At 36.6% G+C, this 72,089-nt stretch overlaps 1 protein-coding gene across 1 annotated transcript; it reads left to right on the forward strand.

Moving 5' to 3' along the window:
• The first annotated feature begins 2,291 nt into the window (after window positions 1–2,291).
• Window positions 2,292–60,239, forward strand: LOC140160489 (QRFP-like peptide receptor). The gene is made up of 5 exons (XM_072183725.1): window positions 2,292–2,477; window positions 19,596–19,761; window positions 58,400–58,526; window positions 58,769–59,330; window positions 60,082–60,239. Exons 1-5 carry the CDS (start codon window positions 2,297–2,299, stop codon window positions 60,237–60,239), a joined length of 1,194 nt encoding a protein of 397 aa, XP_072039826.1. The 5' UTR covers window positions 2,292–2,296.
• Window positions 60,240–72,089: the final 11,850 nt, after the last annotated feature.

Consider the following 72,089-nt stretch of genomic DNA (forward strand, 5'->3'; position numbering starts at 1 on the left):
ACATTATCTAATATAATATTATTAGTAACATTGTACAATACGCGTGATGTTTTGTGATTTGTACCAAGCACCATATAATTAGTCTTGCTTGCATTCACTGATAGCTTATTAGCCTTAAACCAATTATTAACTTCTTTTAATTCATTGTTGATAAGATCGTATTTGGACACAATGTCCTTATGTGAATAAGTTATAGTAGTATCATCGGCAAACAAGACAAATTTTAGAATGGTGGAAGTATTTATGATATCATTAACATACAAAATGAACAATAATGGGCCTAGGATGGAGCCTTGAGGTACTCCACATATTATATCTTTATATTCAGATTTACAAGAATTGTAATACACATACTGTTTTCTATTATGTAAGTAATCTTTAAACCATTTTAAAACGTTTCCTCTAAAACCATAATGTTCCAGTTTATGTAATAAAATACTATGGTCGATAGTGTCAAAGGCTTTTGACAAATCTAAGAAAATCCCAACAGTTGTCTCATTGTTTTCGACAGCATTACTAATTTTGTCAATAAATTCCAAGATAGCCATATAGGTAGAATGTTTAGATCTAAAGCCAAATTGCTTATCATTTAGAATTTCATATTTATCAATGTAATGTATGCATCTGTTGAATACAAGCCTTTCAAGTATTTTTGAAAAGCATGGCAGGACAGAAACTGGACGATAGTTGGAGAAAACGTCTGGATTTTCTTTCTTATAAATGGGAATTACCTTTGCGATCTTTAACTCATTTGGTACTACACCAGCAGTAATAGACAGGTTGAATATGATAGTTAACGGAATCGATATTTCCTTTGCAATCCTTTTTACCACGTAATTACCAATAGTATCGTGACCAGCACTCTTGTTTTGATTAAATTTATGTATTATTTTTATAACGTCTTCATTAACAATTGGTTTCATGTACATGCTACTGCTTAATGGGCTCTTTAAATAATCATAGTACTTCTTGCCATTTGTTGTAATCTTGGAAGCTAATTTAGGTCCGATGTTAACAAAATATTCATTAAATTCATTTGAAATTTTCTGGGGATCTGACACCGTTTCGCCTTCATCATTTTTGAATTTAGCTTGCATATTTCTTTTGTTGTTACGTCCAATAATACTATTTATTGTTTTCCAAGTTTTTTGTAGATTGTGTTTAACAGATTCAAATTTCTTTTTATAATACTCTCTTTTTGATTTTCGTATTAACGTGTTTAACTTGTTTCTATATGTTTTGAATGACTGAGGCACCCATGTACAGGAAAACAACATTGGGCACCCATGTACAGGAAAACAACATTAGTATCTGGTGTCAGACACATTATTGAGCATCCATGTACAGCAGAAACAACGCTAGTATCTGATGTCAGATACATTATTGGGCACCCATGTACAGGAAAAACAACATTAGTATTTGATGTCAGACACATTATTGAGCACCCAAGTACAGGAAAAACAACATTAGTATCTGATGTCAGACACATTATTGGGAACCCATGTACAGGAAAAACAACATTAGTATCTGATATCAGACACATTATTGGGCACCCATGTACAGGAAAACAACATTAGTATCTGGTGTCAGGACTCAAGACGCAAGCTACTATCTCAAGACGCAAGCTAACGACTATCATATATATCTGTTCAAAATATATATTCATGTGCAAGGAACCACATCTGGTTTCTTTATACGAAATCATTTACGGGAGATATTCATCATTTTCTACACCGGTATCCAAAGATTTTCTTCTCATATCAAACTCGTGCATAGCAAATTCACATGTATCGATCCCGGGTATTTATTTTAGTATCTCTGCTGACAAAGTAATTATTAGCCAGGCGATGTCGGTGTGCGCTGTAAACTTCAACTTTTAAATTCGAGTATTTTTCTTTAAAAGCACTACTGTGTTGTTAATATTGAACGACATTGACAATTTTTTTTATTGGGTATCAAAATGCGTGTAAATAAATCATCCTTTTTTTCTATGTAAAAATATTGTGGAAACAATTATTAGTTCTGAAGCTATATATGTATTTATAACAGCTGCGTTACTTTTTGTGCAGACTTTACATCCTAGCTTGCGGGGTTGATTGTACGGGCCAATATACAGAGTAATACGCTTTGATGTTGTACGGTATTACATGTCCGGCACACGACGCGGCAGCTGCGCACTCAAAAACAAATTATCATGAAAACTATAAAGAAAACCTGATGGAGCATATAGTAACAGGCGATTTGCGGGGAAACCGGGATATATCAGCTGTTATATAATACAACCCAACCTCTCGCGATGAACACATCGGCTATTACCGGGACTATTACACACAATGATGGAATAAGATTCGAAGTGCCATTTTTAATCGTCACTTGCATCATTGGCTATGTGGGGAACTTTTTAGTGCTTATTGTGTATTCTAGGAAGAAATATCGGCGGTCAAATGCTGCACTTTATATTCTCAATTTAGCTGTGGGTAAGTAGTATATCGAAAGCAACTACCTTTTTGATCAGGGTCAGGGTTGAATGAATTGAGCCCTTTTAGTCGTTCCACATTTTTCTCAAATGTTTTTCTGCCGAAAGCAGTATGTATTGGAATTGGAACCTAAAACACGACTATTAGGCGGAATAATAGCCGGATTGCCATGACAAATCATTCTGTCAAGTACTCTAATATTAATAGCGCTCAGGTTTGGGCTACGTTTTCCATGTTGCCACGAAGTTCTTACGGTACAAAATGCTGAATGTGTCTGTATGTCGGGCTAATGAATTATGCATTAGAAAAGAAAATGGCAGGGACGGTCATAAATTTATACGGGGTTGTTGTAAAATGTTTGCCTTGAAGAGTGGTTATAAAAAATGTTTGACTTGATTCTGGACTTTGAAAAGAATATAAAGCTTTGAATGTGTAAAGTTGTTATTGTTTTAAAGAAGTTAAATTTTGCAAGCTGACCTCTTGTCTAGAAATTGAATTAAGAATTGGATTACTAAAGTTGTCTTTCCTGTACATGGGTGCCCAATAATGTGTCTGATATCAGATACTAATGTTGTTTTTCCTGTACATGGGTGCCCAATAATGTGTCTGATATCAGATACTATATAATTTGACAATATTTTTAAACAAAGCCACTTCAAATGTAAACAACCTTCCTTGCTCGCTCATACAAGATACAAGATGTATGGTATACATACATCTCCTATACGGTGATGAAAAACACGAAGAAAAAAAAAAGAAGAAAAAAAACCCTGTTCTGGATCTGGACTTTGGTTCTTTTCAAGGAATTCTCCTCAATTTGGCTCATCTGTGTTTCAACAAGTTCAACAATGATCTCATATATTTACAGTAATTGGCAAACAGAGAAAACGGTCGGTTTTATTATTTGATTAAAGTTGATTATTTAAACTGAATATGTCTAACCACTGCCCTAGGCTGTACCTTAAATGCACATTTCATTTTACAAGCTGGCCTCTTCCGTCCAGAAATTGGATTAAGAATAGCTCGACCCGTCAGCCAATGCCTATGTAGTGTAAGGGATTTCACTTCACATGTACTACATCGTGCATATTAATGGTGTCATATTTGGCAGAATAATAAAAGTACTTATAGTGCTGATTAGTCTAGGCTACGGAGCCATTTCAAAAAATCACTTCAGTTAAAAAATGTGATTGAACTTTGTACGAGGGTCAAGTTCAAAATTATTCTAACTTTTTCAAACCATAAGGATTTATTATGGGAGACAAATAAACCCAATTTTCAACAAAATCGGAGCAATGTTCATTTTTTCTCACGTATACCGTATCCAAAATGAGACATTATGACGTCTCAGTGTTACCTTTAACTAGCTACAATATTTGCCATAATAGGGGAGAGCGGGGAGTGTTCGCCCTAGGGGCAGGTTCGCCCACCCCTTGTTTCTCAGCACTACGGCTATCAGGGAATTTGGTGATGGCAAAATTAGGTGACATAGGTCATTATAAACTTCTCATATTAGCTACGCGACATATAGGGACGTGTTCATCGAACTGCAGCCAAAACAAAAAATTACACCAAAACGTAATTTTTCTTGCATTCATAATGTTGTATTATCATTGATACATAAATACAGATGGTTTTAATGGAAATCTGTATTGGGATCATATGGGATTTGTCAAAGATTTAATGCAGTTATAATCTCCTTATTCGATTTGTGTTTTGCATACCCTGAAGAAAATACAAAAATGTGCACAAGGGGCTCGTTCGCCCTTTTGAGGATGGGGCAAGTTCGCCCTATATCTTCCCCGGGCGGACTTACCCCAAACTGGAGGGCGAACCTGCCCCATCAGCGTATTATGCAATATATTGATAATTAAACCATTAAACAAGGTAAAACTACTGAAAAACAATATGGGGCAAGTTCGCCACTTTGCAAAACTTTTTTGTTTGTTTTATCCTGTTGCTATTGTAAGGCCTATAGGTCTGGGATTGTGGCCGTATATAGCTAAGACATAGGGCTTTCACATGGGCTAATCAGGTCATCCCTAACCTTAAAATTGACATCGCTAGGCTGGTCAGAAAAAAATAGGGCGAACACTCCCCGCTCTCCCCTACTAAATAAATAAATAAATGTAGACATTTATATAGCGCTTTATGCCGTAAACAGCCTCTAAGCGCTTTACATTTATTCCGCCGTCATTAGAATATGTCGGAACCACGTTTGCAGCCTACAAGTGGCGCAGGGTCCATCAGTACAACGACTGTGACTACCCCTAACAGTTCCCATTGCACCTGGGTGGGGTGAGGCAAGCGAGGCAAAGCGCCTTGCCCAAGGGCGCAACACACACCACCACATTGGGTTCGTTACTTTTAATGCACTCGGTGTTTCTACCGTCCCGGCTCAAACCAGGCTCAAACGATTCTAGAAGTTTTTCTCACAAGCCCCGCCTACTTTTCCTTCCTTCTCGGCGACCCGGAAGTAACGTTTTCCATTGGTTTGTGTGGTGCAAAATGAGGAAATTACCAATATTTGGCAACGAATTACAGGAATTCCAGTCGTAGATCTCGACTGAAATGGATATATTAGGTAAATAACACTTTCATTTATGTAATAAAAAAAATTGTAGGAGATCTACTACCAGTTTGGTAGAAAATCGAGTTGAAATGTGGGCATGTTTTTGGTATAATGGTCAATTGAATTGACAGGTTCGTATTAAACTCAATGGGAATCTCAAGCTTTCGGCTAGGCTAAACTTTAGTCTCGGCATTATACAACAATATTTTGTAAATTTTTCTCGTAAATCGACTCGTCCATGTGTGGTATACACTCTCTTTTCCATTTAAATAGTTAAGAATGGAAATTTTGGCCTTACGAGTGTAACAATTACGAGGTATTTGTCCGCGGTTTCGGATTCTGTTCCTTCGCCAGTAGTGCAAGACTGTGGAATTCGGCAATGTCGAGATAGTATTTTCACGAGTTCATACCCTAAAATGCACTTTATCACTGAGTGTCTCCCAACGAGTGTTTTTTTTATTTACGGTATATCAAATGTCTTCATTACAAAAAAAGAAAACGTCCAAACCTGTTAGGGGTGGTGCAATAATTATGTGTACCTGGGGGGGCAAGCATTTTTGGCAGGTCAAAAGGGGTGGGGGTCAAGTGATTTTTGGCAGGTCGAAAGGGGGGGCAAGCAATTTTGACACAGATATTTGGGCACCGTTTCTATATTACGCCCGGCATAGGAAAACGCGTTAGGAATACGTTCAAATATGCAAAATTTCCTGCTCGCACTATATGATAAGGCAATTTAAGGTTTTAAATTCGGGTTCCCCAACATCTTGGGGGGTGGGGCAAAGATTTTTTGCACATCAAAAGGGGGGCAAAGGTTTTTGGCACATCGAAGGGGGGGCAAAGATTTTTGGCACGGCCAGAGCGGGGCCAGAGGGGGGGGCAAGCGATTTTTGGCAGACCATTTTGAGAATTCACCCCCTGGGGTACACATAATTATTGCACCACCCCTTAATTTAGATTTTAGTTAAGAGAATTCCCACACATAAGGGGCCTAGGGCTGGCATTTTCTTCGGAAATGGGGGGGGTCCCAAATATGTCGGTGACCGGAGAAATTTATGACCCCCTATCGCGGGCAAAATATTTTTACGACCCCCTAAATTTGGTTGAAAAATTTTATGACCCCCCTTCCATCTACACAGATTCAAGACAAATTATTTATTGCCGGAACTAAGGCGCGGCGCGCACCAAAACTTTATAGTGAAGAAAGTGCATTGAGCGTGTTAAAATTTTTTATTGTAAGTGTAAACAAGGCGCGCGTTGCACGCAAACATTTTGCATAGATTGTACGCACATTTCGATTGTGAAGTCAAAGAATGCGCGCGTAGCGCGCTAAAATTTTGAGTCACCAGCCCTTAATAATTCTATAACCCCCTTATTTTGGGTGTTAACAAAATTATAACCCCCCCTATTTTTAGTCTGAAAATTCTATGACCCCCTGTATTTTTGGGACCCCCTTCCGAAGAAAATGCCAGCCCCTAACCACCTTCAAAATACAAAACACTTGATTTGTTTACCTCTTCGATGAAGTATGTATTTATACTTCTACTGTACGTGTAATTTTTTGCTTGTTAAATATTTTTAAAACTGCATTTAGGGGTTGTGCAATAATTATGAGCTCCCTGCGGGGAATTTCAAACGGCTTGCCAAAATTGCTAGCTCCCCCCCATGGCATGCCAAAATCACTTGCCCCACCTCTTGGCCCGCCAAAAAATATTTACTTCCCCTCCTTTTGCACATGCCAATCTTTTGGGATCCCAATTTGCAAACCTTAAAATGGTCTATATGCCTACATGTTGCGAATGCAGCGAGCAGGAAAATTGGCATATTTAAGCGTTTCCGTACGGTTTTCCTAAGCCTTTTTAGAGCGTTTTATTTAAAAGGCGCCCCAAGAATGTGTGCCAAAAATCATTTGCCCCCCCCTCTCAGCTTCGGGGGTCGGAAATATTTTTCAGGGCCCCACTTTCAGACCTAATATTAATTTCAGGGCCCCCTTTTTGGCCATGATTAATGAATGTCAACCCTATAGAAAATAGTGTAATAATGTTCTACAAGAAAAATTAAGGTGAAATTTTTAAAGCCCCCCCCCGGCAATTTTTCTTTGGGCATTAGGCCCCCCCTGTTACAAGTGTTTGTGAACGATCCCAAATATGACACCCAAATGAACCCTGTGGTGTGCGACCAACTGGGGGGGGTTAATAATTTGCCCCATAAATGAAATCACTCAGTGCTCAATGACACCGCACCACAGGGGGGGGGGTTCAGGGGTAACATTCTCTAGTGACGAAACTAGACTTCCGCAATCAAGAGAACAGTTACATGTAGCTGGGGGTAAATCTGCCACCACCACCAAAGGGGGCTGGGGAAATGCTGATTTTTTATTGAAGAATGTGTTCATTTGGGGAAGTGTGAGTGGGGGCAAGGATTTCAAACGAAGCTGCTGTAACATGCTGGAGGTATTGTGCCACTGTCCTAGCTCTACCCTAACAAATTTTCTAAAATCCTATTTTCCTTTACAGACCCCCGGTTCAGACCTGCCAAAAGATGAGAGCTACTGTACAAGTAACAACCAACTGCCAGTCACCATTGACCAATGCCCCTGTGAGCCATTCCATGTCGCTTTTTGCAGCAGAGGCAGACAAAACAAAGGACTGAAATAACGGAGTTCAGAAACGCACTTCACTATGTTGCTAATTGAAGAACAATACTAGTATTAAAAGTCGGGACTCATAAATTAGGTGTAATGGAATGTGTAAAAATTATTCAGATCTAGTATTAGAAATATTCAATCTAGACAGATTAGAATATAATTTAATTCAATTTTAATTTAAGGGATTAAAATTGCTTAGATTGATTTTTAACCCTTAAATTAAAATCAAATTAGATTGAATCGAATTGGATTTTAAAAATCAAAGCGATTTTAAAAATCGAATTAGATTGAATTCTAGATTGAATGTTTTAATTAGAGAATAAAGGTATTGTTTTTAACCGCTGGAGTGCATCTATCGTCTTATATAACACAGGCGACAACATTTTTTTAAGTAAAACAAAAATAATGATGTCGCCCGAACTCGCCTGTGTTATATGAGATGATAGATGCATGACAGCGGCTAAAAACAATACCTTTATTCTCATTTTTAAACACTTCAATTCAAATAAAAATATCAAAAGAATTACAAATTTTAATCAAATTAAATCCTACATTTTGCAAGGAATTATACCTAGGGCTTAAAATCGATCAGTCCCATTGTTGCTATGCGCCTCCAATTGGTTCAAATAGCGAGTACGCCTATCGCGTCGATGCATTACGCGCTGACCCGTGTGATATCATGTCGTATCACACGGGTAAGAACCAATAAGATTGCAGGAACATTCTCAAGTGTTTAAGAATAGATTAGAATTCAGTTAAATTTCATTTAAATGTTTTAATCCAATTTTGGACTTGTCTCTGATTACAATCACTAGTAGACTGATTGAGGAATTTGTAGGGAACGTATACTGGATATCTTCTTCCATCACACAATAGTAGAGGCTAGTAAAAAAATTCCCATCATTTATTCTCTATTTAGTAGGTGTGATGAACTATTTTGGCTTGATTGTTTATTGATGCCAAACACAAGCAAACACAGAACTTCATACTTTTTTAATTAAAAAATAGTGCTTTTTATTTTTTAAATTTCTTACAAATCTCAAAATAAACAGTGATCAAAACTACATACCGGCCGTATTCACCATGCTTTCTTGTTGTGTTTTTTTTTTATATAAAAAAAAAATAACTTTAGTAATGAATTGCAAGTACAAAAAGATCATTTGTTCGTCTATTAGCAGTCACTAGTCTTTTGGGAAGGCTTGTGTGCAGGCCTCGAATTTCAATGTTTTTTTTGGGGGGGGCTTGAAAATGGGTGCCCCCCCCCCAAAAAAAAGCACATTGAAATTTGAGGCCTGCACACAAGCCTTCCCAATTTCCCAAAAGACTAGCAAGGGCACCAAGGCCAACAAGTGATGAAGAATGCCTTGAAAATGACAAAGATATGGGGCACCAAGGCCAAAACTGAAATACATGTAGGGCAGGCAATGGCCCTGGTGGCCTCACTGCAATTCAAGCCCAACTTAATATGGTACTTTCACAAAAGACTAGTATTGACTGACACCTGCCAATGCTAGTCTTCATGAAAGAAATAGTTTGTCTGCCAATAATAAAGCATTTACAAGTCGAAGATTTAGGACCAGAAGGCCCTATCTGCAATAGCTGCCAGGTGTCATATTTTAGATATGTACACTACATAATGCAAAAATTACTGAGATGTCTACATGGCAGCTATTGCAATTGGGGCCTTCTGGACTTAAACCCTTGAAGTGGATACTCATCATATTTGCAGTATCCAGATTTTTAATTATTGGAATGAAGGTACACCTTACCCATCACTGCCACCCCCCCCCCCACACACACACACCGGAACCCTAGTTTGACTCAAGTTCGGTAGTGACGTTGGTGCAAAAATTTTTGGGCCGGGGTGGAGTATTGAATCGCACTCGTAAAGTTAATTGCGTAGAGCGCACATGTACAATGTTGGTTTTAGGGCTCTCAACTAACAGCTAATTATGTACTTGGGTACCGGTACCTGATTTAATTTGCGAAAAAAAACAAAAAAACTTTTGCTTCTATTGAACAGGAAAGGGACACATTGAATTAGTATGCATTGCTAGCTGTTCAATAGAAGCAAAAGTAATTAAAATGTACAACTTCATCCAATTTTTTTATTTTTTTATATAGCAGTATTTCTCTGGTTTCCAACCTCGAATAACACCTGAGTAATTTAAGGCCAGGTTAACTGCCAACTTATTTTTTCAAATTTTGTAAAAAAAAATTGCCATTTTTCAGGTACTTTGACCCGGGTAGGCCAAGAACAGGCGGGAACTCAGAATTGGTGAGAGCCTTAGTTGGTTTGTAATGGCACAACCGCGAAAAGACATTGATGTCATTAGGCCTACCGAACTTGAGGCGAACCAAATAAAAATGCCTGCACATTGAACATTTCCAATCATTCTGTGCTATAATTTACAGTCTACAAGGAACTCTGCATTGTACTTGTAGGCATCACTTGTCAGTGTCACTTTTTGAGGTCCTTATTGTTTTTATAATTGGAGTTCATATTTACTAAATTACTACTGCATCGTGCATGTAGTTAGTTTATGCACAACATGTATTGCTATGCAAGTATTTAATTTCTTTTAAAATGTTAAACCTCCAGATAAGATTTTTCTTCAAAAAATTAAATTGTTGACTTTATCGGTCCAGCAGCTTGTTGGGAGAGTTTTAAATGCATGCAACAGATAGTTTACAGATGCCAGCTGTTCACTTCCAAATCATTATCTTTTCGGTCTTTCAAGAATTGCGCCATTATTCTCAGTTGTTCTACTGCACCTGGAAATGAGAATAAAATAAAATGTAAAATAATATTAGCCAATGATAAATTACAAATTATTATCCATGTATCAGGATTATAGACTGCCTTTTACCATGGACAGCATCCAGCGATGCTTTTAGTTTCATTCTTTTAACTCGGATGCACTCGCTTTTAAAATTTGAAAATCACATTGCCACGATTTATTAAAAATTCCTGTAGTAGGTTGCAGAATAAATTTTTGTACAGTGATGGAGTAAGGGGCTGGGCAAGAAGTATGAGCCCGGGGGGGGGTAAAGTTGGGGGGGGGGGCAAGAAATGTTTGGCGAGCAGAGAGGGGTGGCCGGGCAAGCAATTTTGGCAAGCCAAGAGGGAGGGGCAAACGATTTTTGGCACACAGTTCATGGGGCGCCTTTTAAATAAAAGGCTTATGGAAAACAGGACGGAAACGCTTAAAATACGTAAATGTTCCTTCACGCTGCGCTCGCAACATATAGGCCTATATAGACCATTTGAGGTTTGTAAATTGGGATCCCAAAAATTTAGCATACGCAAGGGGGGCAAAGAATTTTTGGCAGGCCGAGAGGGGGGAAGCAAATTTTGGCGGGGCAAGAAGGGGGGGGCAAGTGATTTTGGCGAGCCGTTTGAAATCCCCGTTCATAATTATTGCACAGCCCCTATGTCAATGATGGTTGCAGAAATATGCAGAATTTGAAAACAGTCATTTGCCCATAAACTTAGCTAATTTTTGATATACAGACATGGTGGCAAGACCCCTTATTTTTTTGAGTTAAATCATCACCTTTTTAAACAAAATAATTAAATGTAAAGGACCGTTCACAAACACTTGTAAGGGGGGACTTTACAGACCTCGAAAATTTCAGGGACCTCCCTGTTTGACATGAAAATTATGGGTCAACCCCATAGAAAAGCATATAAACTCAATTTTTCCAAGAAAATTTGTGGTCATCACCTGGTCATTTTTTTCAGGTCCCCCAGCCCCCCTTCTAGAGAGGGTCAAAAAAATTCAGGGCCACCCTTTTTGCATCATGCCCCCCTAACAAGTGTTTGTGAACGGTAGACTTAGACTATAATATTTACAGTATTTTCTTGGCCAAACTGGAACATGTGCGTTGCGTCCTTGTAGCGTACTAAGCATGTACGCAATGTAAGGCGCGTGTATGCTTTCTTCTGTATCACGCTATATTCGCGTGTGTTTATCGCGGAGCCACTAGCGTTTATAGTGTTCCAGTTTGGCCAAGAAATTACTGTAAATATTATAGTATTGGTTATATAAAAGAAACCCACCTTGCAGAGTCGTGTACACAACAAGCAACACAATCCAACATACAGCATGCTCAGCTAGCTGTACACACAGACAAAGGTATGATCAATTGATGCATATGAAAACATACGGGCAGTGCAGTACATGGTAGTCAATGGAACAAATCTCGATATCTCGTCATGTTTTCGCCGTCTATTCGATGCGGGATTCGATGTCCGTGGCAATATTTGTCCTTAGTCTATACCTGATCTCATGTACCAATACCTTGTGTATTGGTACATGATTCGGCGGGTATACTTCAGCAATAGCGAATAAGTGGTCGTTTTTTACTCTTTTCAAAACGTCACATGTACACCAAATACAGCCCCCGAAATGGTCTACTTTTAGCGTGCCTTAACTCCGAAACAGTTTAGTCAAAGTTAAAAATGCGATCCCCAACCCTTTGCTTACCTTGGACGAATTTGCAGTATTTTCCGCTAGCTCCGTGTTGAAAAATGTCCGGTACTTGCCCGGTACAAACATAGAAATGGCCACATTTGCTTCAGTCCTGGTATGAATATTTCTTCCGTAATCCAATGGTTCCAACGTGGGCATCACGATGATAGTCTCCTACACAACCAGATTGTGTCGGCCTGACGCTCGTCGATCCTAAAAGTGAGGACAGCGTGAGCTCTTACCTGCGTAAAAGTCTGTTCGACAAAGGCAATAAGGATGATTGACAGCGCCGTTCATTGGGCGGAGCCATTATATTACGTCATGACAGCTGACAGGTTGCGCTGTTCTCTGACCTTGACTGTTCGTCACGTAGACATAGCGTGACCTGGGTACACGTACAAAGCTGGGGGGATGCGACTGCGGCCGCCATTTTGACACGCGGTATCTACTCTTCAGAAAAATTACTTTTGGTGACGTTTTATATCAAACAATTTTCGATAACGGATTTCTACTAGGATTTCAATTTTTTATTAATGAAGGTGCATGTAGTTTTGAGGAATAACACGGGATGTTTCGAGTTTTATTTCAACTGGTGGTGTATAGAAGGTGAGTGAATTCGTGAATGAGGCCGGGGATTGAGGTTTCGTTGTTTCAACGATCCGATAGTAGGATACGAAACGTAGGCTAAAAATGTCTAATGACGCCATGTTTACATGAAAACATTAGCTGTTGCGAGGTCAGTGTCGTTGAATTTGTTACCTAAATTCCTTTCAGGATATTCTGATTTCACTTATTTATGATGTGTACGAAAATTCACCATATAAACTCAAAAGTGTGAATGCAAGCTGTTATTGCTGACAATAGAAACATTGTTGCAAAGTCATTAAAAACAGGTATGTATTACAGACGTACTTTGGCCGAAACGAGATACAGGCCAGTTAGGCAGTCTATCCTTAGTCCATCTTATATTTGCTTCTCTGATACAAGATGAATTGAAAACCTATTGCAAACTTGTCAAAGCACGTCGGTAAACGAGGCAAATAATGCGATTGCTTTTCACAACTATCGTGTGTATTGCATTTTGTGTGTGTGTGTGAATGTCCCACTGGGCGCAGCCATGTTTGTGATCGAGGTCAGAGGTGAAACTTCTGTCAATCAAACTACTTTGCGATATTTTAGGGAAATATTTTGCCGAAGGCATTGAGGTGGTGTGGGCGCAACACGGTGGTGGGACGGGGAATCGAACCCACGCACGTTGAGCAAGCTCTCAGCCCGGAGGGGGTTCTCCCTGGTTGAAGGTATACAGGGATGTGCCACGGTTTTGGGGTACCTTTTCAGCAATTTTGGTATATCAATGGGTGGGTTTTCAGTGGAAACCAATGCGCCCAATTGGGCAAAATTACCCCTAAAAGCGCCCAATTAAGGCAAATTTGGGTGCTTTTTGGGTGTTTTTTTGTGGAAAATTGGTATACGGATGGGTGGCAAAATCAGCAAAAAGTAGGTATAGAGAAAGTCAGCATCCGAAAGTCTGCGTGGCACATCCCCGTAAATTTTTTTTTCGAAGAACCCCCCCCTGGGGGCTCTCAGATTATGAGTCCAAGGCCGTAACCACTGAGCCACCGTGCCCTCTTACTACTAATAATATCATAAATGGGAATGTGAGTCCACATGTGATCTAGCATCGCTTTCCATACTCATCTTATATCTTGCCGACCATATCCACTTACTTACATGCAGTAATGAATGTGATATGACACGATCTGGTCCATAGAGGCCAAAGGTGGCAAACTTGAAATTGAGATCAAGGCAAAAATATGGAATAAAAAAAAACCCAATAAAATATGTAAGAAGATAGACATCACAAAACTTAACAACTTTAGAACTAAAACACGTTAGACCTTCGGTGTTTTCAGTATTTGATAGCCTAATCTGCTAATGTTTATATAAGGTAATATTTTTAGGAACTCAATTTTCAAAAATGCCTCCTTTGGCCTCCATGGACCAGATCATGTCACATTTATGCAAAAAAAAATTGAAATTTGACAATATACGGTTGCTGTCACAGCTGTGATATAATGGGATCATGCAGAAACTCTTTAATATGCGCTTGTCAGTATGATTGTTAGCGACGAACGCATTTTACATAATGGAGTAGGCCTTGTCATTACATTTTACTTGCCATTTATACTAGCCTAGTAATTTGTTTCATTGTTTAATGCACCGCGCAAACATATTGAACGTGTTTGTACAAAAATAAAAATAGAATTCGATTTCATAGACAATCTTTTTATGTGTTATTATATCCATTACCCTCTCTTAATGTATACCAATCCCTAGCTTGCTCTGGAGTTTTTCCCAATAATGGCTGCATTCATATTACCCTACGTGTCTATCGGGAACTTTATCCCTCACACACTTTTGAAAAATTGAAAATTAAAAAATGTCCAAATTGTACATTTACTTGACCATATGTTACATCAGCATGAAAAACGCATTAAAATGAGTACAAACAAGCCTTGTATTGGTTCAGAGGTTTTTGAGATAGCTCTTGATATTTTGAGAAAATATCTCGAAACTTTTATGTGAAGCCTATATGACCGTACCAGCACAGAGAGCATTAAAAAGTGTCTAGTTTAAAACAGAACCCTCAATAGCTGCTGAGTGTCGTCTTGCATATGGAAAGGTTTCTATACAAAAACGATTCTCTTATAAACCATCTATGCAGTTTCCACTTCGATACATCTGATTCTGAGCACACATTTTCGTCCAAGAGCTTCCAAGCAAGAAGTGAATTGTCTCCACACAGTCTTTGATTACACTACACGGTTGAGTGCATTCATTTATTTTATTGATTTATTGATTTATTGATTTATTGATTGATTGATTGATTGATTGATTGATTGATTGATTGATTGATTGATTTATTGATTTATTGATTCAATCAGTCAACTGACAACGCACAATATCGGAGGATACGATGCCGAGCTGCTATATTTACCCGTTTTGATCTCATACGACAGGAAGCCACGTAAAGTAATTAATGACTCGTCTTCCCCAGAATCACACAAGAAATGTAATAACAATTCCTACTAGTACTAGTGACATCCAAACAAGTTGTACATCAAAGTAGGTTAAATACGGACACGATTCAATAGGTATCTACCCGGGGTATACAATTATAAAGTCAGTTCAGGCAAAATTCAAAACCATTTTTGCCTGAAGGGTAGAGACAATAGAAATTTTTACTAGAGGAACATATTCTTGTTTATACCATGATATTGTTGTATCTCAATACTATCACAACTTCAGCTGTGTAACTTACCTAAAAAGTGGTTCTTTTAATTAAAAATACAATAAATAAAATCACTCTGCGCTTTTAGTACTGACCAGACTATAGTAATATTTATTCGTCGAAGGAGGTTACTTTTTTTCATTTTTTCCCTTTACAATATTATTCAATACTAGCAGTCAATCATGTTTCAATGGGCAAGTGCCTCTTACTTTAAGGGGGTACTACACCTCTAACCATTTTTTTGCTTATTTTTGCGTTTTTCTCAAAAATTATAGCGCATTGGTGACAAGTAAGATATGTATATTATATAGGGGCGAGGACTACAACTACTGCACTGAAAATTCAGCAACTCAAGGCAAGTAGTTATTGATTTATTGATCAAATATTGGTTTTCCCTCATTTTTGACTGTAACTCCACAATTGTTGTCTGTGCTGAAATAAAAATTTCCAGTGTAGCAGCCGTAGTCTTTGCCCATATACATATCTTACTTGTCACCAATGTTTTATAATTTTTGAGAAAAATGCAAAAATAGGCACAAAATTGGGCAGGGGTGTAGTACCCCCTTAAATGGTATTGAAATTTGTCTTGTCCGGGGACTTCCATAGCTCAGTGGCGTTATTTTCTACTGATGCGTAGTAGGCCTATGTAGGGCTGTATTAAATAACCTGTTCAGTGATTTCATCCTGAGAATGTAGAAATCCATGAATCAACAAAATTTAGATTTTAGCACCTTAATTGCCCACCACCTTTTGTTAGTTTCGACGTGCAAACATTAAGCCCTGTATTAAAGACAAAATAAGTTATTTTACATGAATCTGTAATTTCTCTACTTAGTAGAGAAATTAGCTGCATGCATTTGAACAGAGCTTCAACTTTATCAATACGACTGCTTTCCTCGGTTCTTGCCAAAACGTTTTAAAATATCTAATGACAATTTTAATGATTTATCCTTCACTTTTAAGGATTTTATATACAATTTAAATTTGTTTTACCATTTTGTACTTTCGCTGGGATCACTGAATAACCCCCTTTCGCTATCACCCAGAACACATGGTTTGTCATCCCCCCTCCCCCACACTTTTTTCCCTTTGGATTTATCGTCATCCTGATTCAGACGCTTTTATTGTTTCATTTACAACTTTTATTATATTTATCACTGATGATGTTACCGAATAGTCTTTTGAAATTAGCAGGCCTCATTAGTAGATCTCATATAATTGAAGTGCTCCCCCGAATAGCAAGATAATGACAGGCTTATGCTTGGTTTTGACATGTAAGAATACAAAATGATTTCCTGAGTTAATAATGGGGAGTTTAAGCTCCATTGCAAAGTGAAAGCAGAGCGAGGTGTGTGGATGTGAGGGGCATGAAGTTGTGTTTATGGCTCGGGGTTTATGGGGAGGGGTGGGTTAGGCAATTAACAGCTGCCTGGTATCAACTATCATTCAACATTTCTGATACTGTTACAGCTTGAAATTTGAAGGCAGCGGGACCTCTCAGGAAGAATCGGAAAGGACAACTTATGACACGTTGTAACCATGGTAACTGGGTGTTAAAGTATTGCTGGTGGTAGTGGTCAGTTTTGCAATATTTTCGCCATTTTACAAAATACAAATAATGCTCTAAGTTTGCCACTAGCAAAGATCAAGGATCTGGAATAGTCGAACCGGAATATATTTAGCTTGTTTCTATTGAGTCCCCTGCATTTTACCGGTAAAACTGTTCGCCGATAGCGGCGAAAGGCGGATAACGGTCAGTTTCCATTGCACGTTGTTTACCGGTAAACACTCGATGAACAGCGTCAATTGACACACCTTAAAAGTTTGCCGGCGAAAGGTCGTGCACTGGGGTTAATCCATGGGTCAATCGCAAAGCATTGTGGATTTTAAGGTGGTTATGGAGGCATTATAAAAGTGCTCTAATCATGTTTAAACAGATTAATTGTAGTATTTTCTTAATTGTTTGGCTAAAAATGAGGTAGCAAACACGAGCAAGAACAGAAAAAGCACTGGCAAAAAAATGTTTACTAAAACGCCATATTCCGCGATAGTCCATATTTGACTTTGGCGAACACTTTTGGTTCTCGTTTAAATTCTACAGATAGCACAGTCGATCTAATGTTATCTGCGGTTGCAGTACAGTTTAGAGAAATAATGTGGCTGGTTGTTTGGTTAAAAAAAAACGATAATTTTTAAAATATCGGGATACAAGCAGGCGACCAGTATGGTGTGCAAAAGACGTTGCAAATTGTCAATGAAAGAGCTTATAAATTAAAATCACGGACATTAAGCTCCACAATAGGCATCTACATTCCAAGCGGAAACGCTTTTCAGAAACATACCCCTCTTTTTTTTCAGCAATCTCTGAAACCTAAATATATGCAATTCGGACGATTTGTAAACAAGAAATGTCTTTAAAAAAAGACAATGCCTCAAGAGATTCCAGCGCACACCGACATCGCCTGGCTAATAATTGAAAACCTGAGTGGAAGAAGGGCCCAACTCCAATTTTTTACAAAAATGAGTTAGACCCAGCATATTATTGCCAACAGATTGTTCTTCCTTGTGTGTGAAAGATGAGCCAAAATCAACTCTCCAAATAGTCTTTCAAGTACACTTAATCATGGTTTTCATGGAAGAAAGGCCCAACTCCATGGAGTTGGGCCCTTTTTCCACAAATATTGGGTTAAAGAGGAATTTTGTTCATCCATGAAATCTGCTTTTCACTACAATAAACTTTCTTGACATGCTTCTACTTGTGCAATTAATGGATAATTGTCAAATTTCTGTAGCTATTTATAACACATCTGCTTACGGAACTGGCACTTGCAGTATATTAGTGGAAGAAGGGCCCAACTCCAGTTCGTATTAAGACCTGTACCGTTGCCATGGAAACATCATATTTAATTTTGAATGTATGAAATATTGTATATTCATGTATTAAAGGTCCCCTGAAGAGGAAAACATTCTGCCTATAAAACTTTTCAAAATATTTAGTTTTTTCCTAATATCTCAAAAACAGTTTTGATGGAGTTGGGCCCTTCTTCCACTCAGGTATTCAATTATTTGGTGCAGCAGTGACATTAAAATGAATACACGGGATCGATACACGTGAATTGCTATGCACGATTTTGATATCAGACGAAAATCTTCGGATACTGAGTTAGAAAATGATGAATATCTCCCGTAAATGAATTTTTCTCAAGAAACAGATGTGGTCTCATACACTTGAAAATACGTGTTGAACAGATATTATAGTCGTTAGCGTGCGCTTTGAAAATTGGCCGTGCGCTTTGAACTCAAAATTTGACCAAGACTCTCAATTTTATATTGCGTTGGTCTTGTATGGACTACAGCGCGCAGCAGGCTATAGTGGCACTCACTCAAGTGGAGATAGTATAACCATTGACCGCAATGTCGTATACAAGCTTGCTCACAGAGCGAGAAATCAATTACCCCGTCTATGTCAGTAGCTTTAGTCAGGTCACTTCGCTAATAATATGCATCTCATAAGGTCCGAATAAAATGGTCATGGGTGGCTGTGGATTCAACCTACCATGGCGATTTCTACTATGAAGATATCGGGGCGATGTCACTGTGCAGCGGGCACCATTTGTTAGTAACCATAAGAGCATACCCCCCCAAAAGAATCCTGCGTATACGGGCCTGCATCACACATATTACTTGGTCTGTTATTCATTCAAAGCTTCTTCTTGTTTTTTGTTTGTTTTTTTGTTTATTAATATTATTTGTTATTGCAACCCAGTGCAACCCAGCAAACACAAAACGTAAAGAAAACGTTTAAATGTCGGGCTTTAGTGTCGACAAAATATCTAGAGAAAATATTTTGCAATATCATTTGACAACATATGTACAATGTTGTTGAAGTGTTTTTTCATGATATAAATCGTTTAAAAAATGTTGTGATGTATTATAAAACCCGACATTTAAACATGTTAAATGTCATTAAAAATAACGTTTTGAAAAATGTTTGTGTTTGCTTGGAAGGTAAATTCAAAGGGAAAGTTCACAGCTGGATCCACATGTAAACAAGGTCAAGACAAATAAGTGACTAACAATAACTGCTCAAAATAATAGGTTATTTTTCTATTTTATTTATCTTTCTTATTTTCAGGAGACACTGTGACAATGACAGTTGTTTGCTTTCACGTGACAGAATTCTACCGTGTCACGTGGCCGTTGTTATGGAGATCTGATATCCAATGTGCCATTCATCGAGCAGTTCGATTCTTAGGATTTGATATCACTGTCTTTACCATGACTGCTATTGCGGTTGACAGGTAATTACCATTTTATAATCATTATTAAAGTCGATGACGTTTTGTAATTATGTTGTTGCGTTTCGGTAGTATGAGATTTGATAATATTCACATCATATAGGCAGTGGCGTAGAGAAATATTTTGCTATTTTGAAGCTAAACTGATGAAATATAGACTATGCCATAGTCGAATTTTATTAAAAATATGTTATTATTAGTCATGATGAACCCATTTCGTTGAACTCAAAATTATACTGATGTTTATAAAAATTAAAGTATTCAATAGTAAAATGGTCATAAAGAGTTAAAAATATCAGACGATTAGTGACAATAAAAGTAATTGAATGCAACATTATCTTGCATAATTATAACGGCTCACTTTAATACTGAACAATTCTGATTTTGGAATCTACCCGTTTATTGATAGCGAACCCCGAAATTTCGACTATGAACTTGGGAAGCTAACAAACAGAGGGAGTAGGGTGACTGATCAGATGTGAAAATCTATCAATTGTGCACACATTAATTAAATCAGAGTTTTAAGCTTTTAAGCTTAAAACTCTGATTAAATACAATATCCAGAGTATGCACAATGGGCAAGTGGACTACGGGTAGTCTAGATGAAATAAGGTTCAAAAATGGGGCTAAAATGGGCAAATATGAGGTTAATTTGGTCAGAAACCCATATTCAGGCGTCAACATTGGGGGGATGATTGTATGGACCATCCCCTGGCAAAATATTATGGGGGGTTTATCCCCCACCACCACCCTCCCACGGGATCTACGCCTATGCATATTAGTCCTACTGTTGGTTATTACACTCTCTAAAATATACAATTTACAAAATGGCGCGGTAAACTATACATGATGAGATGATAACAAATCACATAACACCTCTGATAATGACAAGTATCGTGGTGATATGATTGCCTCATGTCCAATGTTAAACAAATGAATTTTACAAAAGAGCGCGAAATTGTCATTAGCAACTGTTTTAAACTGTTGCGATTTGGTAGTTCATAGCATCTTGCGAATGGTAGTGAGCTTTGGCAAAAATTGCATTGATCATTTCATCATGTTCATAGCGAGTGTGTAGAAGAATTCAAATGAAATATCACAGATATACTTTTGTAGGTCATGTGGTTATTGAGATATGATGCAAAGAGGGCTGAAACAACAACACTTTTGTAAAACGTACATAACTCATTCAAAAGGCTTATTATATTCAGCGAAACGAAACGAAACGAAACGAAATGAAGTTCTCACGGCTATTGGACATTATGCAGATTGTCACAGCTCATCTTGTGATACCAGTTGTTCCTCACGGGTGCAATGAGTCCGCATTGTTGATTAAGAAACACATTTCTCACGGCTATTTCTGAATGAATTATGAATTGATTTTGATTGCAAATTATGCAGATAGTCACAGCGGATGTTTTGATACTCATTTCAAAGTTGTCATTCATTCCTAGCAGGTGCAGTGAGCCCGTTTCGTTGATTATCACTTTTTGCCAAAAGTGATAATCAACGAAACGAAGTTCTCACGGCTACTTCTGAATGAATTATGAATTGATTTTGATTGCAAATTATGCAGATAGTCACAGCGGATGTTTTGATACCCATTTCAAAGTTGTCATTCATTCCTAGCAGGTGCAGTGAGTTTGTTTCGTTGATTATCACTTTTTGCCAAAAGTGATAATCAACGAAACGAAGTTCTCATGGCTTTTTTAAGCCAATTATGGAATCTATTTAGAGTGGAAATTATGCAGATTGCCACAGCGCATCTTTTGATACCAATTTCAAGGTTGTCACTCACTCCCAACAGGTGCAATGAGCCCGGAATGTTGATTTAGAAACACAGTTCTCACGGCTATTTATGAATGAATTATGAATTTATTTCGATTGCAAATTATGCAGATAGTCACAGCGGATGTTTTGATACTCATTTCAAAGTTGTCATTCATTCCTAGCAGGTGCAGTGAGCCCGTTTCGTTGATTATCACTTTTTGCCAAAAGTGATAATCAACGAAACGAAGTTCTCATGGCTTTTTTAAGCCAATTATGGAATCTATTTAGAGTGGAAATTATGCAGATTGCCACAGCGCATCTTTTGATACCAATTTCAAGGTTGTCACTCACTCCCAACAGGTGCAATGAGCCCGGAATGTTGATTTAGAAACACAGTTCTCACGGCTATTTATGAATGAATTATGAATTTATTTCGATTGCAAATTATGCAGATAGTCACAGCGGATGTTTTGATACTCATTTCAAAGTTGTCATTCATTCCTAGCAGGTGCAGTGAGCCCGTTTCGTTGATTATCACTTTTTGCCAAAAGTGATAATCAACGAAACGAAGTTCTCACGGCTACTTGTGAATGAATTATGAATTGATTTTGATTGCAAATTATGCAGATAGTCACAGCGGATGTTTTGATACTCATTTCAAAGTTGTCATTCATTCCTAGCAGGTGCAGTGAGCCCGTTTCGTTGATTATCACTTTTTGCCAAAAGTGATAATCAACGAAACGAAGTTCTCACGGCTACTTCTGAATGAATTATGAATTGATTTTGATCGCAAATTATGCAGATAGTGAAAGCGGATGGTTTGAGCATTCATTCCTAGCAGGTGCAGTGAGCCCGTTTCGTTGATTATCACTTTTTGCCAAAAGTGATAATCAACGAAACGAAGTTCTCATGGCTTTTTTAAGCCAATTATGGAATCTATTTAGAGTGGAAATTATGCAGATTGCCACAGCGCATCTTTTGATACCAATTTCAAGGTTGTCACTCACTCCCAACAGGTGCAATGAGCCCGGAATGTTGATTTAGAAACACAGTTCTCACGGCTATTTATGAATGAATTATGATTTTTTTTTTGAAAACATTTTTGACCCGAAATTTCGACCCTTTCTCGCTTATCTGATAAATTCAGCTTCTTTTTGACATGTGATAGATATGACTTTGGCGTTATATTCCGTGAAAGGATTGCTGTGATTTTGTTTAGATTCATAAAAAAGACGTGATTTTCTGCACCGAGTCGTTTCTGCTCTCGGTCATGTTTACATCTCTCAGCTCGTTTTCACACGCTTGAACTTCCCGGCTCGCACATGCGCCGTGTGTTTGTTACTAGATAAATAAATGATTTAGTACTGTGCGCCCTCTCTTGGTTGTACGACGAGCTGTATCATTTATTTTGCGCCGTTGCTTGGGAGTGCAGGGCGCACACCACTAAATAATCTTCCCATTGAAACACGTGTAAAAACACCGGTTTTCTTTGCTCATTTTGAGGCCTTTTGGGCTCGTTTTAAAATATTTTATGATGACCAGTCGATTGCAAATCGATGAAAGTTTAACATATGTTTCAATGTATGGGGGTTCTTCCATCTCGTTTTCCCGCTAGGAGGCCGCGAACAGCGCCCTCACTGTTTTTAACATGCTCTCAAGACTGCAAACCCGATTCTGCCATTTTTTAATTCGCGGACCTATTTTCTCAATATTTATAAAAATGCGACTTTTTTGGCGACTCAAATTTATGTATAGGCTTTACACTTTTATTTAAGCTATAATTCGCCACTCTTTCTGAATAATAAGTCTAAAGAACAGCCCAAAATACCTCAAAAAGTTTCTGTTTTTACCGGAACTCATTAGGGTTACACAAATGGCGCATTGATTTAGTGGTGTGCCCCTTCAAGAAATAATGATGTTCATAAAATCGAATTTTGTTATATTTTTCTTGAAATATAAAATGTTTTGAGTAAAACACTCAAGGTTTGAGTGCTCTGTGACATCCACATCAAGAGAAATGTCCTATCAAAGATACATGGTGCATTCCAAAAATGTGCACATTTTCAACATTTTGACCATTTGTGCTTATTTCCCTAGATTTGCATCAAATACCAATTCTCAACATATAGTTTTTGACCGTTTATCTGCTAAAACCGCTTTAAAATGAAAAGAAACTAGGTTTCATAATGGCAAAGGTCTACATAGTAATGATTTTACAACAATCACCCCCCCTTATAAAATAATTAAGATTTGAGAGGTTTAAAGACTTGTGCCGATTTGTCACCTTATGACAATTTTGCTTCAAATCTGAGAAATCTTAGTTTTCTCACAATTTTGACAGTTTCTTAAACTTTGAAGGCCTCTGAGAGAATAAACTTAGCGCGACTTGCACCTAAAACGCATTAAATATATTCACTAACATAAAAACTATCTATTTAAATCAAAAAACTGCAATTTAATCGAAAGCCAACTTCAATTTTGGCTGAATCTCTCAGGAACACGATTTTACGCCTAGGCCCTTCGAAGGGCGCACACCACTAAATAATCTTCCCATTGAAACACGTGTAAAAACACCGGTTTTCTTTGCTCATTTTGAGGCCTTTTGGGCTCGTTTTAAAATATTTTATGATGACCAGTCGATTGCAAATCGATGAAAGTTTAACATATGTTTCAATGTATGGGGGTTCTTCCATCTCGTTTTCCCGCTAGGAGGCCGCGAACAGCGCCCTCACTGTTTTTAACATGCTCTCAAGACTGCAAACCCGATTCTGCCATTTTTAATTCGCGGACCTATTTTCTCAATATTTATAAAATGCGACTTTTTTGGCGACTCAAATTTATGTATAGGCTTTACACTTTTATTTAAGCTATAATTCGCCACTCTTTCTGAATAATAAGTCTAAAGAACAGCCCAAAATACCTCAAAAAGTTTCTGTTTTTTACCGGAACTCATTAGGGTTACACAAATGGCGCATTGATTTAGTGGTGTGCCCCCTTCAAGAAATAATGATGTTCATAAAATCGAATTTTGTTATATTTTTCTTGAAATATAAAATGTTTTGAGTAAAACACTCAAGGTTTGAGTGCTCTGTGACATCCACATCAAGAGAAATGTCCTATCAAAGATACATGGTGCATTCCAAAAATGTGCACATTTTCAACATTTTGACCATTTGTGCTTATTTCCCTAGATTTGCATCAAATACCAATTCTCAACATATAGTTTTTGACCGTTTATCTGCTAAAAACCGCTTTAAAATGAAAAGAAACTAGGTTTCATAATGGCAAAGGTCTACATAGTAATGATTTTACAACAATCACCCCCCCCCCTTATAAAATAATTAAGATTTGAGAGGTTTAAAGACTTGTGCCGATTTGTCACCTTATGACAATTTTGCTTCAAATCTGAGAAATCTTAGTTTTCTCACAATTTTGACAGTTTCTTAAACTTTGAAGGCCTCTGAGAGAATAAACTTAGCGCGACTTGCACCTAAAACGCATTAAATATATTCACTAACATAAAAACTATCTATTTAAATCAAAAAACTGCAATTTAATCGAAAGCCAACTTCAATTTTGGCTGAATCTCTCAGGAACACGATTTTACGCCTAGGCCCTTCGAAGGGCGCACACCACTAAATAATCTTCCCATTGAAACACGTGTAAAAACACCGGTTTTCTTTGCTCATTTTGAGGCCTTTTGGGCTCGTTTTAAAATATTTTATGATGACCAGTCGATTGCAAATCGATGAAAGTTTAACATATGTTTCAATGTATGGGGGCTCTTCCATCTCGTTTTCCCGCTAGGAGGCCGCGAACAGCGCCCTCACTGTTTTTGACATGCTCTCAAGACTGCAAACCCGATTCTGCCATTTTTTAATTCGCGGACCTATTTTCTCAATATTTATAAAAATGCGACTTTTTTGCCGACTCAAATTTATGTATAGGCTTTACACTTTTATTTAAGCTATAATTCGCCACTCTTTCTGAATAATAAGTCTAAAGAACAGCCCAAAATACCTCAAAAAGTTTCTGTTTTTTACCGGAACTCATTAGGGTTACACAAATGGCGCATTGATTTAGTGGTGTGCCCCCTTCAAGAAATAATGATGTTCATAAAATCGAATTTTGTTATATTTTTCTTGAAATATAAAATGTTTTGAGTAAAACACTCAAGGCTTGAGTGCTCTGTGACATCCACATCAAGAGAAATGTCCTATCAAAGATACATGGTGCATTCCAAAAATGAGCACATTTTCAACATTTTGACCATTTGTGCTTATTTCCCTAGATTTGCATCAAATACCAATTCTCAACATATAGTTTTTGACCGTTTATCTGCTAAAAACCGCTTTAAAATGAAAAGAAACTAGGTTTCATAATGGCAAAGGTCTACATAGTAATGATTTTACAACAATCACCCCCCCCCCTTATAAAATAATTAAGATTTGAGAGGTTTAAAGACTTGTGCCGATTTGTCACCTTATGACAATTTTGCTTCAAATCTGAGAAATCTTAGTTTTCTCACAATTTTGACAGTTTCTTAAACTTTGAAGGCCTCTGAGAGAATAAACTTAGCGCGACTTGCACCTAAAACGCATTAAATATATTCACTAACATAAAAACTATCTATTTAAATCAAAAAACTGCAATTTAATCGAAAGCCAACTTCAATTTTGGCTGAATCTCTCAGGAACACGATTTTACGCCTAGGCCCTTCGAAGGGCGCACACCACTAAATAATCTTCCCATTGAAACACGTGTAAAAACACCGGTTTTCTTTGCTCATTTTGAGGCCTTTTGGGCTCGTTTTAAAATATTTTATGATGACCAGTCGATTGCAAATCGATGAAAGTTTAACATATGTTTCAATGTATGGGGTTCTTCCATCTCGTTTTCCCGCTAGGAGGCCGCGAACAGCGCCCTCACTGTTTTTAACATGCTCTCAAGACTGCAAACCCGATTCTGCCATTTTTTAATTCGCGGACCTATTTTCTCAATATTTATAAAATGCGACTTTTTTGGCGACTCAAATTTATGTATAGGCTTTACACTTTTATTTAAGCTATAATTCGCCACTCTTTCTGAATAATAAGTCTAAAGAACAGCCCAAAATACCTCAAAAAGTTTCTGTTTTTACCGGAACTCATTAGGGTTACACAAATGGCGCATTGATTTAGTGGTGTGCCCCTTCAAGAAATAATGATGTTCATAAAATCGAATTTTGTTATATTTTTCTTGAAATATAAAATGTTTTGAGTAAAACACTCAAGGTTTGAGTGCTCTGTGACATCCACATCAAGAGAAATGTCCTATCAAAGATACATGGTGCATTCCAAAAATGTGCACATTTTCAACATTTTGACCATTTGTGCTTATTTCCCTAGATTTGCATCAAATACCAATTCTCAACATATAGTTTTTGACCGTTTATCTGCTAAAACCGCTTTAAAATGAAAAGAAACTAGGTTTCATAATGGCAAAGGTCTACATAGTAATGATTTTACAACAATCACCCCCCTTATAAAATAATTAAGATTTGAGAGGTTTAAAGACTTGTGCCGATTTGTCACCTTATGACAATTTTGCTTCAAATCTGAGAAATCTTAGTTTTCTCACAATTTTGACAGTTTCTTAAACTTTGAAGGCCTCTGAGAGAATAAACTTAGCGCGACTTGCACCTAAAACGCATTAAATATATTCACTAACATAAAAACTATCTATTTAAATCAAAAAACTGCAATTTAATCGAAAGCCAACTTCAATTTTGGCTGAATCTCTCAGGAACACGATTTTACGCCTAGGCCCTTCGAAGGGCGCACACCACTAAATAATCTTCCCATTGAAACACGTGTAAAAACACCGGTTTTCTTTGCTCATTTTGAGGCCTTTTGGGCTCGTTTTAAAATATTTTATGATGACCAGTCGATTGCAAATCGATGAAAGTTTAACATATGTTTCAATGTATGGGGTTCTTCCATCTCGTTTTCCCGCTAGGAGGCCGCGAACAGCGCCCTCACTGTTTTTAACATGCTCTCAAGACTGCAAACCCGATTCTGCCATTTTTTAATTCGCGGACCTATTTTCTCAATATTTATAAAAATGCGACTTTTTTTTTTTTTTTTTTTTATGTATAGGCTTTACACTTTTATTTAAGCTATAATTCGCCACTCTTTCTGAATAATAAGTCTAAAGAACAGCCCAAAATACCTCAAAAAGTTTCTGTTTTTTACCGGAACTCATTAGGGTTACACAAATGGCGCATTGATTTAGTGGTGTGCCCCCTTCAAGAAATAATGATGTTCATAAAATCGAATTTTGTTATATTTTTCTTGAAATATAAAATGTTTTGAGTAAAACACTCAAGGTTTGAGTGCTCTGTGACATCCACATCAAGAGAAATGTCCTATCAAAGATACATGGTGCATTCCAAAAATGTGCACATTTTCAACATTTTGACCATTTGTGCTTATTTCCCTAGATTTGCATCAAATACCAATTCTCAACATATAGTTTTTGACCGTTTATCTGCTAAAAACCGCTTTAAAATGAAAAGAAACTAGGTTTCATAATGGCAAAGGTCTACATAGTAATGATTTTACAACAATCACCCCCCTTATAAAATAATTAAGATTTGAGAGGTTTAAAGACTTGTGCCGATTTGTCACCTTATGACAATTTTGCTTCAAATCTGAGAAATCTTAGTTTTCTCACAATTTTGACAGTTTCTTAAACTTTGAAGGCCTCTGAGAGAATAAACTTAGCGCGACTTGCACCTAAAACGCATTAAATATATTCACTAACATAAAAACTATCTATTTAAATCAAAAAACTGCAATTTAATCGAAAGCCAACTTCAATTTTGGCTGAATCTCTCAGGAACACGATTTTACGCCTAGGCCCTTCGAAGGGCGCACACCACTAAATAATCTTCCCATTGAAACACGTGTAAAAACACCGGTTTTCTTTGCTCATTTTGAGGCCTTTTGGGCTCGTTTTAAAATATTTTATGATGACCAGTCGATTGCAAATCGATGAAAGTTTAACATATGTTTCAATGTATGGGGTTCTTCCATCTCGTTTTCCCGCTAGGAGGCCGCGATCGGCGCCCTCACTGTTTTTAACATGCTCTCAAGACTGCAAACCCGATTCTGCCATTTTTTAATTCGCGGACCTATTTTCTCAATATTTATAAAAATGCGACTTTTTTGGTGACTCAAATTTATGTATAGGCTTTACACTTTTATTTAAGCTATAATTCGCCACTCTTTCTGAATAATAAGTCTAAAGAACAGCCCAAAATACCTCAAAAGTTTCTGTTTTTACCGGAACTCATTAGGGTTACACAAATGGCGCATTGATTTAGTGGTGTGCCCCTTCAAGAAATAATGATGTTCATAAAATCGAATTTTGTTATATTTTTCTTGAAATATAAAATGTTTTGAGTAAAACACTCAAGGTTTGATTGCTCTGTGACATCCACATCAAGAGAAATGTCCTATCAAAGATACATGGTGCATTCCAAAATGAGCACATTTTCAACATTTTGACCATTTGTGCTTATTTCCCTAGATTTGCATCAAATACCAATTCTCAACATATAGTTTTTGACCGTTTATCTGCTAAAAACCGCTTTAAAATGAAAAGAAACTAGGTTTCATAATGGCAAAGGTCTACATAGTAATGATTTTACAACAATCACCCCCCTTATAAAATAATTAAGATTTGAGAGGTTTAAAGACTTGTGCCGATTTGTCACCTTATGACAATTTTGCTTCAAATCTGAGAAATCTTAGTTTTCTCACAATTTTGACAGTTTCTTAAACTTTGAAGGCCTCTGAGAGAATAAACTTAGCGCGACTTGCACCTAAAACGCATTAAATATATTCACTAACATAAAAACTATCTATTTAAATCAAAAAACTGCAATTTAATCGAAAGCCAACTTCAATTTTGGCTGAATCTCTCAGGAACACGATTTTACGCCTAGGCCCTTCGAAGGGCGCACACCACTAAATAATCTTCCCATTGAAACACGTGTAAAAACACCGGTTTTCTTTGCTCATTTTGAGGCCTTTTGGGCTCGTTTTAAAATATTTTATGATGACCAGTCGATTGCAAATCGATGAAAGTTTAACATATGTTTCAATGTATGGGGGTTCTTCCATCTCGTTTTCCCGCTAGGAGGCCGCGAACAGCGCCCTCACTGTTTTTAACATGCTCTCAAGACTGCAAACCCGATTCTGCCATTTTTAATTCGCGGACCTATTTTCTCAATATTTATAAAATGCGACTTTTTTGGCGACTCAAATTTATGTATAGGCTTTACACTTTTATTTAAGCTATAATTCGCCACTCTTTCTGAATAATAAGTCTAAAGAACAGCCCAAAATACCTCAAAAAGTTTCTGTTTTTTACCGGAACTCATTAGGGTTACACAAATGGCGCATTGATTTAGTGGTGTGCCCCATTCAAGAAATAATGATGTTCATAAAATCGAATTTTGTTATATTTTTCTTGAAATATAAAATGTTTTGAGTAAAACACTCAAGGTTTGAGTGCTCTGTGACATCCACATCAAGAGAAATGTCCTATCAAAGATACATGGTGCATTCCAAAAATGTGCACATTTTCAACATTTTGACCATTTGTGCTTATTTCCCTAGATTTGCATCAAATACCAATTCTCAACATATAGTTTTTGACCGAATATATACTAAAAACCGCTTTAAAATGAAAAGAAACTAGGTTTCATAATGGCAAAGGTCTACATAGTAATGATTTTACAACAATCACCCCCCTTATAAAATAATTAAGATTTGAGAGGTTTAAAGACTTGTGCCGATTTGTCACCTTATGACAATTTTGCTTCAAATCTGAGAAATCTTAGTTTTCTCACAATTTTGACAGTTTCTTAAACTTTGAAGGCCTCTGAGAGAATAAACTTAGCGCGACTTGCACCTAAAACGCATTAAATATATTCACTAACATAAAAACTATCTATTTAAATCAAAAAACTGCAATTTAATCGAAAGCCAACTTCAATTTTGGCTGAATCTCTCAGGAACACGATTTTACGCCTAGGCCCTTCGAAGGGCGCACACCACTAAATAATCTTCCCATTGAAACACGTGTAAAAACACCGGTTTTCTTTGCTCATTTTGAGGCCTTTTGGGCTCGTTTTAAAATATTTTATGATGACCAGTCGATTGCAAATCGATGAAAGTTTAACATATGTTTCAATGTATGGGGTTCTTCCATCTCGTTTTCCCGCTAGGAGGCCGCGAACAGCGCCCTCACTGTTTTTAACATGCTCTCAAGACTGCAAACCCGATTCTGCCATTTTTAATTCGCGGACCTATTTTCTCAATATTTATAAAATGCGACTTTTTGGCGACTCAAATTTATGTATAGGCTTTACACTTTTATTTAAGCTATAATTCTCCACTCTTTCTGAATAATAAGTCTAAAGAACAGCCCAAAATACCTCAAAAAGTTTCTGCGTTGGTCGGCGAATCATTAGGAAAACACAAATGGCGCATTGATTTAGTGGTGTGCCCCTTCAAGAAATAATGATGTTCATAAAATCGAATTTTGTTATATTTTTCTTGAAATATAAAATGTTTTGAGTAAAACACTCAAGGTTTGAGTGCTCTGTGACATCCACATCAAGAGAAATGTCCTATCAAAGATACATGGTGCATTCCAAAAATGAGCACATTTTCAACATTTTGACCATTTGTGCTTATTTCCCTAGATTTGCATCAAATACCAATTCTCAACATATAGTTTTTGACCGTTTATCTGCTAACAACCGCTTTAAAATGAAAAGAAACTAGGTTTCATAATGGCAGAGGTCTACATAGTAATGATTTTACAACAATCACCCCCCTTATAAAATAATTAAGATTTGAGAGGTTTAAAGACTTGTGCCGATTTGTCACCTTATGACAATTTTGCTTCAAATCTGAGAAATCTTAGTTTTCTCACAATTTTGACAGTTTCTTAAACTTTGAAGGCCTCTGAGAGAATAAACTTAGCGCGACTTGCACCTAAAACGCATTAAATATATTCACTAACATAAAAACTATCTATTTAAATCAAAAAACTGCAATTTAATCGAAAGCCAACTTCAATTTTGGCTGAATCTCTCAGGAACACGATTTTACGCCTAGGCCCTTCGAAGGGCGCACACCACTAAATAATCTTCCCATTGAAACACGTGTAAAAACACCGGTTTTCTTTGCTCATTTTGAGGCCTTTTGGGCTCGTTTTAAAATATTTTATGATGACCAGTCGATTGCAAATCGATGAAAGTTTAACATATGTTTCAATGTATGGGGTTCTTCCATCTCGTTTTCCCGCTAGGAGGCCGCGAACAGCGCCCTCACTGTTTTTAACATGCTCTCAAGACTGCAAACCCGATTCTGCCATTTTTTTATTTTCGGACCTATTTTCTCAATATTTATAAAAATGCGACTTTTGGCGACTCAAATTTATGTATAGGCTTTACACTTTTATTTAAGATATAATTCGCCACTCTTTCTGAATAATAAGTCTAAAGAACAGCCCAAAATACCTCAAAAAGTTTCTGTTTTTACCGGAACTCATTAGGGTTACACAAATGGCGCATTGATTTAGTGGTGTGCCCCTTCAAGAAATAATGATGTTCATAAAATCGAATTTTTTTATATTTTTTTTGAAATATAAAATGTTTTGAGTAAAACACTCAAGGTTTGAGTGCTCTGTGACATCCACATCAAGAGAAATGTCCTATCAAAGATACATGGTGCATTCCAAAAATGTGCACATTTTCAACATTTTGACCATTTGTGCTTATTTCCCTAGATTTGCATCAAATACCAATTCTCAACATATAGTTTTTGACCGTTTATCTGCTAAAAACCGCTTTAAAATGAAAAGAAACTAGGTTTCATAATGGCAAAGGTCTACATAGTAATGATTTTACAACAATCACCCCCCTTATAAAATAATTAAGATTTGAGAGGTTTAAAGACTTGTGCCGATTTGTCACCTTATGACAATTTTGCTTCAAATCTGAGAAATCTTAGTTTTCTCACAATTTTGACAGTTTCTTAAACTTTGAAGGCCTCTGAGAGAATAAACTTAGCGCGACTTGCACCTAAAACGCATTAAATATATTCACTAACATAAAAACTATCTATTTAAATCAAAAAACTGCAATTTAATCGAAAGCCAACTTCAATTTTGGCTGAATCTCTCAGGAACACGATTTTACGCCTAGGCCCTTCGAAGGGCGCACACCACTAAATAATCTTCCCATTGAAACACGTGTAAAAACACCGGTTTTCTTTGCTCATTTTGAGGCCTTTTGGGCTCGTTTTAAAATATTTTATGATGACCAGTCGATTGCAAATCGATGAAAGTTTAACATATGTTTCAATGTATGGGGGTTCTTCCATCTCGTTTTCCCGCTAGGAGGCCGCGAACAGCGCCCTCACTGTTTTTAACATGCTCTCAAGACTGCAAACCCGATTCTGCCATTTTTTAATTCGCGGACCTATTTTCTCAATATTTATAAAAATGCGACTTTTTGGCGACTCAAATTTATGTATAGGCTTTACACTTTTATTTAAGCTATAATTCGCCACTCTTTCTGAATAATAAGTCTAAAGAACAGCCCAAAATACCTCAAAAAGTTTCTGTTTTTACCGGAACTCATTAGGGTTACACAAATGGCGCATTGATTTAGTGGTGTGCCCCTTCAAGAAATAATGATGTTCATAAAATCGAATTTTGTTATATTTTTCTTGAAATATAAAATGTTTTGAGTAAAACACTCAAGGTTTGAGTGCTCTGTGACATCCACATCAAGAGAAATGTCCTATCAAAGATACATGGTGCATTCCAAAATGAGCACATTTTCAACATTTTGGCCATTTGTGCTTATTTCCCTAGATTTGCATCAAATACCAATTCTCAACATATAGTTTTTGACCGTTTATCTGCTAAAACCGCTTTAAAATGAAAAGAAACTAGGTTTCATAATGGCAAAGGTCTACATAGTAATGATTTTACAACAATCACCCCCCTTATAAAATAATTAAGATTTGAGAGGTTTAAAGACTTGTGCCGATTTGTCACCTTATGACAATTTTGCTTCAAATCTGAGAAATCTTAGTTTTCTCACAATTTTGACAGTTTCTTAAACTTTGAAGGCCTCTGAGAGAATAAACTTAGCGCGACTTGCACCTAAAACGCATTAAATATATTCACTAACATAAAAACTATCTATTTAAATCAAAAAACTGCAATTTAATCGAAAGCCAACTTCAATTTTGGCTGAATCTCTCAGGAACACGATTTTACGCCTAGGCCCTTCGAAGGGCGCACACCACTAAATAATCTTCCCATTGAAACACGTGTAAAAACACCGGTTTTCTTTGCTCATTTTGAGGCCTTTTGGGCTCGTTTTAAAATATTTTATGATGACCAGTCGATTGCAAATCGATGAAAGTTTAACATATGTTTCAATGTATGGGGTTCTTCCATCTCGTTTTCCCGCTAGGAGGCCGCGAACAGCGCCCTCACTGTTTTTAACATGCTCTCAAGACTGCAAACCCGATTCTGCCATTTTTTAATTCGCGGACCTATTTTCTCAATATTTATAAAAATGCGACTTTTTTGGCGACTCAAATTTATGTATAGGCTTTACACTTTTATTTAAGCTATAATTCGCCACTCTTTCTGAATAATAAGTCTAAAGAACAGCCCAAAATACCTCAAAAGTTTCTGTTTTTACCGGAACTCATTAGGGTTACACAAATGGCGCATTGATTTAGTGGTGTGCCCCTTCAAGAAATAATGATGTTCATAAAATCGAATTTTGTTATATTTTTCTTGAAATATAAAATGTTTTGAGTAAAACACTCAAGGTTTGAGTGCTCTGTGACATCCACATCAAGAGAAATGTCCTATCAAAGATACATGGTGCATTCCAAAAATGTGCACATTTTCAACATTTTGACCATTTGTGCTTATTTCCCTAGATTTGCATCAAATACCAATTCTCAACATATAGTTTTTGACCGTTTATCTGCTAAAACCGCTTTAAAATGAAAAGAAACTAGGTTTCATAATGGCAAAGGTCTACATAGTAATGATTTTACAACAATCACCCCCCTTATAAAATAATTAAGATTTGAGAGGTTTAAAGACTTGTGCCGATTTGTCACCTTATGACAATTTTGCTTCAAATCTGAGAAATCTTAGTTTTCTCACAATTTTGACAGTTTCTTAAACTTTGAAGGCCTCTGAGAGAATAAACTTAGCGCGACTTGCACCTAAAACGCATTAAATATATTCACTAACATAAAAACTATCTATTTAAATCAAAAAACTGCAATTTAATCGAAAGCCAACTTCAATTTTGGCTGAATCTCTCAGGAACACGATTTTACGCCTAGGCCCTTCGAAGGGCGCACACCACTAAATAATCTTCCCATTGAAACACGTGTAAAAACACCGGTTTTCTTTGCTCATTTTGAGGCCTTTTGGGCTCGTTTTAAAATATTTTATGATGACCAGTCGATTGCAAATCGATGAAAGTTTAACATATGTTTCAATGTATGGGGGTTCTTCCATCTCGTTTTCCCGCTAGGAGGCCGCGAACAGCGCCCTCACTGTTTTTAACATGCTCTCAAGACTGCAAACCCGATTCTGCCATTTTTTTAATTCGCGGACCTATTTTCTCAATATTTATAAAAATGCGACTTTTTTTTTTTTTTTAATTTATGTATAGGCTTTACACTTTTATTTAAGCTATAATTCGCCACTCTTTCTGAATAATAAGTCTAAAGAACAGCCCAAAATACCTCAAAAAGTTTCTGTTTTTTACCGGAACTCATTAGGGTTACACAAATGGCGCATTGATTTAGTGGTGTGCCCCCTTCAAGAAATAATGATGTTCATAAAATCGAATTTTGTTATATTTTTCTTGAAATATAAAATGTTTTGAGTAAAACACTCAAGGTTTGAGTGCTCTGTGACATCCACATCAAGAGAAATGTCCTATCAAAGATACATGGTGCATTCCAAAAATGAGCACATTTTCAACATTTTGACCATTTGTGCTTATTTCCCTAGATTTGCATCAAATACCAATTCTCAACATATAGTTTTTGACCGTTTATCTGCTAAAACCGCTTTAAAATGAAAAGAAACTAGGTTTCATAATGGCAAAGGTCTACATAGTAATGATTTTACAACAATCACCCCCCCCCCTTATAAAATAATTAAGATTTGAGAGGTTTAAAGACTTGTGCCGATTTGTCACCTTATGACAATTTTGCTTCAAATCTGAGAAATCTTAGTTTTCTCACAATTTTGACAGTTTCTTAAACTTTGAAGGCCTCTGAGAGAATAAACTTAGCGCGACTTGCACCTAAAACGCATTAAATATATTCACTAACATAAAAACTATCTATTTAAATCAAAAAACTGCAATTTAATCGAAAGCCAACTTCAATTTTGGCTGAATCTCTCAGGAACACGATTTTACGCCTAGGCCCTTCGAAGGGCGCACACCACTAAATAATCTTCCCATTGAAACACGTGTAAAAACACCGGTTTTCTTTGCTCATTTTGAGGCCTTTTGGGCTCGTTTTAAAATATTTTATGATGACCAGTCGATTGCAAATCGATGAAAGTTTAACATATGTTTCAATGTATGGGGTTCTTCCATCTCGTTTTCCCGCTAGGAGGCCGCGAACAGCGCCCTCACTGTTTTTAACATGCTCTCAAGACTGCAAACCCGATTCTGCCATTTTTTAATTCGCGGACCTATTTTCTCAATATTTATAAAATGCGACTTTTTGGCGACTCAAATTTATGTATAGGCTTTACACTTTTATTTAAGATATAATTCGCCACTCTTTCTGAATAATAAGTCTAAAGAACAGCCCAAAATACCTCAAAAAGTTTCTGTTTTTTACCGGAACTCATTAGGGTTACACAAATGGCGCATTGATTTAGTGGTGTGCCCCCTGCAGCCGTTCAGGGTGCACTACACTAAATCCTTCCGCATTTGGTGTAACCTTTCATAGTTCCGGTAAAAAATAGCGCCTATGCGAAATATATCGGCGTCCCGATGGAACCAAATTGGAGAGACTCTTGGTTGTTTTGATAAAAACGATAGAATAGGAGCTCAACATTACAAATCTGTTCAGAAAATGTTCCGAATCGAATGTACATGGGAAATAGGCCCTCGGAACAATATCATGGCCGGAACTGGTAAGGAGGCGAGCGTGTCGGCTGAAATTCGGGATGGCGCTGTTCAGGAGTTCGTATCTCTCAAGTTTGTCTTAACTTGTGCCAAAAAATTAAATTTAAATAAAAGTTTAATCTTTATTTAAGACATTGGTTTGATCAAAATATTAAAAATGTTGTTACATGGGGTAGAAAAACAAACTTACTTTCTTGTATTTTCCCGTGTATTTCAATGGGACGATTATTTAGTGGTGTGTGCCCTTCGAAGACTCATTTTTAAATGCTATGGACATGATTAATACCTGATTTTAAGTGCCAAAAAGTTTAAATTTTTGACTGAAACTGATGTAAAAAAAAAAAAAAAAGTCTGTTTTTCTATTTCCGTCTACAAATACGCGATTTCATTCTTAAACGCACGAGAAATTTGCTTCAAAACGCAAGTTCCCGTCGAATTGACAATTTAAGACCGTGCTTGAAATTGAGCTATTTTGGCCCCAATATCATAGAAGTGGTCACTTTTGGTTATCTCTGATGCTGAAAAATGAAACATCTTTGGAATTATTTTGATGCAAAATGTAATTATAAGATCAAAACTCAATTATAACCGTTTTGTAAATAATCACTGAACCTTTAATTGGGTCTCAATAGACATTTAAAGTCAAAGCATACTATATTATGGCCTAAAGATGACAAAATAACGGCATTTTTATCTCATGACCAAATGTTCAATTCCCAAGAGAGAAATTTATCAATTAATTCTAATGATGGGGTTTCTTAATTTTAGATCTTGCAAAAATAATACACGCAACTTGGAAATTTAACATTTTAGAGTGTCAAATTGACGTTCTATCTACCCATAACACCCCCCCCCCCCAACTTAAGGCATGTGCCTATTGACACGTCCTTATATTATGCATGATCTAAGAGTGGGGGGGGGGGGGTGAAATGATCACATGTCGCTTTTCGGTCATGTTAAATTTGTGATTGTACATATATTTTTGTAAACAAAGTCACTTTCCTAATGTTAATGGGATTATAAATACAGTTTAACATGATCAAAATGTTGCTCTGGCCCTCTGAATGCTGAAAATTGCGAAAAGTATCATGTTTTCACTCAGTCCGAGCTTGTTTGGAGCCCTGTTTTATAACTTTGGAGTGACTAGCGATAAAAAGCAATTACACTTTTTTAGGATGTTGACCACTGATGCCAAAAATAGAGAATATCAAAAATATTTTTTCTTATAAGGGTGCACTACACTAAATCCTTCCGCATTTGGTGTAACCTTTCATAGTTCCGGTAAAAAATAGCGCCTATGCGAAATATATCGGCGTCCCGAGGAAACCAAATTGGAGAGACTCTTGGTTGTTTTGATAAAAACGATAGAATAGGAGCTCAACATTACAAATCTGTTCAGAAAATGTTCCGAATCGAATGTACATGGGAAATAGGCCCTCGGAACAATATCATGGCCGGAACTGGTAAGGAGGCGAGCGTGTCGGCTGAAATTCGGGATGGCGCTGTTCAGGAGTTCGTATCTCTCAAGTTTGTCTTAACTTGTGCCAAAAAATTAAATTTAAATAAAAGTTTAATCTTTATTTAAGACATTGGTTTGATCAAAATATTAAAAATGTTGTTACATGGGGTAGAAAAACAAACTTACTTTCTTGTATTTTCCCGTGTATTTCAATGGGACGATTATTTAGTGGTGTGTGCCCTTCAAAGCCGAGTAGCTTGTGACATTGTCAGTGCCTCATGCATGGCTGTGAATATATCCAGGTAAGAATTAATACTGCAAGTTCAGGTTTACAAGTTAAATATATAGGGTCCTGTGTCACAACCTGGGGTACCTTTGTGTTACATAGTAAAAAAATGAAATGGTTCATACATTTTACCTACACATCTCATTTGAAGTGGTTCATCCTTCTGAGCATTTTGACACCTTTTTTTATGGAAATCGGTTAAAAAATGAGAGAGTGCAGGCTAAAACAATCACAAAGTAGGGAGGATGTAACCCCACCTCTTTTTTCCACATTTACAATCATTCTGAGCAAGTATTGGTCTTTTAAATGAACTTTTGTATTTATTCACTTGGATTAGATGTCTGGGAGTTCATTTAGACATTTTTTTACTTGATTCAAATTTTTAAAGGGGGTTTTAAATCAAATTTACAATATGAATCCCTCCCCCTAATCCTCCTCCCCCTAATCCTCAGCCACCCTTGGCACATTTCATGCCAAACGTCATAAGAAAATAATTGAAAAATATTTGAAAACAGGATAAAAACATGAGTAATATAGAATAAATTAGCCTCAATTTAAGACCTAATTGAATCTTCTAAGTGAAGGAATACTCAAGAGACAGTGTTTTGAAATCCAAACTGCACATCAAAATGTAACAAAGCCACCTTTTTGTGTACCCCAGTATATGGCACAGGATCATAGGGGATGTGGAGGATGATCATGAATGATGATGATCTTAACTTTACTTCACAATGATCAATCACATGTTATAAGGCAGCACACCACAACAACATGTGGTGTGATTGTGACAACATAACAGGGGCTGTGCAATAATTATGATCCCTGGGGGAGGGTAAAAGAAATTTTGGGGGGGGGGCAAGACATTCTTGGCGAGCCAGAAGGGGGGGGAAGCGATTTTTGGCACACATTCATGGGGCGCCTTTTAAATAAAACGCGCTAAAAAGGCTTAGGAAACGCTTAAATATGCAAATTTTCCTGCTCGCTGCGCTCGCAACATGTATATAGACCATTTAAGATTTGGAAATTCGGATCCCAAGAATTTGGCATGTGCAAGGGGGGGCAAAGACTTTTGGCAGGCCGAGAGGGGGGGGCAAGCGATTTTGGTGGGCCGAGAGGGGAAATTTTACCCCCCCCCCCCGGGCTCATAATTATTGCACAGCCCCTAAGGTGAATCTAAGAAGTTGGAAGGTTGGGCAAGCACCCAATAAAAACAAAATGCATCGACCCAAATTAAGCGACAAAAGAGCGGGTTTTAAAGCATATTTGGCGTCCTCTATCTGTTGAAATATGACATACTCTACCTAGAACTTTTTTATATCTTAGAATTTATAAAGTGAAATCTGGTTGCCATGGTTTTTGTACATTGTGTTTAACTGTGATTTTATGACAGCAACATTGTGTTTAACTGTGATTTTATGACAGCATTTTTATCTTGATGTATTCAATTTGTTCCTTATAATTTGGCTTGTCCAATTTATGTGCAATACTTTGTTATGTTATTTATTACTTACTGTTTTATTAAATTAAATTCTTTAGTGCATCTGTGGTGTGTGGGGGGTGTGTTTATGGAGGGCTGATAGTTTGGGTGGGGTGTATGTAAGGGGTGTGTGTGGAGATGTAGGGGTGTGTGAGATGTGTGAGTGTGAGATTTTGCCTCAAAGTGCAATTAATTTTTTTGAGTAATTTTATGGTGTTTTCATGTATGTTTTATATGTTTTTTATGTCTTTTAATGTTAACAATGCAAATGTAATATTTCATGTAATTTGGCCTACGGGCCACGAATTTGAAATAAATTTAATCTGAATCTGATTTAATCTGAATCTGATTTAATCTGTTAATCTGAGTGATATGCAAATATATTTTTAAAAGTTCATACTACGATTTCTTTCTTTTTTCCTTTTTTTCAGGATTACAACATGGCATTCAGATTGACACCTAAGACCATGAAGAAAGGAAGACAATTTAATGAAAATGTTAAGCTGGTACAGTGGAATGATTTTGAAGTGATAGAAGTGCCGGTCCAAAAGGACCGGCTTTTTTATGAATAATTTGTGTCTGAATTTCAAGCAAAAGCCTGAAAAGATCAGAAGCCTATAAGCTTGGTACTTTCACAGTGTGTGTACACTGACATATATCATACACAGATGTAATTGGCATTTGTAAAAAAAAAAAAAAAAACCTTTTGCCGACCTTCCGACCCTCTGCACTTTACACTTGGGAGGGCAACACAATATATTTTTGTCTTAGCCTTATAACATTTTTATAAGGGATAACTTCACCACATGTGAATGAAATAGAAAATACTGGTTGTGATACCCATTGCACTGAGTTGACAGGATTCTTTCTTCCTGCATGTTTGATCACACTAGGGATCTGGACAAAAGGAATTCAGTGTGCTGTTATATTAAAGCTTAGATCTTAAGTTGTTGGGATTAAGGAAATTAGATCCTTATTTTAATCCAGATAATACAACCGTCCACATTTTTGGTTTGATACTTAAACTACTAGTTGCCGAGGTGTACATGATTAGAGCTTTTCGTTTAGGGATCTTTATGTGTGGAATCGGTTTCATGCTGGTATCTAGACTACTAGAGTCCTTACTTGAGGAATATGGATGACTAGACCCTTTCTTGCAGGGAACTGGATGACTGGAACTTACTTGCTAAATCTGGACAACTGGAACCTTGTTCGATTGAATTTGGACACCTGGAACCTCCCATGCAGGGGTCCGATTGACTGGAACATGGCTTGCAGGGATCTGGTCATCTGGAATCTCGTTTGCTGGAATTTGGACAACTAGATCTCTTTTTAGGGATTTGGATGGCTAAAACCACGCATAGCGGAATCTGGATGTCTGGAACCCTTCCTGCTTACATCTGGACAAGAGGATCTTGCATGGATCTGGGTCACTAAAATCTTGGCAGCAGGAATCCGGATGATTAGAATTGGCATGGTGGGATCTGGACAATTGGAGCTTTGTTTGATTGGTGTCTGGACAACTAGACCCTCACAGGGACTGGGCGGACTGGAACCTAGCTATTCCTTGCATTGCTTGAAATTTATATTGCTTTTATATTTAAACTACTATTTGCTGAGGTGAACATGATAAGAGCTTTTCTTTCAGGGATCTTATGTGTGGAACTTGGTTTCTTGCTGGGGATCTAGACCACTAGAGTCCTTATTTGGGTAATCTAGATGACTAATCCATATCTTGCAGAGAACTGGATGACTGGAACCTTACTTGCTGAATCTGGACAACTAGAACCTTGTTCGATTGAATTTGGACACGTGGAACCTCCCATGCATGGGTCTGATTGACTGGAACATGGCTTGCAGGGATCTGGTCATCTGGAATCTCGTTTGCTGGAATTTGGACAACTAGATCTCTTTTTAGGGATTTGGATGGCTAAAACCACGCATAGCGGAATCTGGATGTCTGAAACCCTTCCTGCTTACATCTGGATAAGAGGATCTTGCATGGATCTGGGTGACTAAAATCTTGGTAGCAGGGATCTGGATGAATAGAATTGGCATGGTGGGATCTGGACAATTGGAGCTTTGCTTGATTGGTGTCTGGACAACTAGACCCTCGCAGGGACTGGGTGACTGGAAACTAGCTTGATTGATTTTAGATTGTATCGTTGTCATTGCATTGATATGTGAAGCAAAAATCATGTTGAGGTAGTAACTTTCTAATCAGGCAACTAAAACCTTGCAAGTTGCTGGATCTTGCCTTGCTCAGATCTTGTCATCTGGAGTAGGAGTATGTTATTAATATTTGCAGGGATTTGGACAATTCCTTTCAGGGATTTGGATGGGTGGATGCCGAGATGTGATTTATCATTTAATATTGTCAATAAAACCTAACATTCTTGAAAATTTAGGTATATTTTGTTGACACTGCTGATATGAGTTCAAAATAAAACACAATAGGTACTCGAGAAATCAAACAACCCAATTACCGAATTTGTTAATATATTCAGTGACCATAAACCGCAGTATGTCAATACCCCATTTTTTTCTATGGAAAATACCGAATGTGAAAAATTGGTGATTCGATTGGGGCATACCCCCACATTGATGAAATGAAAAGACGCTACACCTAAAAAGTGGTTGAGATTTGAAGCTGTGAAACAGTTGTTTTCAATGTATATATATTTGTATGGTATTGCAAAAACGTGACTTTGTTATAGACGTCCTTGTTTTATTAGTTACTTTATGAATAAAAGTTTGCATGAAACTCATTCTGATTTAAAGTATAACTCGCTTGTATGTTTGCGTGTTTTTTGTTTGTTTGTTTGAATGGTTTTTTGTTTGTTTTTAATACCGAAATGAAGTGAATTTAATTACCAAACAGAAGTGTCTAATTAGCATCTTTAAAGTATGCCCTGGGAAGATAAGAAAAGATTTTCTCTGGTACAATATTTAAGGACCTGCTTCAGTTAGGATAAAACCTGAAAAGAACAACTCTCAAAGAATGTGCAGTTACCATCATCCTTCAAACAAATCAGTTTGGACCCCCCCTTGATTTCGACGAAACGAGGTCATTTCCACCTTCAATTCAATTCAATTTTATTTCAGTATTAAAACAAACGACCATAATATTTAAGTTATCATTAAAATGCGCACAGCGTGATATTGTGGACATTATTGAAAGGAAAGGCCTGAGGTAATTGTGCCTAACACCTTAAGATAAAAGAACCATCCGTGATTTTGGTATAAATCAAGCAGTTGTTTTGAACCTATTCAATTTGAAATGAATAGGTGATACAAGCTGTTGTTTTGAAGTATCATTGAATTTGAAATGAAGTCACAAGTAGGTGTAATTGACTCGTTTCGTCGAATATCAATTGGACCCCCCTAATTGATATTCGACGAAACGGGGTCATTTCTACCTTAAGATGGAAGAACCAACCGTGATTTGGGTATAAATCAATCCCTTGTGATACAAGCAGTTGTTTTGAACTAGAATTTATCACTTTTTGGCAAAAAGTGATAATCAACGGAACGGGCTCACTGCACCTGCTAGGAGTGAGTGACAACTTTGAAATGCATAATTTGCAATCAAAATAAATTCAAAATTCATTCAGAAGTAGCCGTGAGAACTTCGTTCCGTTGATTATCACTTTTGGCAAAAAGTGATAATCAACGGAACGGGCTCACTGCACCTGCTAGGAGTGAGTGACAACTTTGAAATGGGTATCAAAACATCCGCTGTGATTATCTGCATAATTTGCAATCGATATATATTCATAATTCATTCAGAAATTGCCGTGAGAACTTCGTTCCGTTGATTATCACTTTTGGCAAAAAGTGATAATCAACGGAACGGGCTCACTGCACCTGCTAGGAGTGAGTGACAACTTTTAAATTGGTATAAAAATATCCGCTGTGACAATATGCATAGTTTGCAATCAAAATAAATTCATAATTCATTCAGAAATAGCCGTGAGAACTTCGTTCCGTTGATTATCACTTTTGGTAAAAAGTGATAATCAACGGAACGGGCTCACTGCACCTGCTAGGAATGAATGACAACTTTGAAATGAGTATCAAAACATCCGCTGTGACTATCTGCATAATTTGCAATCAAAATCAATTCATAATTCATTCAGAAGTAGCCGTGAGAACTTCGTTTCGTTGATTATCACTTTTGGCAAAAAGTGATAATCAACGAAACGGGCTCACTGCACCTGCTAGGAATGAATGACAACTTTGAAATGAGTATCAAAACATCCGCTGTGACTATCTGCATAATTTGCAATCAAAATCAATTCATAATTCATTCAGAAGTAGCCGTGAGAACTTCGTTTCGTTGATTATCACTTTTGGCAAAAAGTGATAATCAACGAAACGGGCTCACTGCACCTGCTAGGAATGAATGACAACTTTGAAATGAGTATCAAAACATCCGCTGTGACTATCTGCATAATTTGCAATCAAAATCAATTCATAATTCATTTAGAAGTAGCCGTGAGAACTTCGTTTCGTTGATTATCACTTTTGGCAAAAAGTGATAATCAACGAAACGGGCTCACTGCACCTGCTAGGAATGAATGACAACTTTGAAATGAGTATCAAAACATCCGCTGTGACTATCTGCATAATTTGCAATCAAAATCAATTCATAATTCATTCAGAAGTAGCCGTGAGAACTTCGTTTCGTTGATTATCACTTTTGGCAAAAAGTGATAATCAACGAAACGGGCTCACTGCACCTGCTAGGAATGAATGACAACTTTGAAATGGCTATCAAAACATCCGCTGTGACTATCTGCATAATTTGCGATCAAAATCAATTCATAATTCATTCAGAAGTAGCCGTGAGAACTTCGTTTCGTTGATTATCACTTTTGGGAAAAAGTGATAATCAACGAAACGGGCTCACTGCACCTGCTAGGAATGAATGACAACTTTGAAATGAGTATCAAAACATCCGCTGTGACTATCTGCATAATTTGCAATCGAAATAAATTCATAATTCATTCATAAATAGCCGTGAGAACTGTGTTTCTAAATCAACATTCCGGGCTCATTGCACCTGATGGGAGTGAGTGACAACCTTGAAATTGGTATCAAAAGATGCGCTGTGGCAATCTGCATAATTTCCACTCTAAATAGATTCCATAATTGGCTTAAAAAAGCCATGAGAACTTCGTTTCGTTGATTATCACTTTTGGCAAAAAGTGATAATCAACGAAACGGGCTCACTGCACCTGCTAGGAATGAATGACAACTTTGAAATGGGTATCAAAACATCCGCTGTGACTATCTGCATAATTTGCGATCAAAATCAATTCATAATTCATTCAGAAGTAGCCGTGAGAACTTCGTTTCGTTGATTATCACTTTTGGCAAAAAGTGATAATCAACGAAACGGGCTCACTGCACCTGCTAGGAATGAATGACAACTTTGAAATGAGTATCAAAACATCCGCTGTGACTATCTGCATAATTTGCAATCAAAATCAATTCATAATTCATTCAGAAGTAGCCGTGAGAACTTCGTTTCGTTGATTATCACTTTTGGCAAAAAGTGATAATCAACGAAACGGGCTCACTGCACCTGCTAGGAATGAATGACAACTTTGAAATGAGTATCAAAACATCCGCTGTGACTATCTGCATAATTTGCAATCAAAATCAATTCATAATTCATTCAGAAGTAGCCGTGAGAACTTCGTTTCGTTGATTATCACTTTTGGCAAAAAGTGATAATCAACGAAACGGGCTCACTGCACCTGCTAGGAATGAATGACAACTTTGAAATGAGTATCAAAACATCCGCTGTGACTATCTGCATAATTTGCAATCAAAATCAATTCATAATTCATTCAGAAGTAGCCGTGAGAACTTCGTTTCGTTGATTATCACTTTTGGCAAAAAGTGATAATCAACGAAACGGGCTCACTGCACCTGCTAGGAATGAATGACAACTTTGAAATGAGTATCAAAACATCCGCTGTGACTATCTGCATAATTTGCAATCAAAATCAATTCATAATTCATTTAGAAGTAGCCGTGAGAACTTCGTTTCGTTGATTATCACTTTTGGCAAAAAGTGATAATCAACGAAACGGGCTCACTGCACCTGCTAGGAATGAATGACAACTTTGAAATGAGTATCAAAACATCCGCTGTGACTATCTGCATAATTTGCAATCAAAATCAATTCATAATTCATTCAGAAGTAGCCGTGAGAACTTCGTTTCGTTGATTATCACTTTTGGCAAAAAGTGATAATCAACGAAACGGGTTCACTGCACCTGCTAGGAATGAATGACAACTTTGAAATGGCTATCAAAACATCCGCTGTGACTATCTGCATAATTTGCGATCAAAATCAATTCATAATTCATTCAGAAGTAGCCGTGAGAACTTCGTTTCGTTGATTATCACTTTTGGCAAAAGTGATAATCAACGAAACGGGCTCACTGCACCTGCTAGGAATGAATGACAACTTTGAAATGAGTATCAAAACATCCGCTGTGACTATCTGCATAATTTGCAATCGAAATAAATTCATAATTCATTCATAAATAGCCGTGAGAACTGTGTTTCTAAATCAACATTCCGGGCTCATTGCACCTGATGGGAGTGAGTGACAACCTTGAAATTGGTATCAAAAGATGCGCTGTGGCAATCTGCATAATTTCCACTCTAAATAGATTCCATAATTGGCTTAAAAAGCCATGAGAACTTCGTTTCGTTGATTATCACTTTGGCAAAAAGTGATAATCAACGAAACGGGCTCACTGCACCTGCTAGGAATGAATGACAACTTTGAAATGAGTATCAAAACATCCGCTGTGACTATCTGCATAATTTGCAATCAAAATCAATTCATAATTCATTCAGAAGTAGCCGTGAGAACTTCGTTTCGTTGATTATCACTTTTGGCAAAAAGTGATAATCAACGAAACGGGCTCACTGCACCTGCTAGGAATGAATGACAACTTTGAAATGAGTATCAAAACATCCGCTGTGACTATCTGCATAATTTGCAATCAAAATCAATTCATAATTCATTTAGAAGTAGCCGTGAGAATTTCGTTTCGTTGATTATCACTTTTGGCAAAAAGTGATAATCAACGAAACGGGCTCACTGCACCTGCTAGGAATGAATGACAACTTTGAAATGAGTATCAAAACATCCGCTGTGACTATCTGCATAATTTGCAATCAAAATCAATTCATAATTCATTCAGAAGTAGCCGTGAGAACTTCGTTTCGTTGATTATCACTTTTGGCAAAAAGTGATAATCAACGAAACGGGCTCACTGCACCTGCTAGGAATGAATGACAACTTTGAAATGGCTATCAAAACATCCGCTGTGACTATCTGCATAATTTGCGATCAAAATCAATTCATAATTCATTCAGAAGTAGCCGTGAGAACTTCGTTTCGTTGATTATCACTTTTGGCAAAAAGTGATAATCAACGAAACGGGCTCACTGCACCTGCTAGGAATGAATGACAACTTTGAAATGAGTATCAAAACATCCGCTGTGACTATCTGCATAATTTGCAATCGAAATAAATTCATAATTCATTCATAAATAGCCGTGAGAACTGTGTTTCTAAATCAACATTCCGGGCTCATTGCACCTGATGGGAGTGAGTGACAACCTTGAAATTGGTATCAAAAGATGCGCTGTGGCAATCTGCATAATTTCCACTCTAAATAGATTCCATAATTGGCTTAAAAAAGCCATGAGAACTTCGTTTCGTTGATTATCACTTTTGGCAAAAAGTGATAATCAACGAAACGGGCTCACTGCACCTGCTAGGAATGAATGACAACTTTGAAATGGGTATCAAAACATCCGCTGTGACTATCTGCATAATTTGCGATCAAAATCAATTCATAATTCATTCAGAAGTAGCCGTGAGAACTTCGTTTCGTTGATTATCACTTTTGGCAAAAAGTGATAATCAACGAAACGGGCTCACTGCACCTGCTAGGAATGAATGACAACTTTGAAATGGGTATCAAAACATCCGCTGTGACTATCTGCATAATTTGCGATCAAAATCAATTCATAATTCATTCAGAAGTAGCCGTGAGAACTTCGTTTCGTTGATTATCACTTTTGGCAAAAAGTGATAATCAACGAAACGGGCTCACTGCACCTGCTAGGAATGAATGACAACTTTGAAATGAGTATCAAAACATCCGCTGTGACTATCTGCATAATTTGCAATCAAAATCAATTCATAATTCATTTAGAAGTAGCCGTGAGAACTTCGTTTCGTTGATTATCACTTTTGGCAAAAAGTGATAATCAACGAAACGGGCTCACTGCACCTGCTAGGAATGAATGACAACTTTGAAATGAGTATCAAAACATCCGCTGTGACTATCTGCATAATTTGCAATCAAAATCAATTCATAATTCATTCAGAAGTAGCCGTGAGAATTGTTTCGTTGATTATCACTTTTGGCAAAAAGTGATAATCAACGAAACGGGCTCACTGCACCTGCTAGGAATGAATGACAACTTTGAAATGGTATCAAAACATCCGCTGTGACTATCTGCATAATTTGCGATCAAAATCAATTCATAATTCATTCAGAAGTAGCCGTGAGAACTTGTTTCGTTGATTATCACTTTTGGCAAAAAGTGATAATCAACGAAACGGGCTCACTGCACCTGCTAGGAATGAATGACAACTTTGAAATGAGTATCAAAACATCCGCTGTGACTATCTGCATAATTTGCAATCAAAATCAATTCATAATTCATTCAGAAGTAGCCGTGAGAACTTCGTTTCGTTGATTATCACTTTTGGCAAAAAGTGATAATCAACGAAACGGGCTCACTGCACCTGCTAGGAATGAATGACAACTTTGAAATGAGTATCAAAACATCCGCTGTGACTATCTGCATAATTTGCAATCAAAATCAATTCATAATTCATTCAGAAGTAGCCGTGAGAATTGTTTCGTTGATTATCACTTTTGGCAAAAAGTGATAATCAACGAAACGGGCTCACTGCACCTGCTAGGAATGAATGACAACTTTGAAATGGCTATCAAAACATCCGCTGTGACTATCTGCATAATTTGCGATCAAAATCAATTCATAATTCATTCAGAAGTAGCCGTGAGAATTCGTTTCGTTGATTATCACTTTTGGGAAAAAGTGATAATCAACGAAACGGGCTCACTGCACCTGCTAGGAATGAATGACAACTTTGAAATGAGGGGGGTAGGAAGTTGGGGTCGGGGGAAGAAATTTTTTTTCGCCGCCGAAGGCGGCGAAGTTTTGTTTTTTTCGCCGCCTTTTGCGGCAAGTTTTAATTTCATGCATTATACACAGTTAGGTGGGGAGAGGTTTTTTTTTTTTTTGCTTGAGAAGGGGGTGAAGTTTGAATTTTATTAGAAAAACTTCCTACCCCACCCTGAGAATCTAATGGTGCGTCCCTAATTTCCACTCTAAATAGATTCCATAATTGGCTTTAAAAAGCCATGAGAACTTGTTTCGTTGATTATCACTTTTGGCAAAAAGTGATAATCAACGAAACGGGCTCACTGCACCTGCTAGGAATGAATGACAACTTTGAAATGGGTATCAAAACATCCGCTGTGACTATCTGCATAATTTGCGATCAAAATCAATTCATAATTGTGGGGATTTGGGCTCCTTGCACAAAGTCCACACAAACAGATGTCTCATGTGTTTCTTGTATACAAAAAAGCAAACAAACGAAGTATTTTTTTTCAGTGACACTTTCAGGATATGTCAAGTGTGTGCTAATGATGAAACCTATTAAATTTGAATGGTAGTCGACATCTACAAAAAGAATAACGAAGTATTCAGAATTGTACTAATTTAGTTGGACGTTCACAAAGTCACCCAATATTATACCTTATTAATCTGCATTGGCAACTCTGTATTCCGTGCGATCCAACCAGAGGTTGGTCCATATAGTCGTGCACATAGTCGTGCATAGCCGGTTTTGTCTACCGTTGCCATTGGTTACGAATTTATACTTCTATCTCAGACTGGCTGAGGGCCAATCAAGTGGAAGTTGCCCAATAGTCATGATAGTATATCCCCCATTGACTCGGTCGCTTTTAGAGTCGTAACGATGTGGTATAGACTTGCCAGTCTCGTGTACGCCGTTTGTACACAGAGACTGGCTTATGCCACTGTGTGTGTCATTGGGATCTATACAAACGTAGCAACATTTTTTTTTGCAATTGAGTCAATTTATATAAAATTGGTACTCACATATCTGATTTCTAAATCATAATTATCCTGTTTAATGTATCCAAGTACCTTACACTTGGAATTTGTGATACTTCAAAGATAATTTTGAGCCATCGACCTTACGAGATGAAACAATGCAAGTCACAAGATCTCGCGAGATGACCCACCTCTTTTACAGCCGGTTTCTGTCTTCAAGTCATGTTCGCGATACAGCCACGTTGCACTCTGGGGTCGAGACTAATCAGTTACGTCGTTAACAACGAGTAAACAAAATGGCTGGGAAAACGGAGGAAATTGTGTCCTTAAAAGTGTTTCAGCGTGACGATCAGAAACCTCGAAAAACTATTTTTGTTGGGCCGCGCTTGATATGCTAATGATATACAGGTACATTGTAGGATATAAATTGGATGGTAAATAAGCCAAATATTGCAAGAAATCTACTCGCTAGAATCCTAGCGACCCCGCAAAAAAATGACCGTCCATGCGAATGTAATATTGAAATCGTAAAATCCCTACTAGTAATAGACCTACTTGTCACTAATCGTGGCGCGTGATCAAGTCGTGATAAAAAGGTCAAAGTGGCTGATCAATGTGTGGGCAAATGTTCAAGTGGCTTTTTGACCAATCGGCTTTCTAGCAGTAAAATATGGGGACCAATCAGGTTGTATCAATGTGATACCAATAAACTATGATGTATGACTCATCTTGTTAGGCCTACTAAAAATAAAATTCGGTTTCCGGTAACCCGCCCGCCCTCTTTTTTGGTGCCGCAAAAAAAAAAATTTATGCCACTTTTGGAAAAAAAAAAAATTTTCAAGAGTCGTCCGTGTCGAAATTCTGACATGAAATAATTTATGCCACTTTTGGAAAAAATATAATTTTTCAAGAGTCGTCCGTGTCGAAATTCTGATATGAAGTTGTTGGAAATCACATTATTTTATTTTCCCCCGACTTTCTGCCATTCAATGATTAAAGAAATACAGTTGAATTGATAGATAATATTTATCGCGATATAGGCCTCAGGCCTATGCACAACTATTTTATTTATGAAAACAGCGTGCAGCAGAACTCGTAATATTAAGTAGGCCTACAACTATTGATAAACTATTGAACTACCCAGCAAACACAAAAACGTTTTAAAAACGTTTTAAATAAGTTATATTTTGGCTTTTGGTTTAGCTAAAACGTTTTAATAACATTAAAATGTCGGGTTATATAAAGGTCATGATAACGTTTTAAAACGTTTTGTATGAAAACACAATACAACAATATTTTTCAATGTTTTCAAAAATGTTATTGTAAACTATTTTACAAACATTTTTGCCAAATATTGTGTCAATACTTAAATAACATTATGTTAAAATGTTTGAACCCAGCAAACACAGAAATGTTCTTAAAATGTTTTTTCAAAACCTTTTAATAACATTTAAATGTCGGGTTATATAAAGGTCATGAAAACGTTTTTAAAACGTTATTGAAAATATTTTGGGCAAACATTTTTTCGCAAATATTTTTCAACCCCAAAATAACATTCTGTTTAGAATGTTTTGTATCAAGTTTTCAAGAATGTTTTTGGAATGTTATTAAAACGTTTTTATACCCTTTATATAACCCGACATTTAAACGTTTTCTGTAAAACCGTGATTTTTGTTTGCTGAGCAGTAGATTATCAAAAAATGTTTTTTAAGGTTATGAAAATGTTTTATACTCTTAATATACCCTTTATATAACCCGACATTTAAACGTTTTCTGACAACCTTTTATAACCTTTTGCGAATGATGTCGAAAACGTTTTGTGTTTGCTGGGTATTTTGTCTGTGTCCGCAAAAAATTTGATAAAAACGGTAATAGTAGGCCTAACACTATAAGACAAAGGCCTAACGCTCATTAAATCGGTGTTGTTGTCGAACTAATTCCCATAAAGCTCGTATTAAAAAGTAATCAAAAAGTTAAAATGCTAAAAATGATGTAGGCCGAAAAATTGTGTAATCTTGTCCTAGACACTCAACGATAAACCCCTATCAAGTATGAATAAAAGACTGTTCATTTCAATTTATAAACGTTGAGGAAGTTGTGCATTTTGTCAGCACCGATATAATAAAAATTAAAATAACTAACCTGGCAGATTTCAGGATTAACCAACATTTATTTTCTCATGCCGCTCGCCCAGGCCTGCATATTATCCCGTCAAGAAACTCAACCCTAGGCCTACCTTTTTCAACATGTAAATATAATTCCATAGCGATAAATAGTGAACGTTGCATTGAAGATGAGGATACTTGGATGATACAGATATTAAGCACATGTTAAATGGGGGGGGGTATGGGGATGTCCCAGTTTGTTTTACAAGGGCAATTATTATTTGACCCAAACTTTTTGGTGGGTGGGTTCATCATGACCCGAGACAGAACAAGTTTGTATTGGTTAATGGGTCAAGGTCATCCAGGGGTCATCTGAGGTCAAATTAGTAAAAACTATCATATGGGCATGAAACTTGATAGGGTAGATTCAATATTTAGAGCCAAATTTGTGGAGGGTAATTTCAGGGGTCACCAAAGGTCAAATTAGTAAAACTGTCACATCACATTGGCATGATACTTGGTGGGTACAGTCAATATTTAGAGCCAAAATTTTGGAAGGTCATTTTGGGGTCACCAGAGGTCATCTGAGGTCAAATTATTAAAAACTGACATATGGGCATGACAATTGGTTAGTACAGTCAACATTTAGAGCAAAATTTTTTGAAGGTCATTTGGGGTCACCAGAGGTCATCTGAGGTCAAATTAGTTAAAACTGTCATATGGGCATGAAACTTGGTTAATACAGTCAACATTTAGAGCCAAATTTTTTGAAGGTCATTTCAGGGGTCAACAGAGGTCATCTGAGGTCAAATTAGGTTAAACTGTCATATGGGCATGAAACTTGGTTAATACAGTCAACATTTAGAGCCACATTTTTGAAGGTCATTTCAGGGGTCAACAGAGGTCATCTGAGGTCAATTAGGTTAAACTGTCATATGGGCATGAAACTTGGTTAATACAGTCAACATTTAGAGCCAAATTTGTTGAAGGTAATTTTGAGGTCACCAGAGGTCATCTGAGGTCAAATTAGTTAAAACTGTCATATGGACATGAAACTTGGTTAGTACAGTCAACATTTAGAGCCAATTCTTTTAAGGTCATTTCGGGTCACCAGAGGTCATTTGAGGTCAAATTAGTTAAAACTGTTATATGGGCATGAAACTTGGTTAATACAGTGAACATTTAGAGCCAAATTTTTTAAGGTCATTTCGGGTCACCAGAGGTCATCTGAGGTCAAATTAGTTAAAACTGTCATATGGACATGAAACTTGGTAAGTACAGTTTACATTTGAGCCAAATTTATTGAAGATCATTTGGGGTCACCAGAGGTCATCTGAGGTCAAATTCGTTAAAACTGTCATATGGGCATGAAACTTGGTTAATACACTCTACATTTAGAGCCAAATTTTTTGAAGGTCACTTGGGGTCACCAGAGATCATCTGAGGTCAAATTAGTTAAAACTGTCATATGGGCATGAAACATGGTTAGTACAGTCAACATTTAGAGCCAAATTTTTTGAAGGTCATTTTGGGGTCACCAGAGGTCATATTAGTAAAAACTGTCATATGGGCATGAAACTTGGTGGATACAGTCACCATTTAGAGCCATATTTTGGTAAGGTCATTTGGGGTCACCAGGGGTCATCTGAGGTCAAATTAGTAAAATTTTGTATTGGCAAGAAACCTCTGTCGAGATTTGATCCCCAAGTCAGGTAAACTTAAAAAATTGGTTTGATTTACACTTATTGATTTCACGTTCAAGTCATTAACTGTTTACAAGTTAATATTATATTTGACTATTTTTGGATCCCAAAAGTTTGGTTATGGACCCCTATTTTTTGGATTTAAGTTAAGAGGGTCCATTTGGAGTTTGGACTCCTTACTTTTTTCTACCCCTAATTATGGTCATTTCAAAATATTATTTTATCTGTTTAGTGTTTTGTATTGCATAAATGTCCAAATTGTATGTAGCAGTTTTCTATAATTGCACAAACAGAAAAAGCTTTTATATATAGACAAGAACAGTGAATGACAGAGAGTAGGTAAATGATATTGGACAGTACGACACACTTGTGTAGTATGAGAAGAGCTTTTGCGATTGAGACCCCGAGTCATACTGTTTTTCTATTGGCTAGCCTTCAAGTGTTAAATTGGGTCGAAATTTCAGTATGTGTAAATAATTTTTTTTCCTTCCTTCCGTCCCAATTTTTTCAGAGCATGTTACCGGAAACATCATTTTATTTTTATTTAGCCTTATTTATATTATGGCGTAGTACGTTTTGTGCATTGCCGTCCACGGGATATTATAAAAGAAAAATCGATTTTGCCCAAACCTGTATAATAAACACATCAAGGAAATTGGTACTTGACTTGATGAATGACTCATCGTGTTGAGCGAATTGATGATGATGATAGCGATTACGTAACGCTATGACACAAGTTTTTGTACATTGAAACGCCTACAATGTTGTATCGGTAAATAATAATTAATTTAAATGATGTTGCGCACGCCTATGCTATATTCCATGTTTTTGTTTACACCACGCCAAAGAAAGCGTCACATGCGCCCGTCAGTGAGTGAGGATTGCCAAACCCGCGATTTGGTAGCCCAATTGGGCGACTTTTGAAGATTTTCCCGCGACTTTTGACAATTTCCTGATCCATAGAAACCAATGGTTAAGAAAAAAATTGGGCGACTTTTCAACATTGGCTCCCGCGACTTCCGATCATTTCATGTCCCATAGAAACCAATGGTAAAGAGAAAAATTGGGCGACTTTTCGATTATTTGACCCGCAATTCGGGCTGAAATCTTTTGGCAACCCGGGCCGTCACTTCCCTTCAAAGTATCCACTGCAGACAGACGTGTAATTAAGGTGGTACGAAAGGCAAAATCAAGTTGCTCTGATTGAGATTAAAATAGACTTGTTGCAGAGAGATATGCAAAATAATCTTAATTCTAAAATTTGAGCCAAATCGGACAAACGGTTTTTGAGATAATACTGTTGAAAGATTCTTTGTATTCTATTGTTTTTGCCAATATATTGATGAAGTTAATGAAGAAAATTGGCAAAATGTGCTCATTAATATTAATTTTTGCCAATATTTTCCCAATATATTATGAATAAACCTTCATACTACTTTTACCTTTAAGAATTTTGACCTGAAACTTTGCCAATGTGTCTCTATGACCTAAACCTTTAACATGTGATTTTTCCGCAAATCTAATTTGCATATTTGCATAATTAATTAGCCTTAAGTATAATGCTAATTAATTATGCAAATATGCAAATTAGATGGGCGGAAAATCACATGGTAATGTTTTAGGCCATAGAAACACATTGGCAAAGTTTCATGTCAAAATCATATAAAATAAAAGTAGTATGAAGGTTTATTCATAAGATATTGGTATAATATTGGCAAACATGAATATTCATGAGCACATTTTGCCAATTTTCCTCATTAACTTCATCAATATATTGGTAAAAACAATAGAATACAAAGAAACTAAAAACATGCATATCTTGACAACCGTATGTCCGATTTCCTTCAAACAAAAACTATTTTGCTCAGTGTATTTAGCTTAACTTATTCAATCTATTCAAATGGTTGTAAATTCAGTTTCTGTTTTCCAGAAACATCGTTTCGAACCCCCTTAATTCGGTCAAATCGGTCTCATTCATCAACAAACATTATACATTCAACTTCTATTCAACAACTATTTCACCAGGCCAATTGTCCATGCTCCTATGTTTTCCCTTCAACCTTTACAAACCTCTACCGTCTACCTCATTTTAACTCTCTAACCTCTCACTTTCCCTTCTTACAAACATTTAACTAATTACCCCCACCCATCGACTCGCCAAATCCCCACAAGGTTCTGAACAGAAACAAAACATACATCACCCAACCTAAACCAATCAATCACAAACACCATCAATGATCACCCAAACAATGTCCAATAGCCGTGAGAACTTCATTTCGTTTCGTTTCGTTTCGTTTCGTTTCGTTTCGTTTCGCTGAATATAATAAGCCATTCAAAATAATAAATGAAGCAAGTTTTCAAAGTATATGATTTACAGAATGAACTTTTGCAATACATCAAAGTGTTATTTTTCAGTAATATATTGACTTCGATAATGAAAAATCGATTAATCAGATCTGTTATAAAATAAACTGGTTGTTACACAGTTATAGAATCTTATACGTCTCGTCAAGATTTATACTTCCAGAGTTAATTGATACGCGGTTACGATTTTGAAAACCATTCTATAAGCACAGATCCTGGAAAGAATCGTTCAAGGATATTCGTACTGTAAGATTTAAGTGATTCGTCGCAACTGACAGGTCATATCAACGCTTTTATCATTATAGTAAAACCGATACTCCCTACACATACTCAACTGGATCAAGCACCCTAATCAGTGCCATCAACGTAATCCGAGGAGACTTGAAAATAAGCCAAAGCTGTTTTCCAAATAGTACAGCTTCTAATATTTTTAATAAGTTCCCAAACCGAGAGCCATTGTGCGCTTTAGAAATATGATAATTTCCACACAAGAGCAAGGTCAAATGCCAATTTTAAGACGTGGAGCCATTTTGGATTAGCCCCTGGGGGTCGCTAATGGTCAACATGGGACATTGTACTTCATGCATGGAGCTCTCATGCTTCTATCGGAAAGTGCACAATGCTTCAAGCTAGCAACTGTACTAAATGGAATAATAGATGCGCAAGCACGAAAGCATGATCTACCGGTATGCATGGTGATGGCGAGAAGACATTTGTGACCGTACACCACGAATGAGCCATATTAAGTCGGCCCGGGTCAATTTTGTTTTACTTCGAGTTTAAAAAATATATATCATAAGCTTGATTTTGACTTCAAGCGATATCCAGAAGCGGGATTATGGTTTGTTGAACTTTGCTCCTTCAACAAAATGGTATACCTTTATCGGTTCTATACATGTGTCTCTTTTCCCACATTGTTGGTATATAATTATCAAATCATCCCCAAGTCAACGAGATTCAGGAATGTCTTCTCATTGTTAATTGTTGGTTATACATACTTAGACAATAGGCCTATACAATGCTTTGTAACCTACCACTCGCACAGGATTTAGCCAAAGCAAATATTTAAGAATTCTATAGACATAGGTAGAAGCTTATAATCCTCTTCAACAATAGGATTATTGATTGGTGTAAAGGTGTTTGACTAGAGCTATCAAAATGAGATACATGTTACACCAACTTAAGGTATCTATGAATACGACCTTCATGCACATTTTACACTGTAACTCAGAATACGTGGTGTACGGTCACATTTTGGGTTCATTATCTGCCAACTTCTCTACCAGCGTCTATATAGCTGTATTTAATCAATACTTGACGACATTTTTTGTTCCTGAATGAAGGTGATATCTTTGAAAAAGAAAGTGATTCTTACTAAATCAATATGATATGAAACGTATAGAGGCCTTTTATGTGACGTATCATCCCGTAAATATGGCGGACTACTTAAATGCATTCAACAAAAGCATGATTGCAATCTACCGTGACAGTTCGTCTCACACACATAACCCTGCACTACGATCAAATAGGTTGATGACAACATTTTATTGAATGGACTGCACTCCGCCATATCTACGGTGAAGGACACCGGCTCAAATCCTTTGTTTGGAGCCAATCGATAATTTCATGCAGGGCCTCTATACGCTGGCGAAGTTACGTAATAATCGGATTAACTACCATAGCAATAGGTGAAAACAATTTTTGAATATACCGCGCTGCACTGATACGTTCAGCGGTACCTCTTCATTGAACCATATCATGCCGATTACTTGCACCTGTCAGATTAGTATCTTTGAAAAGACCAGTATTGTATTCAATCTATGATTGCAGACATACACAGGTGATGAGTGTAACCTGCTTGTAGTGCAGCGCGATATGTTCAAAATTGTTTTCACCTATTGCTATGGTAATTAATCCGATTAATTACGTAACTTCGCCAGCGTATAGATTGATAAATTTATATAACTAACGAAATCTCTTTCTTTTCTACACAGATATTTTGCAGTGTGCCATCCCATAGCTTTTCGCACTAAGTTTACACCTCGTCGAACTAAACTTGTGATAGCAATGTTGTGGGTCTTAGCAGTGATGACAGCTTCTCCAGCTCTTGCCATCTTTAAGGTAACACGTACTGTCTGCAAAGGGTAAATAATAGTATATGCTTCCCCGCTTTCATTCTCCGGCAGAGAAGATAGATGGGGGTCATTCAAAAAGTTCCAATAAGTATTTGTCTGTTGTTGTTTTTTATTGTGGAAATAAAGTTGAAGTGGTGTGTAACATATGTTGCATAGGTAAGATAGGGGGTAAGATATCTATTTTGGTTCTCCGATATTTACGTATTCTATATCATTTTTCTCTTACAGGCAATCTACGGAACTGAAGACCAAGGAATCGCCTACCAGGGAAAGCTACCTTGGGCTTGTAAATTAGTGATGCCTCGAATACCCGCTTTATTTCACTTCAAAGCTATTTACATCAACGTCATTTTATTTTTCATCCCAACAATAATCACATCTTGCATCTACGTTGTCATAGTGTTTCATGTTTGGCAAGCACGTACGGCCATCCGGAGATCTAGAAACGGACAAACTATAAATTGTAAAACAACTCATTGGAAAACGGCGCGAATACTGCTGGTGGTTTTCTTTGCTTACGTTATAACCCATGGATTTTTTGCTACTTATAATATTCTTTTTCAATTTAAAATAACTGAAAACGTCCCTCCTGTAGTAAATAACATTGGGCTATTACTGCCATATGCAAACAGTTTCATGAACCCAATAATTTATTCATTAATGCACGCTAGTTTTCGAAAATCGTGCTTGGAGGTTATAAAAGGAAAGTTCAACTCACACGACCTGAATAAAGGACATCACTCAAGTGCTTTTGAACTGAGAGGGTCAGTTGAGCAGTTATCTGCTGAAGGTATATTTTATATTTACTCTTTTTCTTTCTGTCATTGTATATAACGATGGGCTCATTATGTAAAGATATTTTTGTGCGCAATTTACATGGTTAAAGGCTCAGGAAGCGACGTTTTCACGTATTTTTGTGGGACCTGAGAGCACATCAGACATATCGAATTGCATTCTGAATACGAAGAATGTCCTTCTGATATCAAATAATTTAGATTTTTTGAAATTCGCAATATAGTACAAATTTTATGTCTAATTATTAAAAGTTGGTTCTTGTTGTGAAATAGAGCCAGTTCTTCAATGCAAACGCGATCCTTCATAAGTTACACAAATACCTATTTAACAATTACATTAAGGTTACCATAGGCGTAGATCCCGCCCCCCTCCCACCCCCAATATTTTGCCAGGGGTGGATGGTCCATACAATCATTCCCCCCAATGTTGACGCCTGATAATGGGTTTCTGACCATATTTGCCCATTTTAGCCCCAAAAGTGCAAATTTTCGCGCATTTATTCTACTTTTACACCATATTTCATCAGTTGAGCTTCAAAATAGTAAAAAAAATCACGGGCTTCGTGCACAATTTTGCCATAAACTTATTCAGTCGCTAAAAGGTGCTGGATTGACTATACTTGATGAATTCTTTTCCAACTCCATCTCCCCAATGTCAGAAAGAAATCTACGCCACTGGTCTATACGTTCTACTTATCTGACAACACCTACTGACGAGGCCCATTCTTATTTGCTTGTTTGTTTCAGGTAGAGACTACATCAATCAACAATACAACAAGACGAATCAAAGAAATTGCTTGGAAAGTATCAAAGGTTGCTTGGATTGGTTACCATGGTGTCGCCATCCCACAATCCAACGCGCTGCCAGCGAGAACACAATTGCGGAAATACAATCAATATTGTAAATAGAGTTGAAAATATTTGTAATTTATTGAATCAATTTCTTACTTATTTTGAAGATATTTATATGTAGGAAGTTTTATACGAGCTTTAACATTATATAATATGTTAGTAATAATATATCAGTTGACAGTAACGTATTAATAAGTTAGTAGTCACAGCCGTACCGGGCTTGCGCCGGGCCTTTGTTAGCATAGCGGTCATGTAGCCAAACATTACCGGGCTTGCGGCCTTTATGTTAGCATAGCCTTGTACCTTGTACCTTGTAGAATTTCTCCCCGTAGACCTCCTCGTGGAAGTGAAACACAGGGCTGACGAGAGTGTGGGACGCTAATGTTTACTTCTGGTCGTCGTCGTTGAGGTCTGGTCCACTTCTGAAATAGCTTGTTTAAAGGGTTCAGTTGTTTTGATGTCTACAGTAATTGGTTCCAAGATGAAATTGTAAGGGGGAAAAATGATGTAGCGAACTGGCTTGTTGTGATGAAATTAGAGTTACTCTGGTATTGTTGGTTGTGCGTCCGTCTGTAAGAGCCCAGTACGTAACAAAATCCCAGTACGTATCAATTTGATACGTATTGGGCTCAACCTCTTCTACCTAGAACAAAAAGTGGCAAAAAATAATTCATCCCGCCCAATACGTAACAAAACTAAAATTTGATTAAAATTACTTTATTCATACTCCTTCTCTCTGTAGTGGTTTTTGTTACGTATTGGGCTCTATACATTTTTTTGTTACGTATTGGGCTCCGGTTGTTTTTCAAGCAAATTATGGATATTATGTGCATGTGTTTTTATAGAAGTACTTTATATTGACCCAGTAACTCATTTTGAGTCTTTCTAGAACAAAATATTTGACAGTGTTTTATCTCTAGACTTGGAATTTATTTGTTACGTATTGGCCTCTGGTTATTTTAAAAGGACATTATCATGATTAAATGCATGTTTTTGTTATAGAATTACTTTATATTGACTCAGTAAATCCTTTTGAGTCATTTTGAGTCTTTCTAGAAAAAAAAATTGACAGTGTTTTTTCTCTAGACTTGGAATTTTTTGTTACGTATTGGGCTCTGGTTATTTTTAAAGCAAATTATGGGTTTTAGGTGCATGTTTTTGTTATAGAAATACTTTATATTGACTCAGTAAATCCTTTTGAGTCATTTTGATTCTTTCTAGAAAAAAAAATTGACACTGTTTTTTCTCTAGACTTAGAATTGTTTTGTTACGTATTGGGCTCTGGGTATTTTTAAAGCAAATTATGGGTTTTAGGTGCATGTTTTTGTTATAGAATTACTTTATATTGACTCAGTAAATCCTTTTGAGTCATTTTGATTCTTTCTAGAAAAAAAAATTGACACTGTTTTTTCTCTAGACTTAGAATTGTTTTGTTACGTATTGGGCTCTGGTTATTTTTAAAGCAAATTATGGGTTTTAGGTGCATGTTTTTGTTATAGAAATACTTTATATTGACTCAGTAAATCCTTTTGAGTCATTTTGATTCTTTCTAGAAAAAAAATTGACACTGTTTTTTCTCTAGACTTAGAATTGTTTTGTTACGTATTGGGCTCTGGTTATTTTTAAAGCAAATTATGGGTTTTAGGTGCATGTTTTTGTTATAGAAATACTTTATATTGACTCAGTAAATCCTTTTGAGTCATTTTGATTCTTTCTAGAAAAAAAAAATTGACACTGTTTTTTCTCTAGACTTAGAATTGTTTTGTTACGTATTGGGCTCTGGGTATTTTTAAAGCAAATTATGGGTTTTAGGTGCATGTTTTTGTTATAGAATTACTTTATATTGACTCAGTAAATCCTTTTGAGTCATTTTGAGTCTTTCTAGAAGAAAAAAAATTGACAGTGTTTTTTCTCTAGCCTTAGAATTTTTTTGTTACGTATTGGGCTCTGGTTATTTTTAAAGCAAATTATGGGTTTTAGGTGCATGTTTTTGTTATAGAATTACTTTATATTGACTCAGTAAATCCTTTTGAGTCATTTTTAATCGTTCTAGAAAATTATTTTTTACAGTGTTTTTTCTCTAGACTTAGAATTTTTTTGTTACGTATTGGTCTCTGGTTATTGTGGTGATTAGTTGCATTTTTGTTTGCTATAAACTTACTTTATATTGACCCGGTAACTCATTTTGAGTCATTTTGAATAATTCTAGAACAAAGCTGATTATGGTTATTAGGTGCATGTTTTTGTTATAGAATTACTTTATATTGACTCAGTAACTCATTTTGAGTCATTTTGAGTCTTCTAGAAAAACAATTTGACAGTGTTTTTTCTTTAGACATAGAATTTGTCTTGTTACGTATTGGGCTCTGGTTATTTTTAAAGCAAATTATGGTTATTAGTGCGTGTTTTTGTTATAGAATTACTTTATATTGACCCAGTAACTCATTTTGAGTCATTTGTGACTCTTTCTAGAGTCATTTTGAGTATTTTTAGAACAAAATATTTGTCAGTGTTTTTCGGCTGGATTTTGGGCTCTATACATTTTTTATGTGTTTTGGAGGTTACACTGTCGGTAAAGCTCTTTTATCCGGATTTTTTTCGCATATATGGACATGAGCTGACCTCCAGTTAATATTTATCGAAGAAAGAAAAAAATTCGAGTGGGTTTAATTTTTTTGTTACGTATTGGGCTCTATACATTCTTTATGGGTTACACTGTCGGTAAAGCTCCTTTATCCGGATTTGTTCGCATATATGGACATGACCTGACCTCCAGTTAATATTTATCGAAAAAGAAAAAAAAATTCGAGTGGGTCTAATTTTTTGTTACGTATTGGGCTCTTTGCATTTTTTATGCGTTTTGGAGGTTACACTGTCGGTAAAGTTCTTTTATCCGGATTTTTTCGCAAATATGGACATGAGCTGACCTCCAGTTAATATTTATGGAAGAAAGAAAAAAATTCGAGTGGGTCTGATTTTTTGTTACGTATTGGGCTCTTTACATTTTTTATGCGTTTTGGAGGTTACACTGTCGGAAAAGCTCTTTTATCCAGATTTTTTCGCATATATGGAAATGACTTGACCTCCGGTTAATATTTATCAAAGAAAGAAAACAATTTGAGTGGGTCTAATTTTTTGTTACGTATTGGGCTCTATACATTTTTTATGTGTTTTGGAGGTTACACTGTCGGTAAAGCTCTTCTATCCGGATTTTTTCGCATACATGGACATGAGCTGACCTCCGGTTAATATTTATCGAAGAAAGAAAAAAATTCGAGTGGGTCTAATTTTTTGTTACGTATTGGGCTCTTTACATTTTTTATGCGTTTTGGAGGTTACACTGTCGGAAAAGCTCTTTTATCCGGATTTTTTGCATATATGGACATGACCTGACCTCCATTTAATATTTATCGAAGAATGAAAAAAAATCGAGTGGGTCTAATTTTTTGTTACGTATTGGGCTCTATACATTCTTTATGCGTTACACGGTCGGTAAAGCTCTTTTATCCGGATTTGTTCGCATATATGGACATGACCTGACCTCCAATTAATATTTATCGAACAAAGAAAACAATTCGAGTGGGTCTAATTTTTTGTTACGTATTGGGCTCTTTACATTTTTTATGTGTTTTGGAGGTTACACTGTCGGAAAAGCTCTTTTATCCGGATGTTTTCGCATATATGGCAATGACTTGACCTCCGGTTAATATTTATCGAAGAAAGAAAACAATTCGAGTGGGTCTAATTTTTTGTTACGTATTGGGCTCTATACATTTTTATGTGTTTTGGTGGTTACACTGTCGGTAAAGCTCTTTTATCCGGATTTTTTCGCATACATGGACATGAGCTGACTTCCAGTTAATATTTATCGAAGAAAGAAAAAAATTCGAGTGGGTCTAACTTTTTGTTACGTATTGGGCTCTTTACATTTTTTATGCGTTTTGGAGGTTACACTGTCGGAAAAGCTCTTTTATCCGGATTTTTTGCATATATGGACATGACCTGACCTCCATTTAATATTTATCAAAGAATGAAAAAAAATCGAGTGGGTCTAATTTTTTGTTACGTATTGGGCTCTATACATTCTTTATGCGTAACACGGTCGGTAAAGCTCTTTTATCCGGATTTTTCGCATATATGGACATGACCTGACCTCCAGTTAATATTTATCGAACAAAGAAAACAATTCGAGTGGGTCTAATTTTTTGTTACGTATTGGGCTCTTTACATTTTTTATGTGTTTTGGAGGTTACACTGTCGGAAAAGCTCTTTTATCCGGATTTTTCGCACATATGGAAATGACTTGACCTCCGGTTAATATTTATCGAAGAAAGAAAAAAATTCGAGTGGGTCTAATTTTTTATTACGTATTTGGCTCTGTATATTTTTTATGCGTTTTGGAGGTTACACTGTCGGAAAAACTCTTTTATCCGGATTTTTCCGCATATATGGACATGACTTGACCTCCGGTTAATATTTATCGAAGAAAGAACAAAATTCGAGTGGGTCAATTTTTTTGTTACGTATTGGGCTCTATACATTTTTTTTATGCTTTTGGAGGTTACACTGTCGGAAAAGCTCTTTTATCCGGATTTTTTCGCATATATGGACATTACATGACCTCCAGTTAATATTTATCGAAGAAAGAAAAAAATTCGAGTGGTTCTAATTTTTTGTTACGTATTGGGCTCTATACTTTTTGTATGCGTTTTGGAGGTTACACTGTCGGAAAAACTATTTTATCCGGATTTGTTCTCATATATGGACATGACTTGACCTCAGGTTAATATTTATCGAAGAAAGAAAAAAATCGAGTGGGTCTAATTTTTTTGTTACGTATTGGGCTCTATACATTTTTATGCGTTTTGGAGGTTACACTGTCGGAAAAGCTCTTTTATCCAGATTTTTTCGCATATATGGACATGACCTGACCTCCAGTTAATATTTATCGAAGAAAGAAAAAAAATTCGAGTGGGTCTAATTTTTTGTTACGTTTTGCGTTTTGGAGGTTACGCTGTAGGAAAAGCTTCCTTTATCCGGATTTTTTCGCATATATGGACATGACCTGACCTCCAGTTAATATTTATCGAAGAAAGAAAAAAATTCAAGTGGTTCTAATTTTTTGTTACGTATTGGGCTCTATACATTTTTTATGCGTTTTGGAGGTTACACTGTCGGAAAAGCTCTTTTATCCGGATTTGTTCGCATATATGGACATGACCTGAACTCCAGTTAATATTTATCGAAGAAAGAAAAAAAAATCGGGTGGGGGTCTAATTTTTTGTTACGTTATGCGTTTTGGAGGTTACACTGTCGGAAAAGTTCTTTTATCCGGATTTTTTCGCAAGGATTTACTTGATTTGATCTCCAATTAATATTTATTTATTGAAGAAACATGAAGTACCGACTATTTCTTTTATAGGCGCATACCGTATTGGAATGTCATCTTTGGGTAAGATCTGACACCAGGCCAGCCCATGGCCCGAGGGTAACATGAGTATGTTTGTTTTACCTTGAAGGCAAGGATAGTCTTGCAAATATGGGCTAACTTTCCCCTAGGCCATCCAATATGCCATATACATTAGGACTAAAAGTTCACAGATTTTGTTATGGTATGCGATTGGAGGTTTGCGTGTCAAAAAATGGGGTTTATAGGATTTTTTGGTTTCATGGTTCGACTTAATTTGATATCCCATTAATATTAGTTATAGACAAAAAAAAGTGTTATTTTTGATAGGTTATTCCATGTGTAGGTGTTAATGAAGCCAACTGAAGCAATACCCGTGTAACAAATTGCTTGTTAAACCGAACAAACTTTGAGATGCGTGTTGTGTGAGATGTGTGCACAGACTGTCCTGGACTGTCCCACAATCTTGGTTCGGTTCCGTCTTTGGATAATGGAATGATACATAAGTACGTACGACCTATGAACAAAAAGTTCTGTAACCCCATTAACCCGCCCCAGTTTCCGGTTTTAACTTAATAGGCCTACTCCATACTCCATTGGTGCTGATTTAGGGTGTGGTGCTGAGCGGTAATCGGACACGCACATATTTTTTCAATCTTGCTAAATTATTACTTCAGTATCTATTTCGTGTAATTGATCTTTTCGGTGAACCCATAAGCCTTTGCGATTACACCTGATATGTCGTCATTTGACTTCAGTACGCGTCAGGCCAATGCGAACATCGTTTAGCAAACATCGTTACTGCGCATTATATATGTCGACATATGTCGACGTGACGTCAAGTAACGACATCTCAGGTGTACTCGCAAAGGCTTATGGGATTTACCGAAAATAATTGATGCTGGGATATGTTTTAAACCTAAAATACATTGTTATAGTTGGCATTTTTGATGTTTGGTTACACATTTGATGTTGTTTCAGTTATAATATGCTAGCATATTAGGCCAAAAACTAAATTGTTGTCTTGCCCTCCCAAGCCTAAAATCTTGGTACAGCCGGCCGGATTTTTTTGTACCAACTCAACCATTTGATACCTACTATTTTACATTAACATGAGTGAAGAGAGGCAAATGCATAATATCGGCTGTATTTTCTACCCGATGTTTAAATTTTTTATTGAAGTAAATAATATCAAGGTCTTTCACAATTAACTCTTAGTTTACCGATTTATTTATTTTTTAACCCCAAAAAACCGGGCCCATAATTATTTTCGCGATTTTGACCCGGCCGCGGAGGGCAATGCAACAACCTTTTTTTACCTAATCATAACACTTGTATATCGATCTAATCTCCTAAGAGGAATACACACATATTTTCATTTAAATGTTTACGACTTTTATCGTTTCCGGAATATAAAATCTTACTCTGGTTATGAGTTCACCTACAAAAATATGGAAAATGTATCAAAATACAGTGTAGGTAACATTTAAATATACAATTATGCTAAGCTTGAAGAAGCTATCATTTTATACAGGACAGAAGTTATAAGAGTGGAGGTAGAACTTTTTGAATGACCCTCGTATATCAAGGAGGTTCAACGCCCTCCTCGGAAAAATGCCACAATGAAATAAAATATGAAATATAATCTTCAGTAGATAGCAATGACTTCACAGAACAACCTGCTATCATTTGATAGCACTGTCTTTACATAACCATCAGCTATCTTCAGTAGATAGCAGTTACTTCACATCAGCAACCTCAGTAAAAATATATGACTTTACATAGCCATCAGCTAATATCAATAGATAACAATGACCGTATATGACCATTTCTAAATTGGCAAATACTGTATCAAGTTGACAATACCCTAACCCTAACCTTTAACCCTAACCCTAAGCCCTATAACTATAAATCTTAACCCAAGTCCCAAACCAAAACCCTAACCACAAGCAGCGCCCTTACCCTTACGGTCTGAAAACCTTAACCCGAATATCCTAAACCCTAAACCATTACCCTAAGTCCAAACCCTAAACCCTAACCATAACTAATTCGGTGGGTTGGCACTGTATTTAGCAGTTCAGCATAGGCCTATAGGGGGCGAAATGTCAGGTAGGCGAAGTATCCTGTTTCCCTTTAGTAGATACGTGGTGTGTGGGCACTATATCCAGCAGTTCAGCACGTAGGGGGTGAAATGGTAGGGATGCGAAATGTCCTGTTTCCCTTTAGTAGGTGAGAATAACTTCAGCTATCTTCAGCAGATAACAAAGACTTCACATAGCCTTCCGCTAATATCAGTAGGTAGCACTGACATAGCCATCAGCCATCTTCAGTAGATAGAAATGACTTCACATAGTTATCAGCTATCTTTAGTAGATAGCAATGACATCGCCATCAGCTATCTTCAGTAGATTCCCCACGAATACGCTCACACCCGGACCCCAACCTTCTTCTGAAGAAATGTTTTTCCTTGATTATAGCTATACTCAATAAAAGAAATATGAATTATATTTTACCTAACAACGCAAATTTACAAGATTGTAAAATTGCCCAAATTGTTAAAATGTATATAGTATGCAAATTTAGGTAAGGAATAGCAATGCTTAAAATTTGCTTCATTCCAAGTAAGTGATTATGTGATTATATGTGATTATTAGGCCTACATAATGGTTAAAGTTTGTTGAATTTTCAGATTGTCTGATTAGCAATATACTTGATGACCATGCATGATGACGGTGAGGTGACCATGCCAATTGTATGCAAATTAGCTAATTTTCTATAATTGTTCTTCACGTGCAAAACATTGCAGACTCCACAGTTACAAACTTCAAACTATTCTCTACCTTCACAAGAAATCAGAGGAACTCCAGATACCTCTATCGAATTTTTTTTTTTTTTAAACAGACATTTATTACGGTTCTTCCACGCATGACACATTAGTTTAGTGGTGCTTTGGTCAACTTCAAAGGACCTTTCTAGAGGGCGCAAACATGATTCAACAACGACAGATTCGGAAAAATGAACCCTTTTTATAATTCGGAATAGAGATCACGGTGACTCATTAATGCACGATTTTTTTACAGATTTTTTTGTTAAAACCTTTTTTGCAAATTTGTTGTATGTTTACACATGTGCCAAACTTACACTAAACTCATGTTAATTGGTTTCAGACAAATTTGGTGTGATTGCAGGACAACATAATAGAAAATCTATGATTTTTACACATTTCAGATTTTTGCAGTATTTAGGGAGCGGTCATTTAATATCTACGCCAGCAAGGGGGGATGGATGATTTCCATATTTTTTCTCGATTTTTACATTCCCCCTTTCAGGTTCCCCCCACCAAAAAAAAAAAAAAAAAATTGATGTTTTAAACTAAAAACAAGTCCTTGGTCTTTTTTGTTTTTGATTTGTTTTTATCGAATGCTTTCGGTTGACACTTGTACTGGTTCTCACATTATCCAGTCAAAATGTTACAGCACTAAAATCATAGATTTACTTTTAGAGTTAACAAGTCACTGTACAACTGATTATGTGATGCCGCAATGTAGGCCTACAAAAGGATAAAAACAAGTTAGAAATTACTATGGAGGGGAATGACGTTTCTTGCTTCCCTTTGAACATGAAATTCCTGCAAGAATATCATGGGCGTGCCCAAAGACATCGACAGGTGGTCCAGGGGGCTCAATGCTAGGTAGGCCTCTGTCGGGGTCCAGAGCTTCAGTGGGAAAGCCCCCCGGAAAATTGACATTCGACTACTTTGAACTAATTTGATGCTTTCTGGTGTGATTTAGAAAACTAATAATGGTTAAAAAGGCATATGGCCTATAAAGTTAGGCGCACCGTGTGCATAACAGGAGGCTAGAGGGTGGGGGGGGTGACGGATTCCAGAAAATGGATTCTCTTCTTTTAAATTTGATTCCTGGTTGACCCACAAAAGTGTTTGTGGGGAGTGAAAATGTTTATCACAAAAGTTACAAATGGTATTACACTTTATATCATTGATATACAAGCTTTAATTTTAAGCTATTAGAAGCATTCAAAGTGAAGGCAGTTACCATGGCAACGGCCATATATACTCATTTTAAAGCAAATTCTCCCAGCAAAATTGAGCAAATTTCTCAGTAAAATAAAAAATGGGAGTAAATGGGGCCACGATCTAGAGAAGGGACAAGTTTTGAGAGAAAAATAATAATAATAAAACAATTTAAAATAAAAAAAGAAAGAATACAACACATGGTCAACCCTCTTAAGAATGTAAGCATGAAAATAACACATTTTCTGGCCCACCAGGATAATAATTTATAATTTTTTCATAATTTCTCCATTTTTATAACGTGCGTCACCCAATAGGATTTGCACACACGTTTAAATAGCTTGTTATCAAATTATATCAGTGACATTAACAAATATCGTATATTGGACATAATTTTTGTATAATTACTCACGATATTCGCCCATACTGAACAGAGCTAGATAATTATTATCTTGTGTAATAAAAATCGATGATCGAATATAACTTTTTCGCAAGGTACCGATACCAATATGAATATCCGATTCATAATAAATTGTAAGTATGGGATAATACTGGACACTTCACCCTGCACACTTTCACCACGTTTATTTCCACGCGGCCCGCACCTTTTCATCCCAGCACATTCTCATCCCGTACGCATTCGCCCTTTAAATAACAAGCTATTCTATGTTCAAAATGGGCCGGTCGGTCCAGTCGATTTTTTTTAAACCTTCAGCTTTTAAAAATCCTAACAAGTATTAAATACTGGTTCATCCATTAGGGACATTGTCAATTTTTACTACTGAATAGGCCTACTTGTTAGATAATCAATTAAGACTAGTCTTTCAAAAAAAATTAAAATAAAAAAAACTATTTAGTTTCCACATGGAAATAGTAGATTATTATTATCATCTATTATTTCCATGGTTTCTATATCTGTACAAATTTTTTTTTAAATCCTCTCTCGATTTTTTTTATCTTTCTTCGATAAATGTTGGAGGTCAAGACAAAATGCGAAAAAATCCGGATAAAAGAACTTTTCGGACAGTGTCGGAGCCAAAACGCATAACGTAACAATTAGACCCTCTCCACTTTTTTCTTTCTTCGATAGGTACGGTATTAACCGTAAGTCAGGTCAACTCCATTTATGCAAAAAAATCCGGATTGAAGAACTTTTCTGAGAGTGTCGGAGTCAAAACGTATAACGTAACAAAACAATTAGACCCCCTTGAATTTTTTTTTCTTCTTTCTTCGATAAATATTAATCGGAGGTGAGGTCAAGTTCATACATGCGAAAAATTCCGCATAAAAGAACTTTTCCGACTCAAACTGTGTAACTTCCAAAACGCATAACGTAACAAAAAATTAGATCCACTCGATGTTTTGTTCTTTCTTCGATACATATTAACCGGAGGTCAAGTCATGTCCATATATGCGAACAAAATCCGGATAAAAGAGCTTTTCCGACAATGTAACATCCAAAACGCACAAAAATGTATAGAGCCCAATACGTAACAAAAAATTAGAACCATTCGATTTTTTCTTTCTTCGATAAATATTAACTGGAGGTCAGGTCATGTCCATATATGCGAAAAAATCCCGATAAAAGAGCTTTTCCAACAGTGTAACCTCTAAAACGCATAGAAAATGTATAAAGCCCAGTACGTAACAAAAAATAGAACCACTCGAATGTTTTTCTTTCTTCGATAAATATTAACCGGAGGACAAGTCATGTCCATATATGCGAAAAAATCCAGATAAAAGAGCTTTTCCGACAGCGTAACCTCCAAAACGCATAAAAATGTCAAGGGCCCAATACGTAACAAAAAATTAGACCCACTCGATTTTTATTCTTTCTTCGATAAATATTAACTGGAGGTCGGGTCATGTCCATATATGCGAAAAAATCCGGATAACGACAACGTAACCTCCAAAACGCATAAAAAATGTATAGAGCCCAATACGTAACAAAAAATTAGACCCACACGAAATTTTTTTTCTTTCTTCGATAAATATTAACCGGAGGTTAAGTCATGTCCATATAAATTATACGAATAAATCCGGATAAAGGAAGCTTTTCCGACAGTGTAACCTCCAAAACGCATAACGTAGCAAAAAATTAGACCCACTCGATTTTTTTTTTTTCTTCGATAAATATTAACTGGTGGTCATGTCATGTCCATATGCGAACAAATGCGGATAAAAGAGCTTTTCCGACGGTGTAACCTTCAAAACGCATAAAAATGTAAAAGAGCCCAATACGTAACACTCGAATTTTTTTTCTTTCTTCGATAAATATTAACTGGAGGTCAGGTCATGTCCATTATGCGAAAAAATCCGGATAAAAGAGCTTTTCCGAGAGTGTAACCTCCAAAACGCATAAAAAATGTATAGAGCCCAATACGTAACAAAAAATTAGACCCACTCGAATTTTTTTTTTCTTCGATAAATATTAACTGGAGGTCAGGTCATGTCCATATATGA

The sequence above is a fragment of the Amphiura filiformis genome, chromosome 9, assembly GCF_039555335.1.
Source record: "Amphiura filiformis chromosome 9, Afil_fr2py, whole genome shotgun sequence".
Taxonomy (NCBI): Eukaryota; Metazoa; Echinodermata; class Ophiuroidea; order Amphilepidida; family Amphiuridae; genus Amphiura; species Amphiura filiformis.

Bases quoted from the DNA above. Each gene is read 5' to 3' on its own strand.
- LOC140160489 (XM_072183725.1), top strand. From the start codon at position 2,297: ATGAACACATCGGCTATTACCGGGACTATTACACACAATGATGGAATA. The intron at 2,478-19,595 runs GTAAGTAGTATA...TCTTATTTTCAG, and splicing joins TATTCTCAATTTAGCTGTGG to GAGACACTGTGACAATGACA. The intron at 58,527-58,768 runs GTAACACGTACT...TTTCTCTTACAG, and splicing joins CAGCTCTTGCCATCTTTAAG to GCAATCTACGGAACTGAAGA.